Source organism: Myxine glutinosa, chromosome 6 (assembly GCF_964187855.1).
Source record: "Myxine glutinosa chromosome 6, kmMyxGlut1.1, whole genome shotgun sequence".
NCBI classification, from domain to species: Eukaryota; Metazoa; Chordata; class Myxini; order Myxiniformes; family Myxinidae; genus Myxine; species Myxine glutinosa.
Window position 1 is genome coordinate 69,398,073 of NC_136266.1, and position 72,089 is coordinate 69,470,161.

General features: G+C 42.6%; 2 protein-coding genes and 2 long non-coding RNA genes across 6 annotated transcripts; all 4 read right to left on the reverse strand.

Moving 5' to 3' along the window:
- Nucleotides 1-1,481: 1,481 nt before the first annotated feature.
- Nucleotides 1,482-8,866, reverse strand: LOC137429934 (uncharacterized). The gene is made up of 3 exons (XM_078781047.1): nt 6,509-8,866; nt 1,824-2,426; nt 1,482-1,660 (listed from the first exon to the last, which is right to left on the reverse strand). Exon 1 carries the CDS (start codon nt 8,864-8,866, stop codon nt 7,898-7,900), a length of 969 nt encoding a protein of 322 aa, XP_078637173.1. The 3' UTR covers nt 1,482-1,660; nt 1,824-2,426; nt 6,509-7,897.
- LOC137429935 (uncharacterized) lies at nt 8,741-26,054 on the reverse strand. Of its 3 annotated transcripts, none has more exons than XM_078779976.1 (4): nt 24,884-26,054; nt 24,314-24,431; nt 12,372-12,448; nt 8,741-11,996 (listed from the first exon to the last, which is right to left on the reverse strand). In XM_078779976.1, exon 4 carries the CDS (start codon nt 10,532-10,534, stop codon nt 8,939-8,941), a length of 1,596 nt encoding a protein of 531 aa, XP_078636102.1. In that variant the 5' UTR covers nt 10,535-11,996; nt 12,372-12,448; nt 24,314-24,431; nt 24,884-26,054; the 3' UTR covers nt 8,741-8,938. The 3 variants fall into 3 exon arrangements, with proteins under 3 accessions (XP_078636102.1, XP_078636103.1, XP_078636101.1); XM_078779977.1 differs by having other exon boundaries at nt 24,374-24,431; nt 24,873-26,054; XM_078779975.1 differs by having other exon boundaries at nt 24,873-26,054.
- A 1,873-nt stretch (nt 26,055-27,927) lies between these two features.
- Nucleotides 27,928-31,566, reverse strand: LOC144892614 (uncharacterized). Its single transcript, XR_013623817.1, has 5 exons — nt 31,552-31,566; nt 28,996-29,506; nt 28,807-28,851; nt 28,250-28,367; nt 27,928-28,092 (listed from the first exon to the last, which is right to left on the reverse strand). It is a non-coding gene; the product is annotated as an uncharacterized LOC144892614 (long non-coding RNA).
- An 11,779-nt stretch (nt 31,567-43,345) lies between these two features.
- Nucleotides 43,346-46,984, reverse strand: LOC137429933 (uncharacterized). Its single transcript, XR_010984970.2, has 5 exons — nt 46,970-46,984; nt 44,422-44,914; nt 44,233-44,277; nt 43,674-43,791; nt 43,346-43,510 (listed from the first exon to the last, which is right to left on the reverse strand). It is a non-coding gene; the product is annotated as an uncharacterized LOC137429933 (long non-coding RNA).
- Nucleotides 46,985-72,089: the final 25,105 nt, after the last annotated feature.

Here is a 72,089-nt window from a genome sequence, read left to right on the forward strand (position 1 = left end):
TTAGTGGATCATTGGACCATATGCAATAGAATTAGGACCGGCGGCAAGACATATACAGTGTTTGACTTTTGCGCAAATACGACTCGCACAGCATAATATCGAGCAATAAATTTATGCAAATAAATCATCAGCTATTGGAGTTAGACTAAAATCGTAAATACATAAATTGCTGGACAAATTACCTTGAACAACATGTTGTCTGTTCTAAAGCTATATTGTCATTACATCCTTGTAGTTGCGTACATGTTAGATATATGAGAGGTGCGCGAGTCACAAGTATAACACATTTTTATAAACACTCGGTATTATATTACTAATTATTATTACATGGAAGCGTAAGATTTATTATGCAGGCATGCATAAGTTTTACAAATAACACTGCAGGTAATGAAATAAAAGTTAGCCTCCTTGTTGAAAATATATACATAATTGGTTTTTGTCCTTGGTTTTTGTCCAATAAAAAGGTGACGAACACTGTATATTTCTTGCCTCCGGTCCTAAATCTATTGTATATGGTCTAATGGACCACCAAAATAAAAATGGCGCTTTTGTCAAGCCGTTCCCCATTTTCGATAAATATGCTGCAAAGCTGCCTGACTATATATAAAGGGACCTTTTCTATGCCCCTGGCATTTCACACAAGAATGCCAGTAGAAGCCGAGAAACGTATTTTCAGTCCCCATGTTAAAGTTGTTGACAGAGAAACGATCCATTTATAGAAAGGGAGGGGTGCTTTGCGCCTCTCTTTGATATGCCCTTCCTTTCATCCGTCAAAAAATGAAGACGAAGAAGAAGAACCTTTATAACCACCATCTGTAATCCGAAAGGGTTCGAAAGTGTAATTCTAATCGGCTTGCAAGGGTGCTTCTAAAGGGTTCTAAAGGGTAATTATAAAGGGTTCTAAAAGGTAATTCTCATGGGTTTCGTTTGTTTCTAGGCTTTGCCTATTTCATATTAAAAATGCCAAACTGAACCGCTTCTTTTGGACACGGGTGCGATTTGTTTTTTATAGGAGGCGGAATTATTTGATTCTCAAATCTAATCAATGTATCGTTGGCATCTGCAAAGCACATCTATATCATTGGATGAACGGCACATCAAGGTGTGTGTCTTCCGACGGATGGACGTTAAGCTCAGTGTGAAATCTGCCAATATTTGTTTGTGCTTGGTGGACGTTACAAACCCAACCTTGTCCTTCATCAAGAGTAGGTGAGTTATCTCCGGCACACTGACAAAATAACAAATCCATACCTGGACTGCAGGTCGTCTGTATTTTTTTTTTTGGACGTTTCCTTGCTCGCTATAGTAGAGTGTCGTTGTTGCCCGGACACCAGCTCAGGCACTATAAACAAACCTGACCAGGTAGTTCGTATATTTCATGTGAACTGTTTCCTTCAGGTACGAAGGGCAAGCAAGTGTTACTCGAGCCGATGTTTTACCTGATATTTCGATGTTGTATTTTCATATCATTGATACAAATCCAAACAGCAAACAGTCTTTATTTGAAATTTATTTGAATTGTTAATGCTTTTCCATTCAGACTTCTTTCACCAAAACCCCAATGAATCCACATTTCTTTAGTATTTTGGTGTCTCGTCTCATTTTTCTCATTTTGGACATTTTCCTCCGCCCATTAATTTGCCCACAGCCTTCATGAACTCTGCAAAAAAGCACAGAGATGGTACATGCATGTGAACGATGCCATTTTATATCAAATACGTCACCATTAGACTTTGCAGCCGAGGGAAGATCGTGAAAGACTTGTTGTACATGTTACAACACATGATAGGTGTATGTGCTTATATACTGTATGATAGACTCACCTTGCTCTGTCACAAAACCGTCCTTGTTTGTATCCAAGAAATCCATGAGCTTGTCCGCACATGGACCACCATGCAGGGAGTCCTTTATCTCACCAACGGTCACCTTCCCATCGCCGTTCTGAGGGAAGAGAATCGTTGTTTAATTTGAATCCTTTTCCCTGAATTCCCAACAATGTGCATCACAGAGCTGTACAAGCATTTCATATTCTCTTTTTGCTGCACTGTTCAATGAGTTACCACTTTGCTAATTCATGTTACCCCATGGTTTGTTACTACAGCATGGGATGTCTTATACATGGACAGATTTCACAATTAGAATGTCACGAAATATTCATATTCAGAACATGTAACCACTACGTCTCTCATATATGGCTTGTTGTACGTGTTTCATCCACCTGTACAGGTACAGACAAAGCTGAGATCAGTTAAACAAGGTGCACACTTGTCGAGCAACTTCTGCTCAAGTGAAAACGCCCAATGAGAAGAAAACGTAAACATCCAAATATCACCAGAAGTAAAGACACACATAAATAATTTCAATAAAACACGGAAACCAATCTTGGCCAAACCTTTGTATGCTGCCTCGAGTTGCTCCTTTGAGATCTGTTGCACAAAAAAACAAGAGGAGATTTTTGAAGAAATACCACAAAGAAAACCAAAATTCCTTTCTAGTGAATTAACAAGCAGGTATACGGTGCCATATAATCAGGTTATGGAGTTGAAGGAGTCGCTTGCCATTTCACCGGCATCGGGCGTGTCCTGTAGGTTCTTCAATTGCGATCTGTAAGTCTTGTCCTTGTCCTGCAGGATTTTCAACAGGTGTCTGTTGTCTTCTTTGAGGTTCTTTATAGTGTCCAGTATGGTGAAAACCCTCTAGTCGGGTGTCTTAGCTACCGCAGTTCTTTCCTTGGGCATTACAGTTTTATTATTAGTCCCCTGCCGGTGTACACCGGAGGGGACTATAGGTTTGCACTCCGTCCCTCCATCTGTCCGTCCGTCACGCAAAGAACAGCTTTCCGGACTTTTTTTTCTAAACTCTTAATGCTAATGATTTCAAACTTGGTACATGGTTTCCTCATGATAAGTTACAGATCAGGATCGAACTTCACGACGTTTCGATCATTTTTGACAAAGTTATGGCACTTTTAACTTTGGTAATTTCCCCAACAGTTTTCCGGACTATAATTTGGAGTGCGGTAAGTCAAAGCTGTTACTATTCCTTGTTTTAACTCCAATTTACATTCTGTTTCCACTTTTAGTGAGAAGTAGGGGTCTGTGCAACCATTCATGAACTTTATTTGGTGCAAATCGGATAATTTTATAGCCGAGGTACTTCAGACCGTAGGTTGGCAATTATATAATTCACACGGTGCAATATGTGCAGGCTGCCCCAACAGTTTTCCAGACGACAGACAAGACTGCCGGTCGGGGACATATATTGCAGCGCAATACTCAGAATGCTTGTATATTGATGTATTTTTGGGCAAGGTGTGTTCATTTCCTCCAGGCACAATAGCTCTCTTTATTGGTGAGATCATTTTTTTGTTTTTGTCATTCCTCCAAACAACAATCAATAGTTACAGAAATCTGTCATAATGAATGAGTTGCCTATTGTCAATAAAGTCCACAAAGGTGTATTCGGGTACCCACCCTCACCCCCATACCTGGACAAATGCATTCCCCTCCTATCTCGTCAGTTCTTTTGTCCCGTGGATATTTAGAACATAGATCATGCAACCAGGTCCGAAGAGGTGAACCTGGGAGAGGAGGGCGTGGAGCCGATTGCCACACCTCTCCCCGCAGGGCCAATTCCCCCTCTCCCACCCCCCACCCACCTTATTCAGTGGACACGCAGAATATCAGGTTCGTTTTTGTGGCCCGAGCACTTGTGTTTTGGTGAATATAAGATCACCACGAACGCACCATGGTGAAAATGGAGGACATTTCTCAATGCTTTTGTCAAGAATTTCTTTGTTTGATTTATGTTATCCCTGCCGATTATATATTCACAATATCCACCGAATATGATCGATTACTAATCCCCACAGAGACAACCTTTAATTTCAAATTGTAATGAGGATTCCCTCTGATGATAGGTTTCATTAAGATCAATGAGACTGAATGGACAATTTTACTTTTTATTATTTATTTCTATTTTGAAACGTTTTATTCGTCACCTCTCCCTCTCTGACCCCCCACATCTCTTTCCCCAGACCACGACCCCTAAATTTACTCGAATTTTTATTTCCCACATCACTTTCCAAGTGTTTTTTGATATCACGTGACTTATTTGTGACTGTATTTTGCAGAATCCCAAGTTGGGGCACGGCCGTGGACTCCTCTCCGGCTGTCGGGTCTCCGCATCAGGCTGTCCGCCTCTGCGGGGCACTGTATCTCGTGTGTGGCTACACTCGGGTTGTTGCCTCGATGTCTGGAGGTCGTGGGCTGCTTGCCGTGAGGCGCAAGCGCTGCTGCCTTTTAAAAAGCAGCGCCCCTCCACCTCCCCTCTTTACTTGGTAATCTTTTTAAAATCTTTTGCACAGGCGTGGTACCTGCGTTCTCGTAGTGTTACACCTGGATGCGCTATTTTTGCAAAATGTGGTTGAGAGGTTCTGTGGTAACTCAGGTGTAGCAGCCATTTGCAGAGTGAGATTTATGGTATTTAAGCACAAGGGGTGATTTAAATTAAACACAGAATAGAAAATGTGGAGAAGAAACAGACTTGAGAGTTGGGATGACAAGGAATTTACGAGACATGTGATTCTGGTCAATGTTGGTTGGGGTTTGCAAACACTTACCTCACCCTCGTACGATATAACTGGTGAATAATTAACCCCTCATTAACTCAAAAGTCATTTTCGTCACATTATTATTGAAAGTTCAGAATGGTTTGCAAGACTTGGTCAAGTTCTTGGTTTGGTATAAAATATATCCAGATTGAAAATCTTGTCATAAGGTTGATCACCTTGTCCTCTTGGGAAACTTCCTTTCCTGCGATATCTCCCGTTCAGTGCTCCAGGAGAGATAGGTGCACTTGTCGGCACTGCACATATAATAAATTAAATAATATCACAAGTTGGACAAATATTGTCTCAAAGATGGGACAACATTCAAACAACCTCGACGTGGCAATGCCACAGGGCCTCCATGCTTCCCACCGATGTTTGTGATCATCACGCCCAACTCCCATGTTCCACGTTGCTCTCTTTGTCACTCCGTTCACACGTATTCCTCGGATGGGCGTTAAGCTGTGTGTCCAATCTGGCAATATTTGTTTGTGCTTTGGGGGACGTTACAAACCCAACCTTGTCCTTCATCAAGAGAAGGTGAGTTATCTCCGGCACACTGAACGAATAACAAATCCATACCTGGACTACAGGTCGTCTGTTTTTTTTTTGGACGTGTCCTTGCTCGCTATGGTAGAGTGTATTTGTTGCCCGGGCACCAGCTCAGGCACTATAAACAAACCTGACCAGGTAGTTCGTATATTTCACGTGAACTGCTTCCTTCAGGTACGAAAGGCAAGCAAGTGTTACTCGAGCCGATGTTTTACCTGATATTTCGATATTGTATTTTCACATCATTGATACAAATCAAAACAGGAAGCAAAGTCTTTATTTGAACTTTATTTGAATTGTTAATGCTTTTCCATTCAGACCTCTTTCACCAAAACCCCAATGAATCCACATTTCTTTGGTATTTTGGTGTCTCGTCTCATTTTTCTCATTGTGGACATTTTCCTCCGCACATTAATTTGTCCACAACCTTCATGAACTCTGCAAAAAAGCGCAGAGATGGTACATGCATGTGAACGATGCCATTTTATATCAAATACGTCACCATGAGACTTTGCAGCCGAGGGAGGATCGTGAAAGACTTGTTGTACATGTTACAACACATGATAGGTGTATGTGCTTATATACTGTATGATAGACCCACCTTGCTCTGTCACAAAACCGTCACTGTTTGTATCCAAGAGATCCATGAGCTTGTCCGCACATGGACCACTCTGCAGGGCTTTCTTCAACTCAGCCTTGGTCACCTTCCCATCGCCGTTCTGAGGGAAGAGAATCGTTGTTTAATTTTAATCCTTTTCCCTGAATTCCCAACAATGTGCATCACAGAGCTGTACAAGCATTTCATATTCTCTTTTTGCTGCAACTGTTCAATGAGTTACCACTTTACTAACGCATGTTACCCCATGGTTTGTTACTACAGCATGGAATGTCTTATCCATGGACAGATTTCACAATTAGAATGTCACGAAATATTCATATTCAGAACATGTAACCACTACGTCTCTCATATATGGCTTGTTGTACGTGTTTCATCCACCTGTACAGGTACAGCCAAAGCTGAGATCTGTTAAACAAGGTGCACACTTGTCGAGCAACTTCTGCTCAAGTGAAAACGCCCAATGAGAAGAAAGAGTAAACATCCAAATATCACCAGAAGTAAAGACACATAAATAATTTCAACAAAACACGGAAACCAACCTTGTCCAAACCTTTGTATACTTTCACGAGTTCGTCCTTTGAGATCTGTTGCACACATAAACAAGAGGAGATTTTTGAAGAAATAGCACAAAGAAAACCAAAATTCCTTTCTCATGAAGTAACAAGCAGGTGGAAGGTGCCATATTATCAGGTTATGGAGTTAAAGAAAAGAGTCGCTTGCCACCTTACCGGCATCGTGCGTGTCCTGTAGGTTTTTCAATAGGTGTCTTCGAGTCTTGTCCTTGTTCCGTAGGATTTTGAACAGGTGTCTGTGAGTCTTGTCCGCTCTGAGCTTCTTTATAAAGAGTGTCGGGTGTGGTGAATACCCTCTCGTTGGGTGTGGTGAATACCCTCTAGTTGGGTGTGGTGAATACCCTCTAGTCCGTTGTGGTGAATACCGCAGTTCTTTCCTCAGGCATTTCGGTTTTATTATTTTATTTATCTGTTTTTGAGTAAGGTGTGTTCATTTCCTGCAGGTGCAATAGCTCTCCTTATTAGTTACATCGCTTTTTTGTTTTTGTCATTCCTCCATCCCAATCAATAGTTACAGAAATCTGTCATTATGAATGAGTTGCCCTTTGCCAATAAAGTCCACAAAGGTTTTTTCAGATATAGTCCAGGAATAATAGATTTAACCCGGAACAAATTCAAACAAAGCTGAAAATTTCAGGATATGTTCAGAAAACTGTCCTGAATAACATACTAAAAGTTCCCAGGCATCCGCCTTGTGCTTCAACGGAAATTCAAGATGGCGTCCAAAATGGCGGCAATTTTGGCATTTTATCATATTACCACCTAAAAACATGATAGAAATGCAAACAGGGTGTCAAAATACATGTTTTCAAGCACGATTGTTTTAAAGATTACATTATGAGTTTATATGACTTATATGTGTCATTCGATCGATTATGAACAATTTCAACTCCTTATAAGATTATATTTTAATTTATTATTTCCCTGGATATATTATATTATGGGATTATATTATATTAGGATATTATTAGGATTATATTAGGGATTATATTAGGGATATTTAATCCCTGGTGTTGGGCTAGCGGCTAGGGTGCCGGCTTAGGATTTCCTAGGATCCTGGGTTCGAATCTCGGTCGATCGCCGAATTAATGCCAGGGGGGTTGACTCAGCCTGTACATACCTTCCGAGGTCGGCTAATTGAGTACCAGTTCACTGGTAATTCCCTGTTTGTCGTTGAAGGCGGCAAAAAGGGTTGGCGTCAGGAAGGTGCATCCGGCCGTAAAACATTGCTTCAAAAAGGGGACCAAAAAACAACAACTACCACGGTCCCCGAAAAGGCCAACCCCCGCTTTGCGGGGAAAAATGGCCTCTAAACGGTGGTTTTATAAGATTATATTTTATCATAATCGTCTTCATCACTGTCAGGAAAAACTGGTCTAGTCTCTTCATCTTCTCCATCTTCATCCAGCAGTGATGGAAATGGTGCAGCATTGTTGCAGGTCTGGCCATTGCACTTGACGCATAAGGTGGAGCAAGGTAACCCAAGCTTCCTGCAACCGCACGACGAGCCACAGCCATCTGCTTTGCAGCAGCATGATACCATGTTTAGCAGAGTGTCAGGGGCAATGGGCTGGTCTGCTTCAACGGGAATGAGATTGTTATCCTGCAGTCTCCATCCCCACTCTGTTGGCTGCAAGGGATTGCCTGGGAAGTGGTGGTTTGCATGTTATGGTCAAACAAGATGTTACTGGATGTGGCTTTCTTTGCCCGCTGCTGTTGTTCAACTGCCTTTGTGGAGCTGGTGTTATAGCCATCAAATACAACAGTGTTGCCTGCTCCATAATGTTTCAAAGTATAGGAAACGTAACAATGACACACATCACTGTACTTCAATGGTTGTGGCCAGAACACCGACTGCAACAGATGACCCCCATCCACAACGTAGCGACACTTGTCGGGCATGTTCGGCTGTGCAGGGACAAACGACTTCAGGAGTGTACCTAGGGCACTCTTGTTTGTCTTCCGCATGGCGCCATCGTGAAACAGGGAAGAAGGTTGAGGGCCAAGTTCGTATGCCAGAAACTCTTCCAGGTCCGAGCTAGTCTTCAAGACACAGTTTATCTTGTTGAAGAAGAGATCAGGATTCACGACTGTGTTTTGCCCCCTGATGTTGATGCTATTATGCTTATCATTCAACGTCTTCACTTTGTCGCTGCGGTGCAGTGTGATCTCTGTGAAGCGTTTGCTGGCTATCCTAGAGGCCGCAGTAAAACCAACGTTCACTGCATCATCACAGTTGACCGAGACATCAGCTACAACTCCAGTCGCGATTGACACCAGACGGTCTCGTTGATAACCAGCAAATGGTGGATGCGCCTGTAACCACTGAACGAAAACACCATGATCCGTGTTGAATTTTTCTTTGGTGGATGAATGGAGATCCTTATGTTGTTCCGAGTTAGTTGTGTGTACACCAGTGAACTCCTCCAGATCATCACAGACAGGGACACATTGAGGTAAAGCATGAACCCATTTTGCCAAGGTACTGTCGGTAATACCTCGACCATGGGTCATTCCCCCACTCATTTTCAGCATCCTCATCAATAACTGCTCGATTGTTTGATCAGAGAAATTCCCAGCCCAGAATTAATTAGCTCGGCGGATTGTGAAGTAACCTTTGTCAGTGAACAAACTATACTCATCAGGTGGCATGACTTTGTTGATGGATTCCATCTGCTGGAGGTAGAGTCTGGCAGATTTGGCATAAGGAAGATGACCAGCTGCGTGGAAATGTGGAATCATCTCCCTTACACTGTGAAGGTGGAGCTTCCAATCACCTGTCCTCTCAGCTCTGACAAAGTTCAGCATCAGGATAACCTGATGGACGTATTGCACCCATAGCTTGCCAGTTCTACTATGGCTAGCTGCTTGGTCAAGCTGTTGTGACAGTAGTTGGTGGAACTGCGTAACAATTTCGTCCTCTTCTACATTAGCGGTGCCTACATCTTGGTGAATAGTGTTGTCGTGCACACAGACCAGGTGTTCTCTGTCAGTCTGATTTAACGAGTCAGACTTCTCCAGCAGGATACTTATGAGAGCTAACAAGGAGAGAATGTGAGCCCGCACTGCTCGAGAGTAAGCATGGCCAGTCAGCATGTGTACCACAGACCCATTGGCATACACTCTTCCCCACAGTTCCGCTAACCCACTCCCTGACATGATATTGCCTATACTACCAAGATATGACATCAGCAGATGAAATCCACCAAGTCGAACAATCACTCTGTCCAAGTCATTGGAAGCAGCAACTATTTCTGAAGCCTTCTGGAACAAAGGCTGAGCAAAAGTTACAGGACAGATTTTCAGATCATGTTTTTCACTTTGTTCTTGGGCAAAACACAGTGCAGAGTGGATGGTGCTGGGGTTACTAGGATCAAGATTGATGAAGGGGAGAGTTTCAATTCTGGAGGTATGAAACTCGACATTCCTCACAACAGTTTTCATGAATCCACTCCAAGGAACTCGAGATGATAGGTTCAACACATACCCAAGCATCCAAACCAAATCAAAAGCTGTCGCTTGAAGAATTTGACTGTCAGAAATGTTCAGAGACTCAACTGTTACACACTGAAGCCCAGGAACTGGCGGTTTGCTGTAAGTCTTGATGGGGATTTGCGCAAATGTACCTAATAGCTCTTTTGATGGTGCTTTCGCTGTGCGCTTGATGGGCGACTTATCCACTGTTCCGTAAGGAGTTACACATGCTATTCCACCCATAGCATGAAATGTGTTGTGACCGGTCAGCGTAGCTACGTTGAAGTCCGCATTGTCAAACACAAATTGCGTAAAACCATTCAAGCCATAGGAAGGTTCGCAAGTGGGTATTAGACTATTCTCAAAGCGTTGCACTCCCTTGTAATCGTCAGCAAAGGTGATACTGCTCAGGATATCTATCAGCTCACGTGAGGCGTAGTTGCGATGTATGTACAATGCAATGGCAAGTAGCAATGGTGAGCTAAATGACCTCGGCCTGCAGGTTGAAATGATGGAATGGGCTATGGCCGTGCACCGTCTGTTTACAACTCTAGACTGTTTATTCTTCGGATCTAGCAATTTTTGCAAGAAACGCTTTAGTGAGTCAGGAATCAAGGTGTTACCATTCTCAGTGTCTTTCATTGTGGGGTATTCAGTGAGATCATAAATTGATAAGCGAATATCATCAAGAATAATTGATGCAGCCATTTCAATTATTCGATCATTTTCGTTATAATTCCCAGTTGTTCTGTCGGTCAACCACTTTTCATGAAGGATCCAGTGCGCAGAGTCACGAAAACTGACAATGCTTGTCTTTCCAGGGATACTTGTGATGATGATGTCCTCACCATAACGTTCGTTCAGCTTATGTTTGAAGTATTTGATGGAATACCCTTCTTCACCTTGAAGAAACGTTTACATATGTTCCATGAGCACCGAAATAGAAAACTGACATTCATCATTCTCATCTATAAATGAACAGAGTGTATTGAAGGCATAATCTCTTACAGCGTCAGCTGGTTTGCCAACGGATTGTGTTTTCTCAGTATTAGTAAAGAACTCAACACCACAGGCTCTATGGTATTTGGCCTCAGCTGCTACCAAATCTATGACAGCTTTGTCAACAATTCTCTTGGCAACTTTGTTGCCCCACTCATCACATCTTTCTCTTGCGCGTTTCGAAACACTATCCTTATATTCAATGGTCTGAACATTGCTGAAGGGTTCCCTTCGTTTGAGTGCGATTTTGCTACTAGTTTCTATCATAGCGGATATATCATATATTTCTTTTTTAGATTGTCCTTGGCACAAGCAACACAATTCAAGCAAGGTCAAGTGCATAACGTCTTAGCGGAGACACAATGTGCCAAAAATCATAAACTTACCAGTAGTATGTTCTTGAGTACTTTAGATACAGTTTGTTCATTTCTCTATCACAATCAAATACATTGATTTGTGATGATGATGCTAAAAGTGACAACACAGTGACATGAGACTAATACTGAGAAGTCAGGTCATCTAGCGTGACATCATTCGCCTATGACGTCATTCGCCTATGACGTCATTCGCCTATGACGTCATTCGCCTATGACGTCACAATACCATCGCGTCGCCCAGTCGGAATAAGACATATTATAAAATAAACCTAGTATAAACCTATAATAGAATAAATCTAGGTCCTAAGAGCCTAGATAATATGTTTCAGAGTTACGGCCGTTTTTGGCCAACAATGACCTTGATAAATATCATTTGACCTTGAAAATGACACATATAAATCCTATAAACTCATAATGTAATCTTTAAAACAATCCTCGTGCTTGAAAACATGTATTTTGACACCCTGTTTGCATTTCTATCATGTTTTTAGGTGGTAATATGATAAAATGCCAAAATTGCCGCCATTTTGGACGCCATCTTGAATTTCCGCTGAAGCACAAGGGCGATGTCTGGGGACTTTTAGTATGTTATTCAGGACAGCTTTCTGAACATATCCTGAAATTTTCAGCTTTGTTTGCATTTGTTCCGGGTTTCACCTTATTTGGTGCTAATGCTCTTGGACTAATACCCACCCTCACCCCCATACCTGGACAAATACATTCCCCCCTCCCGATCGTTATATTCAGTGGATATTCAGAACATACATCATGTCACCAGGACCGAAAAGGTGAACCTGGGAGAGAAGGGCGGGGAGGGTGGGGGGGGGGGGGGGGGGTGCCATAATGTCACGCCTCCCCGTGGGGCTAATTCCCCCCATTAATTTCTTTGTTTGGTTTATTTTATCGATTCCCATTATATATTCATAATATCCTCCTAATATGATCGATTACTAATCCCCACAAAGACAACATTTAATTTCAAAGTGTAACAATGTTTCCCTTTGTTGATCGGTTTCATGAAGATCAATGAGACTGAATGGACAATTTTACTTTTAATTATTATATCTGGTTTGAGAGGTTATTTATTCCTCACCACTGCCCTCCCACCGAGGTTATTGGTTTGGTATAAAATATATCCAGAATGAAAATCTTGTAATGAGGATGATCACCTTGCCCTCTTGGGAACTTCCATTCCTGCTATATCTCCCGTTCAGTGCTCCATGAGAGGTAGCTGCACTTGTCAGCACTGCACATACAATAAATTAAATAATATCACAATTTGGACAAATATTGTCTCAAAGATGGCACAACATTCAAACAACCTCGACGTGGCAATGCCACAGGGCCTCCTCCAGGCTTCCCACCGATGTTTGTGATGATCACACCCAACTCCCATGTTCCACGTTGCTCTCTTTGTCACTCCCTTCACACGTATTTCTCCCCTCCCACAATCTCCCACATCACGCAACCCTCTCATCACCAACTCACAGGTTATTTATTTATAACATGATAGTAATGTACAAAAGTTAGTTCAAATAAAACACAAGTGCTTGGCTACATTACTGAGTGCACTTTTACACAGATTAAATAAAACGCCTTCAATTAAAAAAATGAACTGAATGAAAAGACACCTATCGTTTTATGTTGTAGCAAATAGTCTTGAGGACCTACAAAACCTGATTTTCACATTATCTCGTGCACTTAGATTTGTGATGGTTGTGTAAATTAGACAAAAATGGCATATATTCGAAATAAAATGTTACATTCTCACTATGTCAATTTTTATTTCATTGTCTTTAAATAAAAATATGCATTGATGATTAAAATTGTAATTAAATGGAATGTTTGATGTCGACGATGTCTCCTGGTGTTGTTTTTTTACATTTCCTAAAATTCCTTGAAATGTGCAATGCGTGGCAAAATAAGTGATTCGTGCATAACGCTTGGTGTCCACCAAATTCACAATAATTGTCATGTCAGTTTTTTTTTTTTTTTTTTGTATGCAAGATCGAGCCTCGTGTTAGAGCTAACATCTATCTATAATTCCACTAATCTCTGTGTGATGTGTGTGTGTCGTCTGTGTGTGTGTGTGTGTGTGTGTGTGTGTGTGTGTGTCTGTGACTGCTGTTTCTCGGCAACCACGGGTCCGATATACTTGCAACTTGCCAGGTATATTGCTGGGGACCCGAGGATGTGCCTTTTCAAGGTTTCATATTAATCGGACAAGTAGTTACCGAACTATGTCCAAAAAACGATTCGACCAATCAGAGAGCAGTGAGCTATCACGTGTGCCGAACGTGGCGAACAGACTCTGCCTCGGACGGCACATTTGAGAGCGTATTCATTTATTTCACGTTGGCAAACTATGTTGGCGCTATGTTGGCATTAAACTATGTTTTAAAACTAATTAAAACTAATTTGCGATTCATCGTAACTGCGATATGCGACCTTCCGGACAGTGAAGACTGCACTTCCGGCAGCCAATCACAGAACACGTTGTTGCGTAGGCGTGGCCGATGTGAGAGCGAGCCGAGCCGAGCACGTGCGCCATTACGGTTCGTAATTCGATTTCTTCCGGAGAAAATAATAATTTCTCGATTTCTTATGCGCATTATTTCTCCCAATTCAGTCAGAGCGAAGGGCGGAAGCGAAGAGCGTTGTTTTTTTTGTTTACGGGCGTACGGGCGGGGTAGAGCGTACGGGTAGCGTTTTTTTTTTTTTTTGGCAAGGAACGGGCACCCACGTACGGGCATGCCCTAGTCTATCTATAATTCCAGTAATCTCTGTGTGAATGTGTGTATGTGTGTTTGTATGTTTGTTTGTTTGTCTGTGACCGCTGTTTCTCGACAACCACGGGTCCGATATACTTGCAACTTGCCAGGTATATTGCTGGGGACCCGAGGATGTGCCTTTTCAAGGTTTAAAATTAATCGGACAAGTAGTTACCGAGCTATGTCCAAAAAACGATTCAACCAATTCAACCAATCAGAGAGCAGCGAGCTATCACGTGTGCCGAACGTGGCGAACAGACTCTGCCTCGGATGGCACATTTGAGAGCGTATTCATTTATTTCACGTTGGCAAACTATGTTGGCGCTATGTTGGCGTTAAACTATGTTTTAAAACTAATTAAAACTAATTTGCGATTCATCGTAACTGCGATATGCGACCTTCTGGACAGTGAAGACTGCACTTCCGGCAGCCAATCACAGAACACGTTGTTGCGTAGGCGTGGCCGATGTGAGAGCGAGCCGAGCCGAGCGCGTGCGCCATTACGGTTCGTAATTCGATTTCTTCCGGAGAAAATAATAATTTCTCGATTTCTTATGCGCATTATTTCTCCCAATTCAGTCAGAGCGAAGGGCGGAAGCGAAGAGCGTTGTTTTTTTTGTTTACGGGCGTACGGGCGTACGGGCGGGGTAGAGCGTACGGGTAGCGTTTTTTTTTTTTTTTGGCAAGGAACGGGCACCCACGTACGGGCATGCCCTAGTTAATAATAATAATAATAAAAACGGACAGACAAAACATACAAAATTAAAGGAGCGGGAGAGAAGATGGGGAGAGAGGGGAAAGCACACAGGTGCAACAGCAGAGAACAGGGACATGGCGAGATCTGTGGGAGGGAGAGGGCTTGGGGTGAGGAGGTATGGGAAGGGGTGGGGGGGGGGGGGTGGGAGAGGTATAAAATACATGGACACTGATAGGACTTCCAGGAAAGAAGTTGATATTTAAAAAAACGTGGATGTGGGGTGAATTCACCAGGGTAGAAAAGATCAAGGTTTTTGATGGGGGAAGATAAGAGATGGTGGTGAACGGCTGTTTTAAAGACCTGGAGGGAGAAGTGGGATTGAAGAGAGTGAGGGAGTTTGTGCCAGAGGCGGGAGAAAAGAGGAATGAAAGAGTGAAGGTGAGCAGAGAGTCTAGATTTTGGCAATTTCACCATAAGAGGGTTGCAGGCAGATCTTGTGCGACCTGTAGGAATATTTGGAGGCAGAGCCCAGAGAGAGCTGGGGAACAAGGCCGGAGAGGAGTCGGTAGAAGACGGAAAGACCACCAACCTGCCTGCGGTGAGTGAGTGAAAGGCCCTCGGAGTTAGCTTGTTCACGGGAGATTCCAATGATTCTGAAAGCTTTGGTTTCAAGAGTGTGAAGTGCACTCTCGTTTTCATTTTGTTGGAAACGAAGCATGTAGCAGGTCTGCTGCTTCAAACTCGGATCATCCAATATATGCAGAACAACATAATACAGCATAATTACTGTTTCCTGAAACTTTATTTTTCCACTAGATGTAACACTTAGTATACCCAGGATTGTAGCCATGCACACCAAACACTTGGCATTAAGAGGAGTAGGCCTACTTGTGATAAAAGTAGACGAACTTTCTAAATTTTATATACAACACTTTGAAGAGGTACACGATGACAGAAAATGCACCTGCCACGTCGCATGGCCTCAGGCACTATAAACCAGCATACTCCGATTTCATATCTACACCTTAGGGTGATGGCAGTTTGGCGTGACAAGAAAACCAGTTTGTGCGTTCTAAAATAAAGTGGTGCCTGCATGCGAAGGCTTCCTTCAAACTCAGCACAATCAAAACTTTATTCACAACTACAAAAAGTTTAAAAACCTTTATCGAGGACTTCCGTGACATTCTCAACCATTGCTGATACAAAGGTAAAGTTTTATTTTGATCTTGGTTATTCATTATATACGTCCTGCAGAGTTATTAAAATTAGTCATTATGGGTAATAATGTGAAATGGGAGCAATCATAAATGGCCCGGGTTAACAAAGGTGCCTGAGGTGCACAGGCCGTGGGCCCTTTGTCGTGGGAGGGCCCTCAAACTTTACCTTTATTTGCGTTTACTTTTATTCATAAATTTATCAGCTCACTGCCATTTTGGAAGTACGTTGTGGCAACTCCAAGGCAGCGATATTTCAAGGAAATACCTTCATATTGTTTTGGAATTATGTGAAAAAGTACTTATATAAAATTTAATTCTGCACATCTGCCAATAACCACAGAGCTACAACGCTACCTGCACATCTGCAGGTGGTGGTGTAGCTCTGTACGAGGGATGGGGAAGGGCCTGCACATCTGCCAATCAATGAATTTGGCTTTTTTTTAAAATTAGGATTTTATGGTCAATACCGGGTTAAAATGGATTCATTGGCCAGCGTTCTCGGCTGAGACTTCCGTGACATTCTCAACCATTGCTGATACAAAGGTAAAGTAGTATTTTGATCTTAGTTATTGTTCGTTACGTCTTGCGGAGACATTAAAATTCATTCTTCTGGGTAATAATGTTAAAGGACGGTAATCATGAATGCGCATAAACGTAAACTGTCATGCGCTGCAGGTAGGCTTCAACAGGTGGCCGTTTTGTCACGATCTGTAGGTCGGCTGAAATATCGATAAAAGGAGCAAATTTACCTGTACTGTGTAAATTACGGATGCAAATTTAACTTTCTGATGAGCAAATTTTCTTTCCTGTATCCACACCTGTACCCACTGTAGGTTGTTTAATCCCGTGTACCCACCACTGCAGAAAAATACTTTCAAAGCCTTCCTTGGGTGTACAGTACGGTATATTAAATATTCCTTCTTTTTTTCTTTGCAGGAGCGAGGCTCATGGAAGAGCAAGTTAAATTGACTGTGGGGCAACCAAGGGAATGAATGAACAAGGAAGGAGGAGTCACAGGAGAGGGAGGAGCACAGGATATTGAAACTAGCTAGTAAGATGGTTGGGTTAGGGTAGGTTAAAGGGGGTATATAAATATCAGGGGTCAGAATTGGGGATGACAATTAATGCTGGTACACTCCAAGCTTGGAGTTCTGGAGGGAAGAGTGAGACCGAGCAGAATGTAGAGTGTGGATTTTTCGTGAGGAACAAAGGAGTTGAGGTGCTATGTAGTCAACCTGGATTTTGGAAATTTACCCAGGAGGGGATTTTAGACCAACACGTGCATCCTGGAGTTGAAGGGAGTGTCGGAACAGAGACATTTTCCCTTCCTGCGATGTGAGAGCAAAAGCCACTGAAATAAGGCCTCATCGTGGGAGAATCCAATACTTGTTAAGAGCTTTAGATTCAACAAAATCTATGACAGACCGCTCTGATGCTGCAGCACCAACCTATAGCAGACAGCAGGACTGCATTGAGCTCTTGACAAAGGCTTGGTGGACAGGTTGGGTGTGTGCCAAAGAAGAATTGCTTATTTTGATGAAGATCCGGATGAGAATTTTTTTGAAATGATTCTTCACCATTGAGTGATAGGGCTGTAACCGATATATACAGACTTGGCATTTAATATGGAATATATTTTTTTCTTGACTTGGGTTTACTTTCTGAACTCAGTATATCAATCTGGTGAGTTTCTTTTACCCTTCGGTGATGTCTTTGTTGAAAGAACCATGTCACTGATTGTCTTTCGCAGCAAGAAGTCAATAACAGGATTATATCACAGGTGCGTGACAAAATGTAAGGACAGGTACATTTGACGATTGGCTTCACAATCGGATATATAAGGGTTGTTGCGTTCTGTATTAGTGGAAAACAACTGCTGCACGTCTACAAAAGTTGTTGCCGCTTCCTCTGGAAATGGTCCGTCAACTTGACAATGCTGTTTGTCATGGACTGGTGGCTTTACGAAATTCTGGCATGAAACAGCGTTCTATTGCTCGGCAGTATGGCATCACTCAAGGTCAGGTGTCAAAGATCCTGAAACGAAATGCTCAGCGGGTGTCCCTACTCCAATACCGAGGCCAGGACGTCCCTGCAGAACCACAAGGAGGGATGATAGCCAGCTGCACTGGTTAGTCCGCAGTGGTCGTACCAAGTCAGCTATTCGGGTTAGGGCTGAGTGGAAGCAACTGACAAATGTGCCTGTATCCAGAAGGCTAGTCAACCAATGACTGGTTCAAGCAGGCTATCGTGCCAGGCGTCCCCTGAGAAAGCCACGCCTGACCAGACAACACCACCAGCGCCGATTGCAGTGGACCAGAGAGCACCGTCAATGGCAGCCAGGACACTGGAATCATGTGATCTTCAGTGACGAGTCTAGATTTCTGGTCTATCGTCAAGATGGCCACGCCCGAGTGTGCAGACAAGTGCATGAAGCCTACAACAAAGATTGTATAGTGCCAAGAGTCGAAGCTGGAGGTGGTGGGGTGACCGTTTTGGCTGCTTTTCATGCAGGGGGCAAAACTGACCTGGTTGTTCTGAATGGAAACCTGAACCAGTCCAAGTACAGGGCAATTCTGGAAGAAACATTGCTTCCATTTGCTCGTGCAGCCTTTTTTTTTTTTTTTGTATCCTGAATCGAGGCTCGTGAAAGAGCTGAGAGCTGAAAGTTCGAGGAAACTTTGTCTTCCAAGATGACAATGCACGGCCTCATCGTGCTCGCATCATCCAACACTTTCTTGCTGAGCGTGGTGTAGAGCATATGGAGTGGCCTGCCATGTCCCCGGATATGAATCCGATAGAGAACTTGTGGGCAGAATCAATGCGTCAAATCGACCACTTGGATCAGCAGCCTGCCTCTGTGCGTGAAATGCAGCAGGCTATTGTCACTACATGGCAAGCGATTCCTGTTCAAACCTTGGCAAATCTCGTGAACAGCATGCCTCGACGTGAACGAGCTCTCCTGAATGCTCGTGGGGGTTACACGAAGTACTGAACTGTAATTTTACTGTCCGTAATCCCAGTCGTAATTTAACTTTTGTTTTTGTTAAAAAAAAATTTGGCTAATGTGCAAAATAAAGAGGTACTTCTGGAAAACGTACAGAGGTTTAACACAGTACTGTCCATGAATTGAGTTCGATATCAGTTTACATCACTTTCAAGGATCAATTTATTTGTTTCGAAATGTCAAATGTGGTTTTTGTTTCTTTTAAAGGTCACATAAACAAAATCTAGAATAATTTCAACATAATTCCAATGAACTTTTGGTTCTAAGACATCTTGAAAAGTAAGTTCACCCCCACAAAAAAAATAATCCATATTAAATGCCAAGTCTGTAGCATGATGTTTCAAAAAGTCATGGACGGATTCGGACAAAACTTGGTGGACAGGTTGGGTGTACGACAAGGACGAATCGATTCGATTTTGGTGAAGATCCGAATTTGGATACGGTTAGGAGTATTTTATAAATTTTATAAGTCATTTATCTCACCAATGAGTGACATCTCAGCCAGCAGAAACGATATGGTAGCACGATATTTCAAAAACTTTTGGACGGATTATAACAAAACGAGATAAATTAGTTGGGTAGGTGACAAGAACGGTTTTGGATGTCAGGATCCGAATCCGGCCTATCAGTGGAAATGTGGAATACAAACATAAATTGTTCAATCTGGTGGAGGTATGCTCTCTAACGAGTGCCGTTCTAGTATAATTATTTGACTCCATTTAAGCGAGGTGACACGGTGCAGCCCAATTTTCACTCTTTAGACGGCAATAATTGTTTTGTGTCTTTAGCCATTTATGCCAATTCCCAAAGAGACAGGATATTGTGGTGTCAAGAGTATTTCCGTCTGTGTGTGTGAGTTCATGTCGTCCATAGTGTCCCCGATATCTTCAACAAAGTGTCACGTTGCATAAAAGGGTTCCCTAGACAAATACCCTGGCGAGGATCTGCATTGTTAAATACATTATTTACCGACTTGAGTGTCAGTCAAAGTGCTCTTGCAACAAAGAGAAAATAAGCGAAAGCTGTACAAATTATGAGTCGACCATGCACAATGAGGGTGCACTGCAGGTGCAGTGTCCAGATCGTATTTCAATTTGAACAATGTACAACTGCCCCTGGTGTAACCTGTTTATCTGCAACAATATCCCTGGTGTGGGAATTACATTATGTTTCATCAAAGTGACATTGTTTGTTGCTTCAGATTGTGTTGCAAAAGTCTTGTCAAACTGCACAATTATGGAGGCCATTTTACTCCAGTGATATGGAATAGACTTGTCCATATGATAGCATAGATGTACGCACACTTGTCGAAGGCACCCGACTCCCCACCAGGAATAAGCACCTTGTCGAACTCGGACAGTTTACAAAAGATTTATTAACAGTACATGCACGGAAGAAATATGATTGGCAAGTAAGCGAGTAACACCACTGCAACGATACGGTAAGATCAATCCCATCACAGCACTCCACAATTTCTTAAAAGCTATGGCCAGCAACCTGTTTATATACAGTCACGTTAAAAAGTAAGTACACCCCATGTAAAGTTTTGACTTTTTCAACATATTTCAACATACAGCTATTTGATCTTCATTTCAACAATATTGATCGTTAAAGGTGATATAATAAAACAAATGCATGAAACATTTACATTATTGTAGTCCATTGTATAATTTAAATAAACATAAATGCAAATTTCGCATGTGGAAAAAGTAAGTACACCCCTACATTTATCACTGCTTCAAATACCTAAAATTAGAATCAGGTGCACCAACTCAGATGCAAATGATTTGAACATCGTTAAAGAGGAACTTGGAGGAACCTGTCTTACTTAAACGTCAGACATTTAGTTTGGTTTGCTCTTTGTTGTTGAAGTGTGCGGTGTCACCATGCCTAGATGAAAAGAGCTCTCTGAGGCCTTCAGAAAGAAGGTTATAGATGCCTACGAGTCTGGGAAGGGATTTATAAAGATCTCCTGGCTTCAAATCAACTTCCTCAAGCTTAACTGTGATAAATCTGAAATAATCATCATTGGCCCAGAAACGCTCACAAAATCCACCCATAACTTTGCCCTCAACATCGTCGGTATCCCAGTATCCACCTCCCCTCACATCCGGAATCTTGGCGTCATCTTTGACCAAACCCTCTCCTTCGACAAATACACTAAACAGATCACAAAGTCAGCCTTCTTTCACCTGAAAAACATTGCCCGTCTCCACTCATCCCTCTCCTCCACGGCTGCAGAAACCCTCATCCACGCCTTCATCACCTCCTGTCTGGACTACTGCAATAGCCTCCTCTATGGTTCACCCTAAAAAATCACCAATAAACTCCAATACATTCAGAAATCCGCTGCCCGTCTAGTCACCCATTCCCGGACCCGTGACCACATCACCCCCGTCCTTTACAAGCTTCACTGGCTCCCCATCCCCCAGAGAATCCAGTACAAAATTCTCCTCTTGGCATACAAAGCCCTCCATAACCTGGCCCCATCCTACCTGGCTGACCTCCTCTCCAGACACACTCCCACCCGCAACCTCCGCTCTGCTAGTACCAACCTCCTGACCCCCTCCATCCGGACCAAATTCAGATCCTGGGGGGACAGGGCCTTCTCCATCGCTGCTCCCACCCTCTGGAACTCACTACCTCACACCATCAGAGACTCCTCCTCACTCACCACATTCAAAACATCACTAAAGACCCACCTGTTCAACACTGCATTCAACATTCAACCCACAGCATTTAACCCCTGACGATCTCTTCTCCTTCTCCCTCCTTTTGCTTTAAATATTTCCCTTTTGATTCTTGTCTTTTTTCAATTGTTGTTTTCATGTATTGTTATGCGTTATGTTTGCCACTCTGTCAAAGCGCCTTTGGGCTTCTTGAAAAGCGCTATACAAAATAAATGAATTATTATTATTATTATTATCTCCAAATAATTTGAAATCAATCATTCGACTGTCCGGAAGATCATCTACAAGTGGAGAAGATTCCAAACAACTACCAACTTGTTCAGGCCAGGCCGTCCCAGCAAGTTCAGCCTGAGAGCAGACCGCAAGATGCTGAAAGAGGTCTCTAAGGACCCCAGAATGTCATCACGGGACCTACAGGTAGCTCTTGCCACTGTTGATGTCAAAATGCACGAGTCTGCCATTAGAAAGAGGCTGCAGAAATTTGATTTACATGGGAGGTGTGCCAGGAGGAAACCTTTGCTGTCCAGAAAGAACATCAGGGCAAGACTAAAGTTTGCCAATGAACACCTGGGCAAAGACCAGCACTTCTGGAACAATGTGCTCTGGACAGATGAGTCAAACATAGAGCTATTTGGCCACAGTACCAGAAGACATGTTTGGAGAAAACCAAAGACAGCATTTGTCCACAAGAACCTGATACCAACTGTAAAGCATGGTGGTGGAAATATTATGGTTTGGGGCAGCTTTGCTGCATCAGGGCCTGGGTAGCTCACCATCATATAATCCACGATAAATTCTTCATTGTACCAGCGGTGCTAGAGGATAATGTGAGGCCATCTGTCGGAAAGTTGAAGCTCAACCGAAGGTGGACCTTGCAACATGACAATGACCCTAAACATACCAGTAAACCCACCAAGGAATGGTTGAAAAAAAGAAATGGAGGGTTCAGGAATGGCCAAGTCAAAACCCGGATCTAAATCCCATCGAGATGTTGGTGGGGATTTGAAACGAGCTGTGCATGCAAGAAACCCCTCAAACATCGCACAGCTGAAATAATTCTGCATGGAGGAGTGGGCAAAAATTTCTCCCAGTCGATGTCAGAGACTGGTAGACAGTTATAAGAAACGCCTACTTGAGGTTGTTTCTGCCAAAGGTGGGCAATACCACCTATTAAAGCCAAGGGTGTATTTACTTTTTCCACATGCGAAATTTGCATTTATGTTTATTTAAATTATACAATGGACTACAAAATGTAAATGTTTCATGATATTTGTTATATTATATCACCTTTATCTATCAATATTGTTGAAATGAAGATCAAATAGCTGTATGTTGAAATATGTTGAAAAAGTCAAAACTTTACATGGGGTGTACTTACTTTTTCACGTGACTGCTCTTCTTCTGCTCCAATCGGCTCATCTGATCATGTGCTTGTTAAAGTGGACATCTCTCTGACCATTCTCAGGGAGCCTGCTCAGCGTCGACGAGTCTGGCATTTCACTCAGGCCAACTGGCACGGTCTTCAAGCAGCCATCAATCATCTGGACTGGTCTCCCATCTCTACCACCTCTGACATCAACTCATCCTGGGAATTCTTCCAAAGTAAATTGCTCTCTCTCATGCACAGATTTATCCCATCTCGTCTTCAGTTGTCATACCCTTCCTCCCATCCATGGTACACGGAATCTTGTGGTGAGGCTATTGCCCAGAAACAACTTGCATTCGTCTCCTGGAAAGCAAATCCAACGGAAGGAAATCTCATTTCCTTTCACAAAGCCCGAAACAAGTGTGTGTCCACCCTCAGGAGAGCCAGGAAACAATATCTCTCCGTTCTCAAGACCGAACTCTCTTATCTGTCTCCCTCTTCCAAATCCTGGTGGCGTCTGGTCAAATCTGTTTCTGGTGTTTGTTCCCCCTCCATCCCCTCCCTTACCTCAAACGGCTACACAGCTGACTCCGCACGTGAAAAAGCTGAATGCCTCAACTCTGTGTTTGCCTCCAAATCTTGTGTCCCAAACCCATCCCTCTCTGTACCCACCGTACCCAGTCGTACCCAGCTGCTCCTGGACTACATGTCCTTTCCTCCTGACAAGGTGGAAAAGTTTCTGTCAACCCTCGACTCTGATTCTGCAACTGGACCTGACGGCATCAGCCCACGGGTCCTAAAATCCTGTTCTTCTGCTCTTTCACTCCCTCTCTCTGTTCTCTTCACCCTCTCTTTTGCTCAAGGTCAACTGCCATCTGCTTGGAAATCAGCCAACATCACCGCTTTGCACAAAAAAGGTGCAAAAACAGATCCTAGCAACTACAGACCAATCAGCCTTCTCCCAATTATCAGCAAAGTCATGGAATCCATCATTGCTTCGGATATGAAATCTTTCTTCTTCTCCAATGGCTTAATCTCTGATCATCAATTTGGTTTCAGACCAGGTCACTCTACTCTGGACATGCTGCTTCTGCTGTCTCAACAATGGATGGAGGTCCTCAATGCCAAACAGGAAATTAGAGCTGTCTCCCTCGACATATCACGTGCCTTCGATACGGTCTGGCACCCCGCTCTGCTCACCAAACTCTCCTCCTTTGGTATCCATGGAAATCTGATGAACGATGCCATTTTATATCAAATACGTCACCATTGGACTTTGCAGCCGAGTGAAGATCGTGAAAGACTTGTTGTACATGTTGCATCACATGATAGGTGTATGTGCTTATAAACTGTATGATAGACCCACCTTGCTATGTCACAAAACCTTCACTGTTTGTATCCAAGAGTTCTATGAGCTTCTCCGCACCTTTCACACTTTGTAGCTTTTCCCTTATCTCACCAACGGTCACCTTCCCATCACCTTTCTGAGGGAAGAGAATCGTTGTTTAATTTTAAATCCTTTTCCCTGAATTCCCAACAATGTGCATCACAGAGCTGCACAAGCATTTTATATTCTCTTTTTACTGCAACTGTTCAATGAGTTACCACTTTACTAATGCATGTTACCCCATAGTTTGTCACTGCAGCATGGCATGTCTTATACATGGACCGATTTCACGATTAGAATGTCACGAAATATTCATATTCAGAACATGTAACCACTACATCTCTCATATATGGCTTGTTGTACGTGTTTCATCCACCTGTACAGGTACAGACAAAGCTGAGATTAGTTAAACAAGGTGCACACTTGTCGAGGAACTTTGCTCAATTGAAAACGCCCAATGAGAAGAAAGAGTAAACATCCAAATATCACCAGAAGTAAAGACACACATAAATAATTTCAATAAAACAAGGAAACCAACCTAGTCCAAACCTTTGTATGCTGCCACGAGTTGCTCCTTTGAGATCTGTTGCACACAAAAACAAAAGGAGATTTTTGAAGAAATAGCACAAAGAAAAAGAAAAATCCTTTCTAATGAATTAACAAGCAGGTATACGGTGCCATATAATCAGGTTATGGAGTTAAAGGAATCGCTTTCCATTTCACCGGCATCGGGCGTGTCCTGTAGGTTCTTCAATTGGGGTCTGTAAGTCTTGTCCTTGTCCCGAAGGATTTTCAACAGGTGTCTGTTGTCCTCTTTGAGGTGCTTTATAGTGTCCAGTGTGGTGAAAACACTCTAGTCGGGTGTCTTAGCTACCGCAGTTCTTTCCTTGGGCATTACAGTTTTATTATTAGCCCCTGCCGGTGTACACCGGAGGGGACTACAGGTTTGCACTCCGTCCCTCCATTTGTTCGGTCCGTCACGCAAAGAACAGCTTTCCGGACTTTTTTTTCTAAACTCTTAATGCTAATGATTTCAAACTTGGTACATGGTTTCCTCATGATAAGTTACAGATCAAGTTCGAACTTCACGACGTTTCGATCATTTTTGACAAAGTTATGGCACTTTGAATTTTGGTAATTTCCCCAACAGTTTTCTGGACTATAATTTGGAGTGCGGTAAGTCAAAGCTGTTACTATTCCTTGTTTTAACTCGAATTTACATTCTGTTTCCACTTTTAGTGGGAAGTAGGGGTCTGTGCAACCATTCATGAACTTTATTTGGTGCAAATCGGATAATTTTATAGCCGAGTTACCTCAGACCGTCGGTTGGCAATTATATAATTCACACAGTGCAATATGTGCAGGCTGCCCCAACAGTTTTCCAGACGACAGACAAGACTGCCATTCGGGGACATGTATTGCAGCGCAATACTCAGAATGCTTGTTTTACTTATGTATTTTTGGGCAAGGTGTGTTCATTTCCTCCAGGCACAATAGCTCTCTTCATTGGTGAGATCATTTTTTTGTTTATGTCATTCCTCCAAACAACAATCAATAGTTACAGGAATCTGTCATAATGAATGAGTTGCCCTTTGTCAATAAAGTCCACAAAGGTGTATTCGGGTACCCACACTCACTCCTATACCTGGACAAATGCATTCCCCTCCTATCTCGTCAGTTCTTTTGTCCCGTAGATATTCAGAACATAGATCATGCAACCAGGTCCGAAGAGGTGAACCTGGGAGAGGAGGGCGTGGAGCCTATTGTCACACCTCTCCCCGCAGGGCCAATTCCCCCTCTCCCACCCCCCACCCACCTTATTCAGTGGACACGCAGAATATCAGGTTCGTTTTTGTGGCCCGAGCACTTGTGTTTTGGTGAATATAAGATCACCACGAACGCACTTATGGTTAAAATGGAGGACTTTCCTCAATGCTTTTGTCAATCATTTCTTTGTTTGATTTATGTTATCCCTGCCGATTATATATTCACAATATCCACCGAATATGATCGATTACTAATCCCCACAGAGACAACCTTTAATTTCAAATTGTAATGAGGATTCCCTCTGATGATAGGTTTCATGAAGATCAATGAGACTGAATGGACAATTTTACTTTTTATTATTTATTTCTATTTTGAAACGTTTTATTCGTCACCTCTCCCTCTCTGACCCCCCACATCTCTTTCCCCAGACCACGACCCCTAAATTTACTCTAATTTTTATTTCCCACATCACTTTCCAAGTGTTTTTTTTATATCACCTGACTTATTTGTGACTGTATTTTGCAGAATCCCAAGTTGGGGCACGGCCGTGGACTCCTCTCCGGCTGTCGGGTCTCCGCATCAGGCTGTCCGCCTCTGCGGGGCACTGTATCTCGTGTGTGGCTACACTCGGGTTGTTGCCTCGATGTCTGGAGGTCCTGGGCTGCTTGCCATGAGGCGCAATCGCTGCTGCCTTTTAAAAAGCAGCGCCCCTCCACCTCCCCTCTTTACTTGGTAATCTTTATTTAATCTTTTGCACAGGTGTGGTACCTGCGTTCTCGTAGTGTTACACCTGGATGCGCCATTTTTGCAAAATGTGGTTGAGAGGTTCTGTGGTAACTCAGGTGTAGCAGCCATTTGCAGAGTGAGATTTATGGTATTTAAGCACAAGGTGTGATTTAAATTAAACACAGAATGGAAAATGCGGAGAAGAAACAGACTTGAGAGTTGGGATGACAAGGAATTTACGAGACATGTGATTCTGGTCAATGTTGGTTGGGGTTTGCAAACACTTACCTCACCCTCGTACGATATAACTGGTGAATAATTAACCCCTCCTTAACTCAAAAGTCATTTTCGTCACATTATTATTGAAAGTTCAGAATGGTTTGCAAGACTTGGTCAGGTTCTTGGTTTGGTATAAAATATATCCAGATTGAAAATCTTGTCATAAGGTTGATCACCTTGTCCTCTTGGGAAACTTCCTTTCCTGCGATATCTCCCGTTCAGTGCTCCAGGAGAGATAGGTGCACTTGTCGGCACTGCACATATAATAAATTAAATAATATCACAAGTTGGACAAATATTGTCTCAAAGATGGGACAACATTCAAACAACCTCGACGTGGCAATGCTACAGGGCCTCCAGGCTTCCCACCGATATTTGTGATCATCACGCCCAACTCCCATGTTCCACGTTGCTCTCTTTGTCACTCCGTTCACACGTATTCCTCGGATGGGCGTTAAGCTGTGTGTCCAATCTGGCAATATTTGTTTGTGCTTGGGGGACGTTACAAACCCAACCTTGTCCATCATCAAGAGAAGGTGAGTTATCTCCGGCACACTGAAAGAATAACAAATCCATTACTGGACTACAGGTCGTCTGTTTTTTTTTTGGACGTGTCCTTGCTCGTTATGGTAGAGTGTATTTGTTGCCCGGGCACCAGCTCAGGCACTATAAACAAACCTGACCAGGTAGTTCGTATATTTCACGTGAACTGCTTCCTTCAGGTACGAAAGGCAAGCAAGTGTTACTCGAGCCGATGTTTTACCTGATATTTCGATATTGTATTTTCACATCAGTGATACAAATCAAAACAGGAAGCAAAGTCTTTATTTGAACTTTATTTGAATTGTTAATGCTTTTCCATTCAGACCCCTTTCACCAAAACCCCAATGAATCCACATTTCTTTGGTATTTTGGTTTCTCGTCTCATTTTTCTCATTGTGGACATTTTCCTCCGCACATTAATTTGCCCACAACCTTCATGAACTCTGCAAAAAAGCGCAGAGATGGTACATGCATGTGAACGATGCCATTTTATATCAAATACGTCACCATGAGACTTTGCACCCGAGGGAGGATCGTGAAAGACTTGTTGTACATGTTACAACACATGATAGGTGCTTATATACTGTATGATAGACCCACCTTTCTCTGTCACAAAACCGTCATTGTTTACATCCAAGAGATCCATGAGCTTGTCCGCACATGGACCACCCTTCAGGGCGTTCTTCAACTCAGCCTTGGTCACCTTCCCATCGCCGTTCTGAGGGAAGAGAATCGTTGTTTAATTTTAAGCCTTTTCCCTGAATTCCCAACAATGTGCATCACAGAGCTGCACAAGCATTTCATATTCTCTTTTTGCTGCAACTGTTCAATGAGTTACCACTTTACTAACGCATGTTACCCCATGGTTTGTTACTACAGCATGGGATGTCTTATCCATGGACAGATTTCACAATTAGAATGTCACGAAATATTCATATTCAGAACATGTAACCACTACGTCTCTCATATATGGCTTGTTGTACGTGTTTCATCCACCTGTACAGGTACAGCCAAAGCTGACATCAGTTAAACAAGGTGCACACTTGTCGAGCAACTTCTGCTCAAGTGAAAACGCCCAATGAGAAGAAAACGTAAACACCAAAATATCACTAGAGGTAAAGACACATAAATAATTTCAATAAAACACGGAAACCAACCTTGTCCAGACCTTTGTATGCTGCCTCGAGTTGCTCCTTTGTCATCTGTTGCACACAAAAACAAGAGGAGATTTTTGAAGAAATAGCACAAAGAAAACCAGAATTCCTTTCTCATGAAGTAAGAAGCACGTGGAAGGTGCCATATTATCAGGTTATGGAGGTAAAGAAAAGACTCTCTTGCCACCTTACCGACATCGTGCTTGTCCTGTAGGTTTTTCAATAGGTGTCTTCGAGTCTTGTCCTTGTTCCGTAGGATTTTGAACAGGTGTCTGTGAGTCTTGTCCGCTCTGAGCTTCTTTATAAAGAGTGTCGGGTGTGGTGAATACCCTCTAGTTGGGTGTGGTGAATACCCTCTAGTCGGGTGTGGTGAATACCGCAGTTCTTTCCTCAGGCATTTCGGTTTTATTATTTTATTTATCTGTTTTTGATTAAGGTGTGTTCATTTCCTGTAGGTGCAATACCTCTCCTTATTAGTTACATCGCTTTTTTGTTTTTGTCAGTCCTCCATCCCAATCAATAGTTACAGAAATCTGTCATTATGAATGAGCTGCCCTTTGCCAATAAGGTCCACAAAGGTGTTTTCAGATACCCACCCTCACCCCCATACCTGGACAAATGCTTTCCCCTCCTACCTCATCGATCGTTTTATTCAGTGGATATTCAGAACATACATCATGTCACCAGGACCGAAGAGGTGAACCTGGGAGAGAAGGGCGGGGAGGGTGGGGGGGGGGGGGGGGTGCCATAATGTCACACGCCTCCCCGTGGGGCCAATTCCCCCCATTAATTTCTTTGTTTGGTTTATTTTATCGTATTCCATTATACAGACTTGGCATTTAATGTGGAATTTTTTTTTTTCTTGACTTGGGTTTACTTTCTTAACTCAGTATATCAATCTGGTGCGTTTCTTTTACACTTTGGTGATTTATTTGTTAAAAGAACCATGTCACTGATTGTCTGTCGCAGCAAGAAGTCAACAACAGGATTATATCACAGGTGGCGTGGCAAAATGTACGGACATGTGCATTTGACGATTGGCTTCACAGTCGGGTATCCAATGGTTGTTGTGTTCTGTATTAGTGGAAAACAACTGCTGCACGTCTCCAAAAGTTATTGCCGCTTCCTCTGGAGAAGGTCCGTCAACTCGACAATGCTGTTTGTCATGGAGTGGTGGGTTTATGAAATTACGGCATGAAAGCGTGCTATTGCTCGGCAGTATGGCATCACTCAAGGTCAGGTGTCAAAGATCCTGAAACGAAATGCTCAGAGGGGTGTCCCTACTCCAATACCGAGGCCAGCACATCCCCGCAGAACCACAAGGAGGGATGATCGCCAGCTGCACCGGTTAGTCCGTAATGGCCGTACCAAGTCAGCTAATCGGCTTAGGGCTGAGTGGCAGAAACTGACAAATGTGCCTGTATCCAGAAGGCTAGTCAACCAACGACTGGTTCAAGCAGGCTATCGTGCCAGGCGTCCCCTGAGAAAGCCACGCCTGGCCAGACAACACCACCAGCACCGATTGCAGTGAGCCAGAGAGCACCGTCAATGGCAGCCAGGACACTGGAATCATGTGATCTTCAGTGACGAGTCTAGATTTCTGGTCTATCGTCAAGATGGCTGCGTCCGAGTGTGCAGACAAGTGCATGAAGCCTACAACAAAGATTGTATAGTGCCAAGAGTCCAAGCTGGATGTGGTGGGGTGACTGTTTGGGCTGCTTTTCATGCAGGGGGCAAAACTGACCTGGTTGTTCTGAATGGAAACCTGAACCAGTTCAAGTACAGGGCCATTCTGGAAGAAACATTGCTTCCATTTGCTCGTGCAGCCTTTCGAGGAAACTTTGTCTTCCAAGATGACAATGCACGGACTCATCGTGCTAGCTTGATCCAACACTTTCTTGCTGACCTTGGTGTAGAGCACATGGAGTGGCCTGCCATGTCCCCGGATATTAATCCGATAGAGATCCTGTGGGCAGAACTAATGCGTCAAATCGACCACTTGGACCAGCAGCCGACCTCTGTGCATGAATTGCAGCAGGCTAATGTCACTGCATGGCAAGCGATTCCTGTCCAAACCTTGGCAAATCTCGTGAACAGCATGCCTCAACGTGTACGTGCTCTGCTGAATGCTGGTGGGGGTTACACGAAGTACTGAACTGTAATTTTACTGTCCGTAATCCCAGTCGTAATTTAACTTTTGTTTTTGTTAAAAATAAATTTGACTAATGTGCAAAATAAAGAGACACTTCTGGAAAACGTACAGAAGTTTAACACAGTACTGTCCATGAATTGAGTTCGATATCAGTTTACATCACTTTCAAGGATCAATTTATTTGTTTCGAAATGTCAAATGTGGTTTTTGTTTCTTTTAAAGGTCACATTAACAAAATCTAGAATAATTTCAACATAATTCCAATGAAATTTTGGTTCTAAGACATCTTGAAAAGTAAGTTCACCCCCACAAAAAAAATATTCCATATTAAATGCCAAGTCTGTATATTCATAATATCCTCCTAATATGATCGATTACGAATCCCCACAAAGACAACGTTTAATTTCAAAGTGTAACAATGTTTCCCTTTGTTGATCGGGTTCATGAAGATCAATGAGACTGAATGGACAATTTTACTTTTAATTATTATATCTGCTTTGAGAGGTTATTTATTCCTCACCACTGCCCTCCCACCGAGGTTATTGGTTTGGTATAAAATATATCCAGAATGAAAATCTTGTAATGAGGATGATCACCTTGCCCTCTTGGGAACTTCCATTCCTGTTATATCTCCCCTTCCGTGCTCCATGAGAGGTAGCTGCACTTGTCAGCACTGCACATACAATAAATTAAATAATATCACAATTTGGACAAATATTGTCTCAAAGATGGCACAACATTCAAACAACCTCGACGTGGCAATGCTACAGGGCCTCCTCCAGGCTTCCCACCGATGTTTGTGATGATCACACCCAACTCCCATGTTCCACGTTGCTCTCTTTGTCACTCCCTTCACACGTATTTCTCCCCTCCCCCAATCTCCCACATCACGCAACCCTCTCATCACCAACTCACAGGTTATTTATTTATAACATGATAGTAATGTACAAAAGTTAGTTCAAATAAAACACAAGTGCTTGGCTACATTACTGAGTGCACTTTTACACAGATTAAATAAAACGCTTTCAATTAAAAAAATGAACTGAATGAAAAGACACCTATCGTTTTATGTTGTAGCAAATAGTCTTGAGGACCTACAAAACCTGATTTTCACATTATCTCGTGCACGTAGATTTGTGATGGTTGTGTAAATTAGACAAAAATGGCATATATTCGAAATAAAATGTTACATTCTCACTATGTCAATTTTTATTTCATTGTCTTTAAATAAAAATATGCATTGATGATTAAAATTGTAATTAAATGGAATGATTGATGTCGACGATGTCTCCTGGTGTTGTTTTTTTACATTTCCTAAAATTCCTTGAAATGTGCAATGCGTGGCAAAATAAGTGATTCGTGCATAACGCTTGGTGTCCACCAAATTCACAATAATTGTCATGTAAGTTTTTTTTGTTTTTTTTTGTATGCAAGATCGAGCCTCGTGTTAGAGCTAACATTAATAATAATAATAATAAAAACGGACAGACAAAACATACAAAATTAAAGGAGCGGGAGAGAAGATGGGGAGAGAGGGGAAAGCACACAGGTGCAACAGCAGAGAACAGGGACATGGCGAGATCTGTGGGAGGGAGAGGGCTTGGGGTGAGGAGGTATGGGAAGGGGTGGGGGGGGGGGGGTGGGAGAGGTATAAAATACATGGACACTGATAGGACTTCCAGGAAAGAAGTTGATATTTAAAAAAACGTGGACGTGGGGTGAATTCACCAGGGTAGAAAAGATCAAGGTTTTTGATGGGGGAAGATAAGAGATGGTGGTGAACGGCTGTTTTAAAGACCTGGAGGGAGAAGTGGGATTGAAGAGAGTGAGGGAGTTTGTGCCAGAGGCGGGAGAAAAGAGGAATGAAAGAGTGAAGGTGAGCAGAGAGTCTAGATTTTGGCAATTTCACCATAAGAGGGTTGCAGGCAGATCTTGTGCGACCTGTAGGAATATTTGGAGGCAGAGCCCAGAGAGAGCTGGGGAACAAGGCCGGAGAGGAGTCGGTAGAAGACGGAAAGACCACCAACCTGCCTGCGGTGAGTGAGTGAAAGGCCCTCGGAGTTAGCTTGTTCACGGGAGATTCCTTTGATTCTGAAAGCTTTGGTTTCAAGAGTGTGAAGTGCACTCTCGTTTTCATTTTGGTGGAAACGAAGCATGTAGCAGGTCTGCTGCTTCAAACTCGGATCATCCAATATATGCAGAACAACATAATACAGCATAATTACTGTTTCCTGAAACTTTATTTTTCCACTAGATGTAACACTTAGTATACCCAGGATTGTAGCCATGCACACTAAACACTTGGCATGAAGAGGAGTAGGCCTACTAGTCCAGTCAATCTACGCCATTTTGGGGTCGACCCCACCACAAATTGCAATAGTAATGAAACATGCATTTTTCAATGTCAAATTTAGTGGAGAATGACATACTAAAAGTCAAGGAGAATCGGAGCATTGGAACATTTCCAATTTTTGCAATCTTTAAGAGAAGGTTTTAAGCGAAAATCTGCATAAAGTTTTCAGAGCAAAAACTGTTTCCGTGCTAAATCCTTATGAGATCCTGCAATTTTATGTCCCTGAGGCCTGCAATGTAATGGCTTTATGTGAACAAGTTCATATCGTACTATATATACAAAAAAAATCGTTAAATAATATTGAAAAAAAAATAGAAAAAAAAATATATATATTGAAAAAAAAAAAAAGTGTTTTATTTAATAATTGAATGAACTGCGATTCAAGCACCAACCTAAGAGCTTATTCTTCTTCTGGATCACTTTCTGGTTCTGACAAGGTCACATTAGAACAGTGAAGTCCTTTGCAATCACTGCATGCGTAAGAGCATTCCAGGCTGTACTTGCGACAGCTGCATCGTAGGGTGCTGCAGTCTGTTTTGCAGCCACAGTGGATGGCATCTAGAAGGTAATCTGGAGCAGGCTTCATCTCGGTCATCACGGGAACCATTCTCTCGTCACGGATAGCCCATCCCCAACCATTGGCATCCATGGCAACTCCTTGCCACTGCTGAACCTGAACATACACCCGTAGGCAATGTTGCTTTGCAGATGCTGATGTAGGGGGCAGGGTACGAGGCTCAACTCTGACAGTGCTTGTTGAAACCTTCTGGTGGAAGCGTTGAAGCCTCAGCATGTCCAGTGTTTCCCCGGGCTGGGCATTATACAAGCAAACCAGGGCATTCTCTCCAGCTGTCATGACATCCTCTTTTGACGCTCCAGGAGTGTTGAAGTTTGCCAAAAGCTCGGAGAAATACGCACTGGAGTTCAGCTTCTTCAAGGCTGTTGATTTGCCAATCGAGTAAATTCTTGACGTGGTATCACAACCCAGGAGTCCATGTGCAACAAGAAGCTTGTCACAAACATTGCGTCCAAGTGTCTTTTGCACTTGCTCGATATTCCAACATCTTGCTTGCCTCCTTGACGTCAGCTTAGGCTCAGGTCGGAAGAACAGGTTGTGAGATGTGGGCCCTGCACGACTGCAAAGGAGAACAAGAAGATCGGTGTCGTCGCCAACTATCACGGTGTCCTTGGTGTTTGCACATGCAATGGCTGTCTCCACTATGAGAACATCTGCATCTGCCCTGGCATGATGAACAGCGTTGTGCCGCCGTTGAAGGTCATCACTCAGTAGATTGATGAAACGTTGTTTATTTGTTTGGTTGGCAAGGAAGTCATCTTTCTTCATAGTACATACCATGTCCGTTGTGAAGTTGACAAGGGGACTGCTGTGAGATCGAACGCGCCTGCTGTGCGCTACATCTTTGGTGGAGGGTGCGCTCACATATCCATCGAACACTATGACAGCGTTACCATACCTGTCTCCAACATATCGCACGTAGTGACTGGCGATTCCTCCATATGTCTCGCCAGAATTCCAAGGAATTCTGTGTAGCAATGCCCCACCATCCAGAACATATTGCACATTCTGTGGCAGCACTGTGTTGCGAACGTCAAGGGGGAGTTGTTTCCAAATGGCTTCGGCTAGCGCTGGCTTGTCGGCCTCAAGCAGGATATCAGTGGTCTTAAACAGTGCTGGTGGGAAACTGCTTAGTTCGTACTTGAAGACATCTTTGAGGTCATCACAGCGTGATCCTGCCGTACTCAGACGTTGGAACAACAGTTGTGGATCTATCAGAACGGATTGTCTGCCAATTTTCAATGATGAACGTGTGTCAAGAGTCACAACCTGATCTTTCTTCTTGAACGTGTGATCAAGAACCTTTTTGTCAAGCATTCCATCTAAGATCTTCCTGCCGACTGACGCTGCTTGGTCAGCATTGACCGAATCTCCAGCTGTGATGCCAGTGTCAATGCTTTGCAGAGTTGGATCGTTTCCAAAGGGATCCTTCGATGACAGGTAGCGAATAAGTTTGTGCGTGTCATCTGTGTCCCGTCCTTGTCGAGCTGCGCTTTGTTCTTTGTGCTGGTCGCTGGTCCCATACTGCACTGATGTGTACTCTTGCAAAGCCATGTTGACCTCTGCACATATGGGGGTGGACAGCAGCCACGTGATCCTTTGCGGCTCGCTCATTCCACGACCCCTTGTTAGTCCCCCTGTGGTTTTCACACTTCTCATGAGCACTTGCTCGATCACAAGATCTGTGGACAAGCCGGCCCAGTACCGATCTGAACGCCGCACTACGTGAAATCCATTCTGGAACTGATGGTGGACCTCCGGATGCTGAATAGACAGTTGAGCCAGTCGCTGCAGGTAGATGTACACAGATGTTGTGTACAGATTGTGGCCTGCAGCTGCTAGGTAGGGCAACATGTCGTGCAAAGCGTGCACGTGTAGACGCCAGTCACCAGTGCGTTCCGACCTCAGGAATGTCCTCAGAATGTCTATCATGTCCATGTATTGCAGCCATAGCTGTGCTGTACGCAGATCCTTCTTCGATTGTCGAGCAACATTCATGATGTCACGAACAGAGTCCAGAACCGGGGCTGAAAGGATATCTTCAGTGCAACCCTCACCCTTCAACAATGAATCATACAGGTTTCGTAGCTCACACAGGTCAACTGGGCCAGCTCCCACACTTTGCGACCCTGACTCGGTATCACGCGGATCCATGGCTGCCTGTCCTGCCTCGGTATCATGCGGATCCATGGCTGCCTGTGCCTCATCTATGCTTTGCATTATCGCGTCTTCACTTGGTTCGTCATCTCCTGTAGTGCCCTGAGGGCCATCATCCTGAGCCTGCGAACAAGTAGGCACTAGCGTACCAAGTACCCTTTCTGCGAGGAGAGTGTTCAGTGCTGCATCAACCAAGAGATGACCACGGATAGCTCGGTCATATGCCTTGCCAGAGAGCATGTGCGTTACAGTGTTCTCAGCATACACCAGTTCCAGAACAGAGCGCAGTCCAGATCCTGACATGATATTTCCAATACTCCCCAAGAAGCCCATCAACGTGTGGAAGCCTCCCAAGCGCAGTACAACCTTACGCAAGTCACTGCCCTCCGGTTGGCTTTCGATGATGGTAAGCGCCTTCCACCAAAGTGGTTGGTCAAATGTGATGATGACCTTTGCGTTGTACTGTTTGGCGTGCTCACATAGAAATGTCAATGTTGAATAGATGCAAGTTGGATCACTGCTGTTCATGTCGATCATGGGAAGCAGAAAGATTGCAGACTGACCTGGATGTACACCAGTGTGCACGGCTTGCATCATGCCAGACCATGCTGGTCGTGGTGAGCGCACCTAATTCAACGTGCAATTTATTGCAATTGCAAAAGCGTAATAATTGCAATTTATTCACCTAATTAGGCTTTTTCACCTAATTAGACTAGAGTAAAATCTAATTTGATATAAGAATATGATAGACCATTATATTAGCTTTCAAAATTCATTGATATGTATATTTTCGAAAAAATTCAATTTTATTGGGATAAAGCTACCTTAAATGTCAATTATCTCAATATATATACCTTTACATGTCAAATGTATTGTAAAACCAGGGCATAAGGCCTGTCTTACACTCTTAAACACTTACATTTCTGACATCTTTTGAGAATGTGAACGAAATAACAAATTAAGTGCATTATTTTGTGCCATTTTTATTACCTTATTTTCGTGCATAACTGTCAAAAAGTGGTTGCTCGAAATGAATGTGTTCCAATGCCTCGTTATTCCTTGACTTTTACTATGTTATTACATGGGTCAAAAGAAGCAAAAATGCCAAGTTTCATTACTATTGCAATTTGTGGTGGGTATATTCGTAAAATGACCGGCCTATACTTGTGATAAAAGTAGACGAACTTTCTAAATTTTATATACAACACTTTGAAGAGGTACACGATGACAGAAAATGCACCTGCCACGTCGCATGGCCTCAGGCACTATAAACCAGCATACTCCGATTTCATATCTACACCTTAGGGTGATGGCAGTTTGGCGTGACAAGAAAACCAGTTTGTGCGTTCTAAAATAAAGTGGTGCCTGCATGCGAAGGCTTCCTTCAAACTCAGCACAATCAAAACTTTATTCACAACTACAAAAAGTTTAAAAACCTTTATCGAGGACTTCCGTGACATTCTCAACCATTGCTGATACAAAGGTAAAGTTTTATTTTGATCTTGGTTATTCATTATATACGTCCTGCAGAGTTATTAAAATTAGTCATTATGGGTAATAATGTGAAAGGGGAGCAATCATAAATGGCCCGGGTTAACAAAGGTGCCTGAGGTGCACAGGCCGTGGGCCCTTTGTCGTGGGAGGGCCCTCAAACTTTACCTTTATTTGCCTTTACTTTTAATCATAATTTATCAGCTCACTGCCATTTTGGAAGTACGTTGTGGCAACTCCAAGGCAGCGATATTTCAAGGAAATACCTTCATATTGTTTTGGAATTATGTGAAAAAGTACTTATATAAAATTTAATTCTGCACATCTGCCAATAACCACAGAGCTACAACGCTACCTGCACATCTGCAGGTGGTGGTGTAGCTCTGTACGAGGGATGGGGGAAGGGCCTGCACATCTGCCAATCAATGAATTTGGCTTTTTTTAAAAATTAGGATTTTATGGTCAATACCGGGTTAAAATGGATTCATTGCCCAGCGTTCTCGGCTGAGACTTCCGTGACATTCTCAACCATTGCTGATACAAAGGTAAAGTAGTATTTTGATCTTAGTTATTGTTCGTTACGTCTTGCGGAGACATTAAAATTCATTCTTCTGGGTAATAATGTTAAAGGACGGTAATCATGAATGCGCAGAAACGTAAACTGTCATGCGCTGCAGGTAGGCTTCAACAGGTGGCCGTTTTGTCACGATCTGTAGGTCGGCTGAAATATCGATAAAAGGAGCAAATTTACCTGTACTGTGTAAATTACGGATGCAAATTTAACTTTCTGATGAGCAAATTTTCTTTCCTGTATCCACACCTGTACCCACTGTAGGTTGTTTAATCCCGTGTACCCACCACTGCAGAAAAATACTTTCAAAGCCTTCGTGGGTGTACAGTACGGTATATTAAATATTCCTTCTTTTTTTCTTTGCAGGAGCGAGGCTCATGGAAGAGCAAGTTAAATTGACTGTGGGGCAATCAAGGGAATGAATGAACAAGGAAGGAGGAGTCACAGGAGAGGGAGGAGCACAGGATATTGAAACTAGCTCGTAAGATGGTTGGGTTAGGGTAGGTTAAAGGGGGTATATAAATATCAGGGGTCAGAATTGGGGATGACAAGTAATGCTGGTACACTCCAAGCTTGGAGTTCTGGAGGGAAGAGTGAGACCGAGCAGAATGTAGAGTGTGGATTTTTCGTGAGGAACAAAGGAGTTGAGGTGTTATGTAGTCAACCTGGATTTTGGAAATTTACCCAGGAGGGGATTTTAGACCAACACGTGCATCCTGGAGTTGAAGGGAGTGTCGGAACAGAGACATTTTCCCTTCCTGCGATGTGAGAGCAAAAGACACTGAAATAAGGCCTCATCTTGGGAGAATCCAATACTTGTTAAGAGCTTTAGATTCAACAAAATCTATGACAGACCGCTCTGATGCTGCAGCACCAACCTATAGCAGACAGCAGGACTCCATTGAGCTCTTGACAAAGGCTTGGTGGACAGGTTGGGTGTGTGCCAAAGAAGAATTGCTTATTTTGATGAAGATCCGGATGAGAATTTTTTTGAAATGATTCTTCACCATTGAGTGATAGGGCTATAACCGATATATACAGACTTGGCATTTAATATGGAATATATTTTTTTCTTGACTTGGGTTTACTTTCTGAACTCAGTATATCAATCTGGTGAGTTTCTTTTACCCTTCGGTGATGTCTTTGTTGAAAGAACCATGTCACTGATTGTCTTTCGCAGCAAGAAGTCAATAACAGGATTATATCACAGGTGCGTGACAAAATGTAAGGACAGGTACATTTGATGATTGGCTTCACAATCGGATATATAAGGGTTGTTGCGTTCTGTATTAGTGGAAAACAACTGCTGCACGTCTACAAAAGTTATTGCCGCTTCCTCTGGAGATGGTCCGTCAACTTGACAATGCTGTTTGTCATGGACTGGTGGCTTTACGAAATTCTGGCATGAAACAGCGTTCTATTGCTCGGCAGTATGGCATCACTCAAGGTCAGGTGTCAAAGATCCTGAAACGAAATGCTCAGCGGGTGTCCCTACTCCAATACCGAGGCCAGGACGTCCCTGCAGAACCACAAGGAGGGATGATCGCCAGCTGCACTGGTTAGTCCGCAGTGGCCGTACCAAGTCAGCTATTCGGGTTAGGGCTGAGTGGAAGCAACTGACAAATGTGCCTGTATCCAGAAGGCTAGTCAACCAACGACTGGTTCAAGCAGGCTATCGTGCCAGGCGTCCCCTGAGAAAGCCACGCCTGACCAGACAACACCACCAGCGCCGATTGCAGTGGGCCAGAGAGCACCGTCAATGGCAGCCAGGACACTGGAATCACGTGATCTTCAGTGACGAGTCTAGATTTCTGGTCTATCGCCAAGATGGCCATGCCCGAGTGCGCAGACAAGTGCATGAAGCCTACAACAAAGATTGTATAGTGTCAAGAGTCCAAGCTGGAGGTGGTGGGGTGACCGTTTTGGCTGCTTTTCATGCAGGGGGCAAAACTGACCTGGTTGTTCTGAATGGAAACCTGAACCAGTCCAAGTACAGGGCAATTCTGGAAGAAACATTGCTTCCATTTGCTCGCGCAGCCTTTTTTTTTTTTTTGTATCCTGAATCGAGGCTCGTGAAAGAGCTGAGAGCTGAAAGTTCGAGGAAACTTTGTCTTCCAAGATGACATTGCACGGCCTCATCGTGCTCGCATCATCCAACACTTTCTTGCTGACCGTGGTGTAGAGCATATGGAGTGGCCTGCCATGTCCCCGGATATGAATCCGATAGAGAACTTGTGGGCAGAATCAATGCGTCAAATCGACCACTTGGATCAGCAGCCTGCCTCTGTGCGTGAAATGCAGCAGGCTATTGTCACTACATGGCAAGCGATTCCTGTTCAAACCTTGGCAAATCTCGTGAACAGCATGCCTCGACGTGTACGTGCTCTCCTGAATGCTCGTGGGGGTTACACGAAGTACTGAACTGTAATTTTACTGTCCGTAATCCCAGTCGTAATTTAACTTTTGTTTTTGTTAAAAATAAATTTGGCTAATGTGCAAAATAAAGAGGTACTTCTGGAAAACGTACAGAGGTTTAACACAGTACTGTCCATGCATTGAGTTCGATATCAGTTTACATCACTTTCAAGGATCAATTTATTTGTTTCGAAATGTCAAATGTGGTTTTTGTTTCTTTTAAAGGTAACATTAACAAAATCTAGAATAATTTCAACATAATTCCTTCAAACTTGGTACATGGTTTCCTCATGATAAGTTACAGATCAAGTTCGAACTTCACGACGTTTCGATCATTTTTGACAAAGTTATGGCACTTTGAAGTTTGGTAATTTCCCCAAAAGTTTTCCAGACTATAATTTGGAGTGCGGTAAGTCAAAGCTGTTAATATTCCTTGTTTTAACTCGAATTTACATTCTGTTTCCACTTTTAGTGGGAAGTAGGGGTCTGTGCAACCATTCATGAACTTTATTTGGTGCAAATCGGATAATTTTATAGCCGAGTTACCTCAGACCGTCGGTTGGCAATTATATAATTCACACAGTGCAATATGTGCAGGCTGCCCCAACAGCTTTCCAGACGACAGACAAGACTGCCATTCGGGGACATGTATTGCAGCGCAATACTCAGAATGCTTGTTTTACTTATGTATTTTTGGGCAAGGTGTGTTCATTTCCTCCAGGCACAATAGCTCTCTTCATTGGTGAGATCATTTTTTTGTTTTTGTCATTCCTCCAAACAACAATCAATAGGTACAGAAATCTGTCATAATGAATGAGTTGCCCTTTGTCAATAAAGTCCACAAAGGTGTATTCGGGTACCCACACTCACTCCCATACCTGGACAAATGCATTCCCCTCCGATCTCGTCAGTTCTTTTGTCCCGTGGATATTCAGAACATAGATCATGCAACCAGGTCCGAAGAGGTGAACCTGGGAGAGGAGGGCGTGGAGCCTATTGTCACACCTCTCCCCGCAGGGCCAATTCCCCCTCTCCCACCCCCCACCCACCTTATTCAGTGGACACGCAGAATATCAGGTTCGTTTTTGTGGCCCGAGCACTTGTGTTTTGGTGAATACAAGATCACCACGAACGCACTTATGGTGAAAATGGAGGACTTTCCTCAATGCTTTTGTCAATCATTTCTTTGTTTGATTTATGTTATCCCTGCCGATTATATATTCACAATATCCACCGAATATGATCGATTACTAATCCCCACAGAGACAACCTTTAATTTCAAATTGTAATGAGGATTCCCTCTGATGATAGGTTTCATGAAGATCAATGAGACTGAATGGACAATTTTACTTTTTATTATTTATTTCTATTTTGAAACGTTTTATTCGTCACCTCTCCCTCTCTGACCCCCCACATCTCTTTCCCCAGACCACGACCCCTAAATTTACTCGAATTTTTATTTCCCACATCACTTTCCAAGTGTTTTTTTTATATCACCTGACTTATTTGTGACTGTATTTTGCAGAATCCCAAGTTGGGGCACGGCCGTGGACTCCTCTCCGGCTGTCGGGTCTCCGCATCAGGCTGTCCGCCTCTGCGGGGCACTGTATCTCGTGTGTGGGTACACTCGGGTTGTTGCCTCGATGTCTGGAGGTCCTGGGCTGCTTGCCATGAGGCGCAATCGCTGCTGCCTTTTAAAAAGCAGCGCCCCTCCACCTCCCCTCTTTACTTGGTAATCTTTATTTAATCTTTTGCACAGGTGTGGTACCTGCGTTCTCGTAGTGTTACACCTGGATGCGCCATTTTTGCAAAATGTGGTTGAGAGGTTCTGTGGTAACTCAGGTGTAGCAGCCATTTGCAGAGTGAGATTTATGGTATTTAAGCACAAGGGGTGATTTAAATTAAACACAGAATGGAAAATGTGGAGAAGAAACAGACTTGAGAGTTGGGATGACAAGGAATTTACGAGACATGTGATTCTGGTCAATGTTGGTTGGGGTTTGCAAACACTTACCTCACCCTCGTACCATATAACTGGTGAATAATTAACCCCTCCTTAACTCAAAAGTCATTTTCGTCACATTATTATTGAAAGTTCAGAATGGTTTGCAAGACTTGGTCAGGTTCTTGGTTTGGTATAAAATATATCCAGATTGAAAATCTTGTCATAAGGTTGATCACCTAGTCCTCTTGGGAAACTTCCTTTCCTGCGATATCTCCCGTTCAGTGCTCCAGGAGAGATAGGTGCACTTGTCGGCACTGCACATATAATAAATTAAATAATATCACAAGTTGGACAAATATTGTCTCAAAGATGGGACAACATTCAAACAACCTCGACGTGGCAATGCCACAGGGCCTCCATGCTTCCCACCGATGTTTGTGATCATCACGCCCAACTCCCATGTTCCACGTTGCTCTCTTTGTCACTCCGTTCACACGTATTCCTCGGATGGGCGTTAAGCTGTGTGTCCAATCTGACAATATTTGTTTGTGCTTGGGGGACGTTACAAACCCAACCTTGTCCTTCATCAAGAGAAGGTGAGTTATCTCCGGCACACTGAAAGAATAACAAATCCATACCTGGACTACAGGTCGTCTGTTTTTTTTTTGGACGTTTCCTTGCTCGCTATGGTAGAGTGTATTTGGTGCCCGAAAACCAGCTCAGGCACTATAAACAAACCTGACCAGGTAGTTCGTATATTTCATGTGAACTGCTTCCTTCAGGTATGAAAGGCAAGCAAGTGTTACTCGAGCCGATGTTTTACCTGATATTTCGATATTGTATTATCACATCAGTGATACAAATCAAAACAGGAAGCAAAGTCTTTATTTGAACTTTATTTGAATTGTTAATGCTTTTCCATTCAGACCTCTTTCACCAAAACCCCAATGAATCCACATTTCTTTGGTATTTTGGTTTCTCGTCTCATTTTTCTCATTGTGGACATTTTCCTCCGCACATTAATTTGCCCACAACCTTCATGAACTCTGCAAAAAAGCGCAGAGATGGTACATGCATGTGAACGATGCCATTTTATATCAAATACGTCACCATGAGACTTTGCACCCGAGGGAGGATCGTGAAAGACTTGTTGTACATGTTACAACACATGATAGGTGTATGTGCTTATATACTGTATGATAGACCCACCTTTCTCTGTCACAAAACCGTCACTGTTTGTATCCAAGAGATCCATGAGCTTGTCCGCACATGGACCACCCTTCAGGGCGTTCTTCAACTCAGCCTTGGTCACCTTCCCATCGCCGTTCTGAGGGAAGAGAATCGTTGTTTAATTTTAATCCTTTTCCCTGAATTCCCAACAATGTGCATCACAGAGTTGTACAAGCATTTCATATTCTCTTTTTGCTGCAACTGTTCAATGAGTTACCACTTTACTAACGCATGTTACCCCATGGTTTGTTACTACAGCATGGAATGTCTTATCCATGGACAGATTTCACAATTAGAATGTCACGAAATATTCATATTCAGAACATGTAACCACTACGTCTCTCATATATGGCTTGTTGTACGTGTTTCATCCACCTGTACAGGTACAGCCAAAGCTGAGATCTGTTAAACAAGGTGCACACTTGTCGAGCAACTTCTGCTCAAGTGAAAACGCCCAATGAGAAGAAAACGTAAACACCAAAATATCACCAGAAGTAAAGACACACATAAATAATTTCAATAAAACACGGAAACCAACCTTGTCCAAACCTTTGTATGCTGCCTCGAGTTGCTCCTTTGTCATCTGTTGCACACATAAACAAGAGGAGATTTTTGAAGAAATAGCACAAAGAAAACCAAAATTCCTTTCTCATGAAGTAACAAGCAGGTGGAAGGTGGCATATTATGAGGTTATGGAGTTAAAGAAAAGAGTCGCTTGCCACCTTACCGACATCGTGCGTGTCCTGTAGGTTTTTCAATACGTGTCTTCGAGTCTTGTCCGCTCTGAGCTTCTTTATAAAGAGTGTTGGGTGTGGTGAATACCCTCTAGTTGGGTGTGGTGAATACCCTCTAGTTGGGTGTGGTGAATACCCTCTAGTCGGGTGTGGTGAATACCGCAGTTCTTTCCTCAGGCATTTCGGTTTTATTATTTTATTTATCTGTTTTTGATTAAGGTGTGTTCATTTCCTGCAGGTGCAATACCTCTCCTTATTGGTTACATCGCTTTTTTGTTTTTGTCAGTCCTCCATCCCAATCAATAGTTACAGAAATCTGTCATTATGAATGAGCTGCCCTTTGCCAATAAGGTCCACAAAGGTGTTTTCAGATACCCACCCTCACCCCCATACCTGGACAAATGCTTTCCCCTCCTACCTCATCGATCGTTTTATTCAGTGGATATTCAGAACATACATCATGTCACCAGGACCGAAGAGGTGAACCTGGGAGAGAAGGGCGGGGAGGGTGGGGGGGGGGGGGGGGTGCCATAATGTCACACGCCTCCCCGTGGGGCCAATTCCCCCCATTAATTTCTTTGTTTGGTTTATTTTATCGTATTTCATTATACCATTATACAGACTTGGCATTTAATATGGAATTTTTTTTTTTTCTTGACTTGGGTTTACTTTCTTAACTCAGTATATCAATCTGGTGCGTTTCTTTTTTCACTTTGGTGATTTATTTGTTAAAAGAACCATGTCACTGATTGTCTGTCGCAGCAAGAAGTCAACAACAGGATTATATCACAGGTGGCGTGGCAAAATGTACGGACAGGTGCATTTGACGATTGGCTTCACAGTCGGGTATCCAATGGTTGTTGTGTTCTGTATTAGTGGAAAACAACTGCTGCACGTCTCCAAAAGTTATTGCCGCTTCCTCTGGAGATGGTCCGTCAACTCGACAATGCTGTTTGTCATGGAGTGGTGGCTTTATGAAATTACGGCATGAAAGCGTGCTATTGCTCGGCAGTATGGCATCAGTCAAGGTCAGGTGTCAAAGATCCTGAAACGAAATGCTCAGAGGGGCGTCCCTACTCCAATACCGAGGCCAGCACATCCCCACAGAACCACAAGGAGGGATGATCGCCAGCTGCACCGGTTAGTCCGTAATGGCCGTACCAAGTCAGCTAATCGGCTTAGGGCTGAGTGGCAGAAACTGACAAATGTGCCTGTATCCAGAAGGCTAGTCAAGCAACGACTGGTTCAAGCAGGCTATCGTGCCAGGCGTCCCCTGAGAAAGCCACACCTGGCCAGACAACACCGCCAGCGCCGATTGCAGTGAGCCAGAGAGCACCGTCAATGGCAGCCAGGACACTGGAATCATGTGATCTTCAGTGACGAGTCTAGATTTCTGGTCTATCGTCAAGATGGCTGCGTCCGAGTGTGCAGACAAGTACATGAAGCCTACAACAAAGATTGTATAGTGCCAAGAGTCCAAGCTGGATGTGGTGGGGTGACCGTTTGGGCTGCTTTTCATGCAGGGGGCAAAACTGACCTGGTTGTTCTGAATGGAAACCTGAACCAGTTCAAGTACAGGGCCATTCTGGAAGAAACATTGCTTCCATTTGCTCGTGCAGCCTTTCGAGGAAACTTTGTCTTCCAAGATGACAATGCACGGACTCATCGTGCTAGCTTGATCCAACACTTTCTTGCTGACCTTGGTGTAGAGCATATGGAGTGGCCTGCCATGTCCTCGGATATGAATCCGATAGAGATCCTGTGGGCAGAACTAATGCGTCAAATCGACCACTTGGACCAGCAGCCGACCTCTGTGCATGAATTGCAGCAGGCTAATGTCACTGCATGGCAAGCGATTCCTGTCCAAACCTTGGCAAATCTCGTGAACAGCATGCCTCAACGTGTATGTGCTCTGCTGAATGCTGGTGGGGGTTACACGAAGTACTGAACTGTAATTTTACTGTCCGTAATCCCAGTCGTAATTTAACTTTTGTTTTTGTTAAAAATAAATTTGACTAATGTGCAAAATAATGAGACACTTCTGGAAAACGTACAGAAGTTTAACACAGTACTGTCCATGAATTGAGTTCGATATCAGTTTACATCACTTTCAAGGATCAATTTATTTGTTTCGAAATGTCAAATGTGGTTTTTGTTTCTTTTAAAGGTCACATTAACAAAATCTAGAATAATTTCAACATAATTCCAATGAAATTTTGGTTCTAAGACATCTTGAAAAGTAAGTTCACCCCCACAAAAAAAATAATCCATATTAAATGCCAAGTCTGTATATTCATAATATCCTCCTAATACGATCGATTACGAATCCCCACAAAGACAACGTTTAATTTCAAAGTGTAACAATGTTTCCCTTTGTTGATCGGTTTCATGAAGATCAATGAGACTGAATGGACAATTTTACTTTTAATTATTATATCTGCTTTGAGAGGTTATTTATTCCTCACCACTGCCCTCCCACCGAGGTTATTGGTTTGGTATAAAATATATCCAGAATGAAAATCTTGTAATGAGGATGATCACCTTGCCCTCTTGGGAACTTCCATTCCTGTTATATCTCCCCTTCCGTGCTCCATGAGAGGTAGCTGCACTTGTCAGCACTGCACATACAATAAATTAAATAATATCACAATTTGGACAAATATTGTCTCAAAGATGGCACAACATTCAAACAACCTCGACGTGGCAATGCTACAGGGCCTCCTCCAGGCTTCCCACCGATGTTTGTGATGATCACACCCAACTCCCATGTTCCACGTTGCTCTCTTTGTCACTCCCTTCACACGTATTTCTCCCCTCCCCCAATCTCCCACATCACGCAACCCTCTCATCACCAACTCACAGGTTATTTATTTATAACATGATAGTAATGTACAAAAGTTAGTTCAAATAAAACACAAGTGCTTGGCTACATTACTGAGTGCACTTTTACACAGATTAAATAAAACGCCTTCAATTAAAAAAATGAACTGAATGAAAAGACACCTATCGTTTTATGTTGTAGCAAATAGTCTTGAGGACCTACAAAACCTGATTTTCACATTATCTCGTGCACTTAGATTTGTAATGGTTGTGTAAATTAGACAAAAATGGCATATATTCGAAATAAAATGTTACATTCTCACTATGTCAATTTTTATTTCATTGTCTTCAAATAAAAATATGCATTGATGATTAAAATTGTAATTAAATGGAATGTTTGATGTCGACGATGTCTCCTGGTGTTGTTTTTTTACATTTCCTAAAATTCCTTGAAATGTGCAATGCGTGGCAAAATAAGTGATTCGTGCATAACGCTTGGTGTCCACCAAATTCACTAAAATTGTCATATCAGTTTTTTTGGTTTTTTTTGTATGCAAGATCGAGCCTCGTGTTAGAGCTAACATTAATAATAATAATAATACTAAAAACGGACACACAAAACATGGAAAATTAAGGGAGCGGGAGACAAGATGGGGAGAGAGGGGAAAGCACACAAGTGCAACAGCTGAGAACAGGGACATGGCGAGATCTGTGGGAGGGAGAGGGCTTGGGGTGAGGAGGTATGGGAAGGGGTGGGGGGGGGGGGGGTGGGAGAGGTATAAAATACATGGACACTGATAGGACTTCCAGGAAAGAAGTTGATATTTAAAAAAACGTGGATGTGGGGTGAATTCACCGGGGTAGAAAAGATCAAAGTTTTTGATGCGGGAAGATAAGAGATGGTGGTGAACGGCTGTTTTAAAGACCTGGAGGGAGGAGTGGGATTGAAGAGAGTGAGGGAGTTTGTGCCAGAGGCGGGAGAAAAGAGGAATGAAAGAGTGAAGGTGAGCAGAGAGTCTAGATTTTGGCAATTTCACCATAAGAGGGTTGCAGGCAGATCTTGTGCGACCTGTAGGAATATTTGGGGGCAGAGCCCAGAGAGAGCTGGGGAACAAGGCCGGAGAGGAGTCGGTAGAAGACGGAAAGACCACCAACCTGCCTGCGGTGAGTGAGTGAAAGGCCCTCGGAGTTAGCTTCTTCACGGGAGATTCCAATGATTCTGAAAGCTTTGGTTTCAAGAGTGTGAAGTGCACTCTCGTTTTCATTTTGGTGAAAACGAAGCATGTAGCAGGTCTGCTGCTTCAAACTCGGATCATCCAATATATACAGAACAACATAATACAGCATACTTACTGTTTCCTGAAACTTTATTTTTTCACTAGATGTAACACTTAGTATACCCAGGATTGTAGCCATGCACACCAAACACTTGGCATTAAGAGGAGTAGGCCTACTTGTGATAAAAGTAGACGAACTTTCTAAATTTAATATGCAATACTTTGAAGAGGTACACGATGACAGAAAATGCACCTGCCACGTCGCATGGCCTCAGGCACTATAAACCAGCATACTCCGATTTCATATCTACACCTTAGGGTGATGGCAGTTTGGCGTCACCAGAAAACCAGTTTGTGCGTTGTTCTAAAATAAAGTGGTGCCTGCATGCGAAGGCTTCCTTCAAACTCAGCACAAACAAAACTTTATTCACAACTACAAAAAGTTAAAAAACCCTTATCGAGGACTTCCGTGACATTCTCAACCATTGCTGATACAAAGGTAAAGTTTTATTTTGATCTTAGTTATTCATTATATACGTTCTGCAGAGTTATTAAAATTAGTCATTATGGGTAATAATGTGAAAGGGGAGCAATCATAAATGGCCCGGGTTAACAAAGGTGCCTGAGGTGCACAGGCCGTGGGCCCTTTGTCGTGGGAGGGCCCTCAAACTTTACCTTTATTTGCCTTTACTTTTGTTCATAATTTATCAGCTCACTGCCATTTTGGAAGTACGTTGTGGCAACTCCAAGGCAGCGATATTTCAAGGAAATACCTTCATATTGTTTTGGAATTATGTGAAAAACTACTTATATAAAATGTAATTCTGCACATCCGCCAATAACCACAGAGCTACAACGCTACCTGCACATCTGCAAGTGGTGTTGTAGCTCTGTACGAGGGATGGGGAAGGGCCTGCACATCTGCCAATCAATAAATTTGGCTTTTATTTAAAATTAGGATTTTATGGTCAATACCGGGTTAAAATGGATTCATTGCCCAGCGTTCTCGGCTGAGACTTCCGTGACATTCTCAACCATTGCTGATACAAAGGTAAATTGTATTTTGATCTTAGTTATTGTTCGTTACGTCTTGCGGAGATATTAAAATTCATTCTTCTGCGTAATAATGTTAAAGGACGGTAATCATGAATGCGCATAAACGTAAACTGTCATGCGCTGCAGGTAGGCTTCAACAGGTGGCCGGTTTTGTCACGATCTGTAGGTCGGCTGAAATATCGTTAAAAGGAGCAAATTTACCTGTACTGTGTAAATTACGGATGCAAATTTAACTTTCTGATGAGCAAATTTTCTTTCCTGTATCCACACCTGTACCCTACACCTTAGTAAATTTTATATAAATTACCTATGCAAATGTAACTTTCTGATGAGCAAATTTTCTTTCCTGTATCCACACCTGTACCCACTGTAGGTTGTTTAATCCCGTGTACCCACCACTGCAGAAAAATACTTTCAAAGCCTTCATGGGTGTACAGTACGGTATATTATATATTCCTTCTTTTTTCTTTGCAGGAGCGAGGCTCATGGAAGAGCAAGTTAAATTGACTGTGGGGCAATCAAGGGAATGAATGAACAAGGAAGGAGGAGTCACAAGAGAGGGAGGAGCACAGGATATTGAAACTAGCTAGTAAGATGGTTGGGTTAGGATAGGTTAAAGGGGGTATATAAAGATCAGGGGTCAGAATTGGGGATGACAAGTAATGCTGGTACACTCCAAGCTTGGAGTTCTGGAGGGAAGAGTGAGACCGAGCAGAATGTAGAGTGTGGATTTTTCGTGAGGAACAAAGGAGTTGAGGTGTTATGTAGTCAACCTGGATTATGGAAATTTACCCATGAGGGGATTTTAGACCAACACGTGCATCCTGGAGTTGAAGGGAGTGTCGGAACAGAGACATTTTCCCTTCCTGCGATGTGAGAGCAAAAGACACTGAAATAAGGCCTCATCGTGGGAGAATCCAATTCTTGTTAAGAGCTTTAGATTCAACAAAATCGATGACAGACCACTCTGATGCTGCAGCACCAACCTATAGCAGACAGCAGGACTGCATTGAGCTCTTGACAAAGGCTTGGTGGACAGGTTGGGTGTGTGCCAAAGAAGAATTGCTTATTTTGATGAAGATCCGGATGATAATTTTTTTGAAATGATTCTTCACCATTGAGTGATAGAGCTATAACCGATATATACAGACTTGGCATTTAATATGGATATTTTTTTTTTCTTGACTTGGGTTTACTTTCTGAACTCAGTATATCAATCTGGTGAGTTTCTTTTACCCTTCGGTGATGTCTTTGTTGAAAGAACCATGTCACTGATTGTCTTTCGCAGCAAGAAGTCAACAACAGGATTATATCTGTAAAAAATGTAAGGACAGGTACATTTGACGATTGGCTTCACAATCGGGTATATAAGGGTTGCGTTCTGTATTAGTGGAAAACAACTGCTGCACATCTACAAAGGTTATTGCCGCTTCCTCTGGAGATGGTCCGTCAACTCGACAATGCTGTTTGTCACGGAGTGGTGGCTTTACGAAATTCTGGCATGAAACAGCGTGCTATTGCTCGGCAGTATGGCATCACTCAAGGTCAGGTGTCAAAGATCCTGAAACGAAATGCTCATAGGGGTGTCCCTACTCCAATACCGAGGCCAGGACGTCCCCGCAGAACCACAAGGAGGGATGATCGCCAGCTGCACCGGTTAGTCTGCAATGGCCCTACCAAGTCAGCTAATCGGGTTAGGGCTGAGTGGCAGCAACTGACAAATGTGCCTGTATCCAGAAGGCTAGTCAACCAACGACTGGTTCAAGCAGGCTATCGTGCCAGGCGTCCCCTGAGAAAGCCACGCCTGACCAGACAACACAACCAGCACAGATTGCAGTGGGCCAGAGAGCACCGTCAATGGCAGCCAGGACACTGGAATCACGTGATCTTCAGTGACGAGTCTAGATTTCTGGTCTATCGTCAAGATGGCCACGTCCGAGTGTGCAGACAAGTGCAAGAAGCCTACAACAAAGATTGCATAGTGCCAAGAGTCCAAGCTGGAGGTGGTGGGGTGACCGTTTGGGGGGTGCTTTTCATGCAGGGGGCAAAACCGACCTGGTTGTTCTGAATGGAAACCTGAACCAGTTCAAGTACAGGGCCATTCTGGAAGAAACATTGCTTCCATTTGCTCGTGCAGCCTTTTTTTTCTCTTTTTTTTTTGTATACTGAATCGAGGCTCGTGAAAGAGCTGAGAGCTGAAAGTCCGAGGAAACTTTGTCTTCCAAGATGACAATGCACGGCCTCATCGTGCTCGCATGATCCAACACTTTCTTGCTGACCGTGGTGTGGAGCATATAGAGTGGCCTGCCATGTCCCCGGATATGAATCTGATAGAGAACTTGTGGGCAGAATTAACGCGTCAAATCGACCACTTGGACCAGCAGCCTGCCTCTGTCCGTGAAATGCAGCAGGCTATTGTCACTACATGGCAAGCGATTCCTGTCCAAACCTTGGCAAATCTCGTGAACAGCATGCCTCGACGTGTACGTGCTCTCCTGAATGCTCGTGGGGGTTACACGAAGTACTGAACTGTAATTTTACTGTCCGTAATCCCAGTCGTAATTTAACTTTTGTTTTTGTTAAAAAAAAATTTGGCTAATGTGCAAAATAAAGAGGTACTTCTGGAAAACGTACAGAAGTTTAATACAGTACTGTCCATGAATGAAATTCGATATCAGTTTACATCACTTTCAAGTATCAATTTATTTGTTTCGAAATGTCAAATGTGGTTTTTGTTTCTTTTAAAGGTCACATTAACAAAATCTAGAATAATTTCAACATAATTCCAATGAACTTTTGGTTCTAAGACATCTTGAAAAGTAAGTTCACCCCCACAAAAAAAATATTCCATATTAAATGCCAAGTCTGTAGCATGATGTCTCAAAAAGTCATGGACGGATTCGGACAAAACTTGGTGGACAGGTTGGGTGTACGACAAGGACGAATCGATTCGATGTTGGTGAAGATCCGAATTTGGATCCGGATAGGAGTATTTTTAAAATTTTATAAGTCATTTATCTCACCAATGAGTGACATCTCGGCCAGCAGAAACGATATGGGAGCACGATATTTCAAAAACTTTTGGACGGATTATAACAAAACGAGGTGGATTAGTTGGGTAGGTGACAAGAACGGTTTTGGATGTCGGGATCCGAATCCGGCCTATCAGTGGAAATGTGGAATACAAACGTAAATTGTTCAATCTGGTGGATGTATGCTCTCTAACGAGTGCCGTTCTAGTATAATTATTTGACTCCATTTAAGCGAGGGGACACGGTGCAGCCCAATTTTCACTCTTTAGACGGCAATAATTGTTGTGTGTCTTTAGCCATTTATGCCAATTCTCAAAGAGACAGGATATTGTGGTGTCAAGAGTATGTCCGTCTGTGTGTGTGTTGTCCATGTCGTCCATAGTGTCCCCGATATCTTTAACAAAGTGTCACGTTGCATAAAAGGGTTCCCTAGACAAATACCTTGGCGAGGCTCTGCATTGTTAAATACATTATTTACCGACTTGAGTATCAGTCAAAGTGCTCTTGCAACAAAGAGAAAATAAGCGAAAGCTGTACAAATTTTGAGTCGACCATGCACAATGAGGGTGCAGTGTCCAGATCGTATTTCAATTTGAACAATGTACAACTGCCCCTGGTGTAACCTGTTTATCTGTAACAATATCCCTGGTGTGGGAATTACATTATGTTTCATCAAAGTGACATTGTTTGTTGCTTCAGATTGTGTTGCAAAAGTCTTGTAAAACTGCACAATTATGGAGGCCATTTTACTCCAGTGATATGGAATAGACTTGTCCATATGATAGCATAGATGTACGCACACTTGTCGAAGGCACCCGACTCCCCACCAGGAATAAGCACCTTTTCGAACTCGGACAGTTTACAAAAGATTTATCAACAGTACATGCACAGAAGAAATATGATTGGCAAGTAAGCGAGTAACACCACTGCAACGATACGGTAAGATCAATCCCATCACAGCACTCCACAATTTCTTAAAAGCTATGGCCAGCAACCGGTTTATATACAGTCACGTGAAAAAGTAAGTACACCCCATGTAAAGTTTTGACTTTTTCAACATATTTCAACATACAGCTATTTGATCTTCATTTCAACAATATTGATAGATAAAGGTGATATAATAAAACAAATATCATGAAACATTTACATTTTGTCGTCCATTGTATAATTTAAATAAACATTAATGCAAATTTCACATGTGGAAAAAGTAAGTACACCCCTACATTTATCACTGCTTCAAATACCTAAAATTAGAATCAGGTGCACCAACTCAGGTGGAAATGATTTCAACATCGTTAGAGAGGATATTGGAGGAACCTGTCTTATTTAAACGTCAGACATTTAGTTTGGTTTGCTCTTTGTTGTTGAAGTGTGCGGTGTCACCATGCCTCGATCAAAAGAGCTCTCTGAGGCCTTCAGAAAGAAGGTTATAGATGCCTACGAGTCTGGGAAGGGATTTAAAAAGATCTCCAAACAATTTGAAATCAATCAATCGACTGTCCGGAAGATCATCTACAAGTGGAGAAGATTCAAAACAACTGCCAACTTGTTCAGGCCAGGCCGTCCCAGCAAGTTCAGCCTGAGAGCAGACCGCAAGATGCTGAAAGAAGTCTCTAAGAACCCCAGAATGTCATCACGGGACCTACAGGTATCTCTTGCCACTGTTGATGTCAAAGTGCACGAGTCTACCATTAGAAAGAGGCTGCACAAATTTGATCTACATGGGAGGTGTGCCAGGAGGAAACCTTTGCTGTCCAGAAAGAACATCAGGGCAAGACTAAAGTTTGCCAATGAACACCTAGGCAAAGAACAGCACTTCTGGAACAATGTGCTCTGGACAGATGAGTCAATCGTAGAGCTATTTGGCCACAGTACCAGAAGACATGTTTGGCGAAAACCAAAGACAGCATTTGACCACAAGAACCTGATACCAACTGTAAAGCATGGTGGTGGAAATATTATGGTTCCATCCCGTGTACCATCATAGAATCCACTATGAATTATTCATTGTACCAGCGGGTGCTAGAGGGTAATGTGAGGCCATCTGTCAGAAAGTTGAAGCTCAACCGAAGGTGGACCTTGCAACATGACAATGACCCTAAACATACCAGTAAATCCACCAAGGAATGGTTGAAAAGAAAGAAATGGAGGGTTCAGGAATGGCCAAGTCAAAGCCCGGATCTAAATCCCATCGAGATGTTGTAGGGGGATTTGAAACGAGCTGTGCATGCAAGAAACCCTCAAACATCGCACAGCTGAAAGAATTCTGCATGGAGGAGTGGGCAAAAATTTCTCCCAGTCGATGTCAGAGACTGGTGGACAGTTATAAGAAACGCCTACTTGAGGTTGTTTCTGCCAAAGGGGGGCAATACCACCTACTAAAGCCAAGGGTGTACTTACTTTTTCCACATGCGAAATTTGCATTTATGTTTATTTAAATTATACAATGGACTACAAAATGTAAATGTTTCATGATATTTGTTATATTATATCACCTTTATCTATCTTATATCACCATTATCTATCAATATTGTTGAAATGAAGATCAAATAGCTGTATGTTGAAATATGTTGAAAAAGTGAAAACTTTACATGGGGTGTACTTACTTTTTCACATGACTGTACTTTTACAGCTCACACCCAGTCCCAAAGGAATTCAGAAAAACAAGCTGTGCTTTGCCTTTACGAAGGAACAGCTCTTTCTCACGGGAAACTATTTATGTCTTATACACAACAGTGGACAGGCCAAGATAAGATTCAGTCGGGGATAAATGTTGGTTCTGGGACACATAAAATCTAACTTTGAAGTCAATGGGAAAAAAGGGAAAAACTTATTGACTCACACCCCCTCTCTCGTCAAATTACGCCCCTTTTTCTCTCAAAAAATTACAACCCGTTTCTCCCTCCTACTTTTTACTAAGCCCACCCACTTTCCCTAAACCTTGCCCAGGCATGCCAGGCTTGAAAATTTTCACCCTTTTCCTCCCTCTCTTGACTTATTAACTCTCCCCATTTTTCATTATACTCATACAGAGACCCAACGAATATTTGTGTTTTATTTTTAGGTAATAATTTAATTCTCTTAAAAGAACAATCAACATCTGGAATATTGACAAATTTTATATTAGGATTTAACTCCCGGTTTATGTATCGCCGTTGAGCTGATATGAAATACTTCTCTTAATGACCTTGTCTGAAATCCTCCAGTGCCACATACCATTTTGAGATTGTAGTAAATCATTTTTCCCTCAATCTCTTGGCAATCACTTTTTTGCCTAATAAATACAATGTTTCAAAACACAAAAGACAAATTTCAAACAATCTCCTCATTTAAAAAGGATACCGAAATATATTGCACTGATGTCAGATTGAACAAAGATGATTACAATAACTTTTGGATTAAACCTATTATGAAGGATAATATGAGCTTCTCAATACCTTTTAAAGGAAGGGCATTCTCTGTCTTTGGGAAGTCGTCAATTAAAGTAATTATAACAAAAGTTTCACCACTATTTATGGAGATTTATAATAAACTAGAGGAGGTAATGAAAGAGGTAAAAGTATCAAAAAAGTAAACTCTTTTTACTGAATCTACATAAAAGGAAGATAAAACTATTAGCCCTAAACACGGTGAAATTTCTATATTCTTTAATAACCCCAAAGATGTTAACCTTGATGAAATGAAAGATGTTAATATATCAGGAGAAATATCATTTTGTTCAGTCTTGTAGCTAAGAACCATTTTAAAATTACCTTACATATAAAAAATGTTGTAGTTGAATCTGTTTATGAAAAAAAGTATATGGATATAGATGGTAATGTTTTTTCTTCTAATTAAATATGAGTCATTATTCAAGTGAAGATATTGTTGATTTTAAAAGTGATGATAGTGGTAGTGAGACTTTGTCTTCGCAAGACAGTTATGGTACTGAGAGTTTGTGTTCTAACGATAGCTATGAAAGTAATTTTATAGATGATGATGATTACGAAAGCACCGATTATAGTGAAGATGATTTTTAGTTTAAGTAATCTTTTACTATATAAATATGATAATTCCAAACGACATACCAGATATTGAGCCTATTGAATTCCGTGATTCTCCATATGATAAATTAGAGAATTGTCCCGCTTGTGATAGAGTGGGATTAAATACAGAGTCAAAAGCCCATACCGTAAACAATGTTTATTCTGTGATTATCTTTTAATTAATGATGATAAAAAATATAAAAAGAAATATAACTCTTTTAAATTAGAACCAAAAATGAAGTACTTTAAAAGGTTAATGAGATAGATGAATGTTAAGTATTATGATGATAATACACCATTTCTTACAAGGGAAGAGGCTATTTGTATTGAGGAAATGTATAGGAATGTATATCATTATGATATCGAAATATCATAATGATATTTATTATTCAAAATAATTTCAATGGAAATGTTAATACAAGATTCTATATAAATAAAATAATGGATTATCTTGAAATTAAACCTGAACTCAGGATAAAATATAGAGTTTCTAAAAAAGCTCGTAAAAAATTAGATGACTTGTTTTCCAAATATATAAATGAATGATTTTTTACCCATTTGGGAAAACAAGATAAAATTTAACAACCATAAAAATCTCCAAAATTCATTAAGATGTCTAATAGTTGGTTCAAGCGGATGTGTAAAAACCTGTTTGCTATTAAAGATGCTCCTTACCCCCAACTTTTTAGATTATGATTATTTAATAATTTTCACAAAGTCAAGTTTTCAACCCGAGTATCAACTACTATCACAAGGTTTTAATGTGGGTCTTCAAAAAGAAGATATAATCGGTTTATTTAAATTTCAAAACAAACTAAATAATTACAACATTGAAGATATAATACAACTATTTTGTGATACACAGAAATCAAAACTGAAACCAAAACCCATAACTTATATTCTCCGTGATAATACGGATGATATACCTTCACCCCAATATTTAGATAAATCAAAAAAGAACCTCGTTATCTTTGATGATTGTGTTAATGAGAGAAACCAAACGGTTATTGATAGCTACTATACAAGAGGGAGACATTCTTCTTGTAATTGTATTTATCTCAGTCAATCATACTTTCAACTCTCTCGTCGCTCAATAAGAAAAAATGCCAATACTGTTATTTTATTAAAGTTAAATTCAATAGATGTAAATAATTTTTGGAGAGACAATTGCTCTACGTTATGTAGTAAAAAAGAATTTGAGGCTCACATGAAACACACGATTGGAAAATATAAATATATTGTTGTGAAACAAGATGAGATACGAAATTATATTTTATTTTATTTTATAAATAATTACACACATAAATGACATCTATTATTATTATGTTGTGGGTAAATCTGCTTCAGGAAAAAACTTTCATAAATCTAGGCTCTTGAATAGTAAAAATGAAAAGATTGTAAGTTTTTTTTAAAAAAACACCCTATGATTCGTATTGTATCTACAACAACCAGAGCAATGTGACCAGGAGAAGTAGAAGGTGAAGATTATTACTACATTTCAATGGAGGAACATATGCGATTGAGGAACGAAGGTCAAATATTTGAGGAGGTCTCTCTTGGCACGACAAAATATTCACATTGTAAGAGTGAGTTAAAGAAACTAAAATCTGGTGGTCTTGGGATTTTAGAAACTAATCCAGAAGGAATGAAACAAATTATGAAACATCTGAGTAATAATGGGGTTAAGGTTTTATCATTCGGTTTTGATGTTGATGAAGAAACTCAACGCCAACGTATGAAAAGCAGAGATACCAGTATCAGTGAAGAAGAAATTACAACTCGTATTAATGCTAATAAATAGTTTGATAAAATATTTAAAGAAAAGGATTTATTTGAGCACATCTACTTTAATGATGAAGAAAAGGGAAATTTTCCCATTGACCTTTACAATCCAGGGAATGATATTTTTATATAAATAAATGAATGCGGAACAAAGAGCAAGAAGATTTAAGGAACATCAGGAGTTGGTTTCAAAAGTTGTTAAAGAACAGGAAGAGATAAAGAAGAAACGGAGACAGAAACTAACTGGTGAAGAAGCCTTTGAAAGAAAACAAGAGAAAAATTTTAAACAACTTTTAAAAAGTCAACAAAAAACTATTTCGTCGGCAGTTCCTGCGATAGAATATACTCCAAAAAATCTCCAAATGTTAAATGATTTTAGTCAAATGACAGAGCAAGAACTTGGAGAATTAGAATATGGTGATGAAGGATTACTCCGGCAACTTGAGGAGACAAATCAACCCCCCAATTTTATTGTGAAGGCTCTTTTAAACAATGAATATTCAGCGGATACAAAAGCCATAGCGGGTCTCATACCAACAGAAGAAACAGCAATGTTTCATCTTGTGAAAGAAAAGGTATTGATACATAATCATGAATTGATGTTCTTGAGTTCTGCTCAACCACTTGTTAAATTAACTCCAAGATTAGTGTTTCTTCTAACAAAAGATAGAAGCCGAGGTACAAAATGTCCTGGTACTGATTCAACATAATTGAATGAACCATTGAATATAAAAAAGGAGGATGATGGAGAATATATTGATTTACTAAACTCACTTGATTATGGAGTTTATGTTGCTGGTAAAAGAAAGAAAAATGAGAAGGAGAAACATATTGTTACGGTCCGCGGATTAGATGTTATTTTACCGAGCGGAGGTATAACCACGGCCGAACAGTTGTTCCCCACTAAACCCGATTCACCCAACGTTGGCCGTATCGCGCCACAGCTACTCAATCTGGAAAACTCTAAAGCGACCGAATGCAAAGAGGAAGAAGACGTACAGAAGAGTAACTGGGTTTATTATTATTTACACACATAAGCAAAAAGAAAGCAGTCACGTTTATTTACAGGGGACATGAGACGCAGGTGACACAGTGAAAATTACTAGCTTATACAGACTTAGTTACTACCCAGGACAGAACAAACAAAGACGACTCACACGGGGAATTGCAGAGTGGATTGGCTGGAAGGAGGTGTGTGGCTGGAGGGGGAGGATGGCACGGAGCTGGCTGGAGCTTGATCCCGCACGGGACGTCGGGCTGGACCTCGACGGCCGCTGATGCCACCGATCCTGTCGTGTGCGCAGGATCACGGGTCGGGCCACGGGTCGGATCACGGTCGGAGCCGACGCGCTGGTGGGGGGTCTGGCGTGACGGGTTCTCTCCTCTCTCTTTCTTTTGTCCAACCACTCTTTCTCCAACGCAACCACTCAACGCAACCACTGACCACCCCTGATGACCAACTCAGCTCTTGTCATGGACCTCTCTTTTCAGACTCATCTCCTTGTCTCTGTAAAAGCGCATCTCTCTCGGGGGCATCTCTCATGGGTTATATATAGCCCCACCCTTGAACCTTTGCGAACCTCCCCGATCGCTCTTCCTCCGCCCTCTCAAACCCCTCGTGCTCGGTTGGTTGTTCAGGGCTGGCTCACTCCTCCCCTCTATGACGAGGTGGAGACACGCCTTTCTTCCCCAACCCTGCCTCGTGGCCAATGGTGGTTGAAGAAAACCGCCCAAAATGCAGTTGGCCATTGAAATGAAATGAAAGGGGATCTACTCTTATTTCACTTGGTACAATGGAGTATTTAAATTAATGGGAGACACGGCCTTACCCTAAGACACATAATAAGATATAAGCTACTGAACAAGGGTTTTATCGGGTCCTGCAATGTGGTGTTTCATGGAATAACTACCGAGACGCCCTTTGACCTTCACACTACGGAGGTATTTACAAGGAATCATTACATTTTACAGAGGGTGATATTTACAACAATTTACAACACAATACAACACAAAAAAAAAAAACACAATCCTCATATCCGCAACAATATTATTGATGCTTTAATTAAGCTAGGTTTAGCCTCGGGTCCGGGAGTCAGTTTTCTCCCAAATGACCCATCACAATTAGTTAATAGATTGTTATTGTTGTTGGGTAGGAAGAAGGCAGGATACAACAATTGCTTCAATGAAACATCAGCCATTTTAGACCAGTTGATGAATATGAAAATAATTAATAAATGTCAATACAAAGATATTTTATTACATATGAAATAAGACGAGAAGCACAATTCTGAGTTTAAATTTCACGACAAGTGATTACACAGCTTCATTCCCTTACCCACTACAACTTAACCCCACAAAAGAATATGAGGCATCTTTATTGTCAATGCAAACTTACAATACCCTTTTTAATATCACAGAGAAAAATAACAAGTTTAGTTATGATTCAGGAAGCGGATACAAAACTATAACAGTTTCATCCGGAGCATAGGAGATTTCTCAAATATCTTCTGAAATTTCTCGCCTTATGAAAGAACAAGGTGATGAACCAAAAAATATTTTAATAGATATTCAAAAACACACTTCAAAATCTACTATTGAACTTAAAAATAATTATAAAGTTGATTTCACGATTGAAAATTCATTCAGGGAGTTACTGGGTTTCTCTTCAAAAAAGATTGAGAATAACAGGATCTTTCACAGTGATAATGTCATTCAAATATCCTCCGGAATAAATTCGGTAATAATTCATTGTGATTTGATTGATGGTGCTCATAACGATGGGATAAGAACAAATACAATATTTTCATTCAGCGCATACTCAACCCCGATTGGTTATAAATTCAATATGGAACCAAAAAATCTTGTCTATTTACCTGTGTCAGGAAAAAACATATGCAGAGTAAATTTTAGGATAACCGATCAAGATAATCATATGATTTCCTTTAATGAAGAAATTATATCTTTCAGAATTCACCTACGTGAAGTTTTTCAATAAATAAATAATGGTTATTGTGAGAAAACACGAGTTGGGAAAATATAAAATAATTACAGGGGATGGGATGTTCATTTCACCATACTTGAAGAGTGAAGGTATTGTTGCGGATCTCCAACGTCGGCCTTCACCTTATCAAGGGGGGATTAATCCCTTTGTCTTTTATCTGGCCGACGTGATCCCGGGGGCTATAACATCCTTCCCGGGCAGCGTTAAATAGGGTTGTTGGTCGAATTTGGTCCTATTACCTAAGTACTAACGCTGACCGGAAACGAGGAAATAACTCCCGCCCGAACTACGGCATTAGTGGACATGCCGAGGGAAGCGAGCCGCGATTCCGACCTGGCCGACCTCCCCCGGAATCGTGCCGATCGCCTTGCCCGTGAAGGCATGGCACCCACCATACAGGGCGGGGCCCGGCCCAAATTGTGTATGGCGCTCCTTGCAAGAGTGCCGCGGCAACGATCCCCGCCAGCTCCCGCAGCACACAAAGCACCCCGCGCACCGAGGACTCGCGTCGGCTATACGTCGGCCTAACCGCTGCCCCGGTCTGCATCGATGCTCGAGTCGCATTCTCACATCCATACGCGATCCGCTCTACACTCACACATCTCGGCACTTCAGGGCCTCCCATGCACTCCATGCATTCTATCACTGCACTCTCTCATGCACACTCTTCTGTTCCACACTCAGGTGCACACCACTCAGGCGCACTCATTCTACTCGCACACTCCATCATCACACACTCCTCTGTTACAACCATGGGTGTGCACTCTTGCACATACCCAATCACCCGCTCCGGTGTGCACTCCCGCACACTCTCTCCATCCATCTCCGGTGTGCATCCTCCGACACTCTCTCTGACATGCTCTGGTGTGCATCCTCGCACACTCTCCACAACCAACTCACACTCTGTGTCGCACTCCTCACACTCAGTTTCACACATACACTCCATCGTGCATTCGCTCTCACTCTCGGTTTCATACTCGCGCTCTGGCGCTGTTCGCACACGCGCGCCATTCTCTTTCGTAAACCACACCATGGACCTCCCACAAGCGCCCGGGTGACGTCGGGATCCCAAGCGCGTGAAAAATCCTTTCGCGCCAAACCTTTTCGCACCATATACAATCCTGCTTACCTTCGGGATCCTTTTCTCCTCCCGACCCTGCAAATCTTTATTGGGATTAGCAAGTGCGGCATCATGATGCGAACACGGACTTTGCACATATTCCATCTTTTCCTCCCGCGATTGCTTTTATAAGTCCGCCGTCTCTTCAGCCCCAATTTCCACTATAATTATTTCATTTTCCTTGTTCGCTCGACGACCCTTGGTGCTAATAAAATAAAATTTTCTAATTCAACGGCCGTCGGCTTTTCTATTCCCCGTGTCGCGATTTCTACACCAGTCCATGTAACTGCGCTTTGCTCAGCCTCGATTTCCCCGCATTCCTCAAGCTGCGCTACCCCGTCGCATACCAATGTACCTTTCCTGCTCGACCTGCGGTCAATGTCCTTCGCATATTCTTTTATGTGGCCACCCATTCTGTTTTCAAACCCCGTTAACCCGTCCTTCATTCCTTTCATTTGATTTTCTCGGGTGGCGATCCTGTTTTCCAACCCCGCTAACCCCTCATTCATTTCTCCCATGTGGCGACCCACGTCCTTCAACTGGCCCCCCAATTTGCTTTCTAATCCCCCCAATTTGCTTTCTAAATTATTTATGTCATTCTTTTGGGCATCAATTATTTCCCTCTTTGATTTGTCACTCTGGGCGTCCAATTTTTCTGTCAATTTACCTAATTCTTCTCCCATATACGCCCAGAATTGCATCATAAAAAGGCCCATATCTATTGGCGCTGCGGGCTCGGCTGCCGCGGCCATGTGCGAGGCGCCACCATTTTGCTCGCCTGCCACCCCTGCTGCTGCACCCTCAACCATGCTCTCCTCCATTTCTTCCAATTGTCCCAATTCTTCCCGGGGGTCCTGGGTCGATTCTAATTCCTCCTCATCTACCCCCACATGCATCCGACCGCCTTGGCTATCCATGGCACGATTTAATTTGGATGTTGCTACAATTTCGGCCGCTCGTAATTTCGAGTGTGTAAGGCGCACTTCGGGTCCAAATCCCACTCCTGACACCAATTGTTGCGGATCTCCGACGTCGGCCTTCCCCTTATCAAGGGGGAGTAATCCCCTTGTATTTTATCTGGCCGACGCGATCCCGGGGGCTATAATGTCCTTCCTGGGCAGCGTTAAATTTGGTTGTTGGTCTAATTTGGTCCTATTACCTAAGTACTAACACTGACAGGAAACGAGGAAATAACTCCCGCCCGAACCATGGCGTTAGTGGACACGCCGAGCGAAGCGAGCCGCGATTCGGGCTGTTAACAGGCACTAAACCCCATTCTAAGCGGTTCCTAATCGTGCCATGCTTACCCAATGGAGAAAAGACTAGGACGATCGAATTAGGAAGAAACCAGGAAGAACAAGGAATTTATTACACTTTGTACAAATAAGTAGAGGAAAAGAAGAAGAGAATGTACAGGGAAGAGGACGAAGCAGGGACACAGGGCAGCCTAAATAGCAGTCTTAACTTATCCCTGGACACGGGCCCATTCACTCTCAGACTCACTCTCAGGGTCACTCACATGGGGTGTGAAGATGGTCGGATTGAGGGTCCAAGGGTCCACAGATCGCCCGGTCCCCGACTCGTACCGTGCAGATGGTAGGATACGGCAGGCAGCTCTCCTAGTGGCGTAGGCGCGATACGGATAATTATATAGCAGGGGATAGGTAAGCTGGCGATCAGACGGCGTATGTAATATGTGTACCGGCACCTTTACACGCGCTCCCGGTATTACTATGATCGATCCAAGTGCCCTTTGCCAACATCCTTCTCACGCTGCAGTCCTCTGCAGCGTGTGCCGCGCGCCCGTCCTTTGTAAAATGCTTGCCACAGCGCGTCTCTCTCTCTCGTAACTACTCAACTTCGATCAGGTCTAGACTTGAGCGCCTGTCTCATAGCTTTGATCAAACCCTCTCTCTCCTCATAACTCAAGGTCAATGATCACAGTTGCATCCGTTCTCACAACTCAGGTACAATGTTCAAGCCCTCTCTCCCCTCATAACATGAGTCCTCCCCTCATAACTCAAGGTGAATTTAGTGCGTCTCCTCTCGTTACTCATAACTCAGGTGGGGGCCTTGCGGAAGGGGTTATATTGCCACGCCCAGCGAACCCTCTCAAATCTCTAGCCACACCCTGTCAGGCGATCTCCCTCGAGCCCTGGTTGGCTGGTGAGGGCTTACCGGCTCTGCCTTGATGGCTGCTTGACGTGGCCGCACCTCCACCCTTGCGCTCCGCCCCCTTTTCGGGCCTTACCTCGTGGCCTTTGGGCTAGTTTGAGCGGAAGCCCAACGAGGTCGTGACGGCTGCTGGCAACCTAAAGGGCGAGGGTGATGTAAAGACTGGCTAGCGCTTAATGGCATCGATGGAAGGGGGGCTGCAAAAATGAACAAATGGGCCTACTCCTATTTGTTTTACACAACGCAGATGCAACTATTGGACATGGCCTTATCTAAACACATACTAAGAAATAACTATCGTCCTAAGGTGACCTATGTGTTGCATGTGGCCTATCTATGGGGTGCAACTTTTAACCTTTAATGATGTTACCATTATGTGGGTTCTCAAAACCGCAACAGTATGTTTCTTGGTAAAGGATACTACAAACCTAAGAGACAATGGGGTGCAGGACACCAATTGATAAATAAAGGAGATGGGATAATTGATACTCTAATGTGTATTGGTTCACCCATTCTTAAACATAAAGACCTAATTGGTTCAAATGCTTCTGCCATGGGAAATGTAGCGGGTGCTGTAAAGAGTATAAAAGATGCTCAAAAGGAGTCTTATAAATTACAAGCAATCAAAGAAATTAAGAAAGGCAAAACTCAACTATCTCCACAAGAACGACAAAAAATCATTCACATACTTTGGTCAGGGTTTGAACAATTTTAATGCTATATAAATACAAGTATGGAAGCGATTGATAGTATCTATGATTTGGATGATACAATTATCATCTCAAACTCTACTAAAAAGGAAGACTATTTTAAGGTAAATGCTATAACAGGAACAGATTGGAATACAAATGGAACAAAAAAGTTTTGAAATAAATAATCAACAAACTTACTTGAATCTAGCTGATAGTTTCTTGTTGTGTAAATTTAAATTCACTAACGCTGTGAATAACACTAATGCTACACTCATAAATGATTTGTTCTGGAAAATATTTGATAGTATTCGTTTATATATTGGCACACAAGAGGTTGAAGCGGTTGATTATATCCCTGCTACATCTGAAATGATGAAATTTACACTGTAATCGTTTCGTGATAGAATAGGTAAGGGAGCTGTTGAAGGTTTTATACTGTACCTGATATGTCAACGGGAACAAACACAGACCCTGGTTATATTCAAAGAAAGTCAATGTATAACGATGAAACAAAAGCAGTCAATAGTTTTACCATTGCAGTTCCCCTCAAGGGTATATTTGGATTTTGTGATAATGATAAAGTTTTGTATGGACTTAAAATTCGATTTCAACTGCAAAGGAATGATAATGTATATAGATTGATTTTTGGTGTTGGTCATGCTTTTGGTGATAATTATAAATTTGTTATTGATGATTTGTGTTGGTATATTAGTGAATATACTCCTAATCTTAAAACGGAGGAGCTGTTGAAAAGAAGACTTACAGTGCATTCAGATAGTATTCAGACCCCTTCACTTTTTCACATTTTGTTATGTTGCAGCCTTATGCTGAAATCGTTTAAAATCATTTTTCCCCTTATCAATCTACACTCAATACCCCATAATGACAAAGAGAAAACAGGATTTTAGAAAGTTTTGCAAATTTATTAAAAAGAAAAAACTGAAATATCACATTTACATAAGTATTCATACCCTTTGGTATGACACTTGAAATTTTGCTCAGGTGCCTCCCATTTCTCTTGATCATCTTTGAGATGTTTCTACATCTTCATTGGAGTCCACTTGTGGTAAATTCAAATGATTGGACATGATTTGGAAAAGCACACACCTGTCTATATAAGGTCTCACAGCTGACAATGCATATCAGAGCAAAAACCAAGCCATGAGATCGAAGGAAATGCCTGCAGAGCTCAGAGACAGGATTGTGTCGAGACACAGATCTGGGGAAGCCTACAAAAAAATCTCTGCTGCCTTGAAGGTTCCCAAGAGCACAGTGGCCTCCATAATTCTTAAATGGAAGAAGTTTGGAACAACCAGGACTCTTCCTAGAGCTGGCAGCTGGGCCAAACTGAGCAATCGGGGGAGAAGGGCCTTGGTAAGAGAGGTGACCAAGAACCCGATGGTCACTCTGGCTGAGCTCCAGAGATCCTGTCTGGAGATGGGAGAAACTTACAGAAGGACAACCATCACTACAACACTCCACCGATCTGGGCTTTATGGCAGAGTGGCCAGACGGAAGCCGCTCCTCAGTGAAAGACACATGAAAGCCCGCTTGGAGTTTGCAAAAAAGCACCTAAAGGACTCTCAGACTGTGAGAAACAGGATTCTGTGGTCTGATGAAACCAAGATTTAACTGTTTGGCTTAATTAATTAAGCAACAAAATTAATTAACAGACCCAGTTTTCAAAGAGCAGAGGTGTTTTCAGAGAACCTTTGTGCTATCCATTTGGTTCAAGAAAGTATTGAAATGGATAAGCCTATTTATTTTGGAACATCAATTCTTGACTTGTCAAAATCATTAATGTATGATTACTTTTACAATAACTTAAGGAAGAAATATCAAAATGACGTTAATCTACTTTATATGGATACCGATAGTTTTATTTTGAAAATTACTACAGAAGATGTTTATTCAGATATGATTGATGTTATTGATATATACGATACAAGTAATTACAAGCCGGGTGATAAGTTGTTTTCTTCAAAGAATAAAAAGGTTATTGGAAAGTTTAAGGATGAATTGGGGGGGAGGGGGGGGGAGGGTTAGGTAATGAGTGAATCGATAGGATTGAGGTCTAAGGCTTATGCTTATAAATATATTGATAATAATATTGAAAAGAGTGATAAAAAGTTGAAAGGAATGAAGAACAATGTTATTAAAGAAACAATAAACTTTTGAAATTATTATAATTGTTTGACTTTAAAGAAAGAAGAGTTTAGAAAAATGAATATGATAAGAAGTTATAAGCATCAATTATATGCAGAGGAGGTGAATAAGAAGGCATTAGGAGCTTTTGATGATAAGAGGTTTATTTTGGAAAATGGAATTGATAGTGTCCCTTACGGGTATAAGTGTTAAGATAAATATAAGTGATAAGTTAAATATATAAGTGATAAGATAAATATATAAGTGATATTATAAATATATAAATGATAAGATAAATATATAAGTATAAGTGATGAGATAAATATATAATTGATAAGATAAATATATAAGTGATAAGATAAATATATAGGTATAAGGGTCTCGCGAGATCTCGGAGACGGTGGGAGGGATTTTCGAAGTTAAGTCTGTTCACAATTGTATTTTGTCGAAACTGTATTTATCTTTCGGTGTGTGAAGTTATTGTGTGCAACTTTGGTTGTTTCTCGGTGTTTATCTTTCATAAATTGATCGTCTGTTTGCCGTGTCGCGAGCAAGGCCTTTGCCGCGTCGCGAACGATTTGAAATCGAAGTTAAGTGATTGTTCCCATTTGTATTTTCGTTAAAACTGTATTTATTTATGGTGTTGTACGTATATTGTGTCCCGACGAAGATTTTTCGGTGCAAATCTTTCATACCTGTATTGAAAATCGTGTTAATTCGTGTCGTGTCTTGAGGCCTTGTACAGTGTGCACTGTACAACCTTGAGGCTTTGTTTTTCTCTCAGCGGTCCGTCGTTTGTGATCCAATAACTTTCGTTCTCTGTATTCCCAGTCTTTTCACCCATAGCCTACTTCCTTGTGTAAATCTCAACTCAAAAAAAACAAAAACAAAAAAAAACAAAAACATTTCCTTCTCTGTTCTCATTCGTTTATTCATTCTGATTCGTTCGTTCGTTCTTCGACCACGTGTTTCTCCCCCATTTCCCCAGATAGTTTTCACTCATTAACCTTCAATGTTTACACTTTCCCCTCAAGTTATGTATTCCGTCATATTTTATAACACCTTTTTCTTCTTCTTCTTTAAAAGGCTGCTTTCGACTTGCTCACCAAATCAATTCATCCCAAAAAAAATATCCATCTCCTATAGTGCCTTTTTTCTACATTCCCTAAACTCTCCTGCACTCCATCCTCCATCCAGCGTCCTTAAACGTATTTTTAACTCGAAGGTCACAAGAAACTCATTTTGCAATAAATGTTCGTTTCCCATAAATCGTACACTTTCAAAAATCCAATCTCACCCCTCCCCTCCAAATCTTCCCCATAACCCCTCCCCTCCAAATCTTCCCCATCACCCCTCCCTCCTAAACTACCCCCTCACCCCTCCCCGCCAAGACGCCCCCTCGCGACTCCCCTCCTAGACTCCTGCCTCACCCCTCCCCTCCAAATCTCCCCCATATCCCATCCCTTTCAAATCCCTCCCCTTGTCCCTTCCGTCCCAAACTCCCCCCTCACCCCTCCCCTTCAAATCTCCCCACCCTCATTGCTTCTCAATTTCCCCCCTCTCACTCCCCCTCCACAAAGCGTCCTCCCCGCTTCTTCCCCCTTCAAACTCTCACCTCCATCTCCCCCAACCTTCTGCCTCGCTCTTCCCCTCCTCAAATAACACCTCATTGTGGCTCACCCAATCACCATCAAACCTTTTGTCCGCCCCATCCTTCCCTTTCTCCGAGCTATTCTGAAATCTCTGACACACCTTCAACAGCTCTCCCTACCTCTTCCACCTCTTTCACATCTTACCCTACCCCTCCTCCCCCCTGTTCTGTATCTGATGCTCCCCCTTCCTCTTCATTAACGGTATGGACCTCAAACATCTGGGGCCTTCATTCAAACTTAACTGATCTCTCCATACAGGTTGCTTCTGTCAAACCAGACGTGATCTGCTTAACAGAAACTTTCCTCCTTTATGATGTCTCTGATTCCATAGTATCTCTCCCGGGCTACTCCCTCCTCCGGTATGATAGACCTGAGCCTCGTTCTGGAGGCGGGGTTGCTATCTTTATCAAAAACTCTCTTCCTCACTCGCCCTGCACTGCACTCTCTCCACCTCACCCCCAGGAATACCTCTGGCTACGGCTTCCCCTTCGCTCCCACCTCTTGTTCATATGTGTGTTGTACCGTCCACCAAACAGTGATGACTCCATCTACATCTCGCTGTCTGATGATATGGACCAACTTCTATCTACTCATCCCAACTCTCTCTTCCTCATATGTGGTGATTTCAACTGTCATCATGCCAGTTGGCTGGGTGTGGGTACCTCTCTCACCAGCCATGGCTCCTCAGCAAAGGACTTCTGCGACTCACTGGGACTGACACAATCTGTCAATTTCCCGACCCGGATCTCAGTCAACGGAACATCTTCTCTTCTGGACTTGGTTATGACTAACTTCCCTGAAAATGTCTGCTGCTCTTCTTCTGCTCCGATCGGATCATCTGATCATGTCCTTGTTAAAGTGGACATCTCTCTGACCATCCTCAGGGAGCCTGCTCAGCGTCGACGAGTCTGGCATTTCACTCAGGCCAACTGGCACGGTCTTCAAGCAGCCATCAATCATCTGGACTGGTCTCCCATCTCTACCACCTCCGACATCAACTCATCCTGGGAATTCTTCCAAAGTAAATTGCTCTCTCTCATGCACAGATTTATCCCATCTCGTCTTCAGTTGTCATACCCTTCCTCCCGTCCATGGTACACGGAATCTTGTGGTGAGGCTGTTGCCCAGAAACAACTTGCCTTCGTCTCCTGGAAAGCAAATCCAACGGAAGGAAATCTCATTTCCTTTCACAAAGCCCGAAACAAGTGTGTGTCCACCCTCAGGAGAGCCAGGAAACAATATCTCTCCGTTCTCAAGACCGAACTCTCTTATCTGTCTCCCTCTTCCAAATCCTGGTGGCGTCTGGTCAAATCCGTTTCTGGTGTTTGTTCCCCCTCCATCCCCTCCCTTACCTCAAACGGCGACACAGCTGACTCCGCACGTGAAAAAGCTGAATGCCTCAACTCTGTGTTTGCCTCTAAATCTTGTGTCCCAAACCCATCCCTCTCTGTACCCACCATACCCAGTCGTACCCTGCTGCTCCTGGACTCCATGTCCTTTCCTCCTGACAAGGTGGAAAAGTTTCTGTCAACCCTCGACTCTGATTCTGCAACTGGACCCGACGGCATCAGCCCACGGGTCCTAAAATCCTGCTCTGCTGCTCTATCTCACCCTCTCTCTGTTCTCTTCACCCTCTCTTTTGCTCAGGGTCAACTGCCATCTGCTTGGAAATCAGCCAACATCACCGCTTTGCACAAAAAAGGTGCAAAAACAGATCCTAGCAACTACAGACCAATCAGCCTTCTCCCAATTATCAGCAAAGTCATGGAATCCATCATTGCTTCGGATATGAAATCTTTCCTCTTCTCCAATGGCTTGATCTCTGATCATCAATTTGGTTTCAGACCAGGTCACTCTACTCTGGACATGCTGCTTCTGCTGTCTCAACAATGGATGGAGGTCCTCAATGCCAAACAGGAAATTAGAGCTGTCTCCCTCGACATATCACGTGCCTTCGACACGGTCTGGCACCCCGCTCTGCTCACCAAACTCTCCTCCTTTGGTATCCATGGAAATCTCCACACATGGCTGGCGGACTTCCTCTCTAGTCGTCGTCAACGTGTGGCCCTGAATGGGTTTCTCTCATCTCCTCTTCCTGTTCAGGCTGGAGTTCCCCAAGGCAGTGTTCTGGGCCCCGTGCTTTTTCTGGTCTTCATCAATGATCTCTCTGACTCTCTCGAAAATCCTCTCTATCTCTTTGCTGATGACTCCACTCTCTGCCGCTCCATGCCTCTTCCCTCAGATCGGCAGTCTGCTGCCGCCTCACTCTCTGAAGACCTGGACAAAATCACAGACTGGTCAAACAAGTGGAACATGTCTTTCAATCCTGACAAATCTCACACTCTTACTATGTCTCTCCGAAAAGATCGACTGGACAACCCTCCCATCTACTTTCTCAACAATCCTCTCCAAGAAGTTCTGTCGCTCAAGATTTTGGGTCTCACTATCTGCCATGATCTTTCTTGGGAAAACCACATTTCCAAGCTGGCCTCCAAAGCCAGTCGCCGACTGGGCATCCTCCGTCGTGCGAAGTCCTTCCTCGGCACACCTGAGCTCCTCACCACATACAAGGCTTTCATCCGCAGCTCAATGGAATACTGTTCTCCCCTATGGGCCGGTGCTCCTGCCTCACACCTAGCTCGGCTTCACGCTGTTGAAACCAAAGCTTTCAGAATTATTGGAATCTCCCGCGATGAAGCTATCTCTGAGGGCCTTTCACTCACTCACCGCAGGCAGGTAGGTGGTCTTTCTGTCTTCTACCGACTCCTCTCCGGCCTTGCACCCCCAGCTCTCTCTGTGCTCTGTCCCCCAAATATTCCTACAGGTCGCACAAGATCTGCCAGCAACCCTCTGATGGTTAAACTGCCGAAATCTCGGCTATCTG

What these genes read in the sequence shown, in the direction of transcription:
- LOC137429934 (XM_078781047.1), bottom strand. Translation starts at nt 8,866, where the DNA reads ATGACCCATGGTCGAGGTATTACCGACAGTACCTTGGCAAAATGGGTT.
- LOC137429935 (XM_078779976.1), bottom strand. Translation starts at nt 10,534, where the DNA reads ATGGCTGCATCAATTATTCTTGATGATATTCGCTTATCAATTTATGAT.